The 54041-nt window shown below is 58.2% G+C and overlaps 4 protein-coding genes and 1 long non-coding RNA gene across 8 annotated transcripts; 4 read left to right on the forward strand and 1 right to left on the reverse strand.

The window, feature by feature from the left end:
* Positions 1-1182: 1182 nt before the first annotated feature.
* On the forward strand, positions 1183-29644 carry NECTIN2 (nectin cell adhesion molecule 2). 3 transcript variants are annotated; one of them, XM_027037753.2, is made up of 9 exons: positions 1183-1585; positions 12119-12514; positions 16084-16380; positions 17494-17611; positions 18597-18745; positions 26074-26227; positions 28427-28490; positions 28633-28719; positions 29272-29644. In XM_027037753.2, the coding sequence occupies exons 1-9, from the start codon at positions 1483-1485 to the stop codon at positions 29533-29535; spliced, it is 1632 nt and encodes a 543-aa protein (XP_026893554.1). In that variant the 5' UTR covers positions 1183-1482; the 3' UTR covers positions 29536-29644. The 3 variants fall into 3 exon arrangements, with proteins under 3 accessions (XP_026893554.1, XP_026893555.2, XP_053067271.1); XM_027037754.2 differs by lacking the exons at positions 26074-26227; positions 28427-28490; positions 28633-28719; positions 29272-29644 and adding an exon at positions 23197-23931 and having other exon boundaries at positions 1185-1585; XM_053211296.1 differs by lacking the exons at positions 26074-26227; positions 28427-28490; positions 28633-28719; positions 29272-29644 and adding an exon at positions 20986-23190 and having other exon boundaries at positions 1185-1585.
* Positions 29645-31698: 2054 nt separating this feature from the next.
* On the forward strand, positions 31699-42118 carry TOMM40 (translocase of outer mitochondrial membrane 40). The gene is made up of 10 exons (XM_027037755.2): positions 31699-31859; positions 31955-32234; positions 32991-33058; positions 33534-33626; positions 34698-34799; positions 34880-34985; positions 39918-40040; positions 40175-40251; positions 40374-40476; positions 41453-42118. The coding sequence occupies exons 2-10, from the start codon at positions 31961-31963 to the stop codon at positions 41590-41592; spliced, it is 1086 nt and encodes a 361-aa protein (XP_026893556.1). The 5' UTR covers positions 31699-31859; positions 31955-31960; the 3' UTR covers positions 41593-42118.
* On the reverse strand, positions 37033-43775 carry LOC113593414 (uncharacterized). Of its 2 annotated transcripts, none has more exons than XR_008293890.1 (4): positions 42966-43775; positions 39658-42528; positions 39217-39329; positions 37033-38320 (listed from the first exon to the last, which is right to left on the reverse strand). It is a non-coding gene; the product is annotated as an uncharacterized LOC113593414 (long non-coding RNA). The 2 variants fall into 2 exon arrangements; XR_008293889.1 differs by having other exon boundaries at positions 39658-42537.
* Positions 43776-43878: 103 nt separating this feature from the next.
* Positions 43879-46617, forward strand: APOE (apolipoprotein E). Its single transcript, XM_027037756.2, has 4 exons — positions 43879-43985; positions 44749-44799; positions 45284-45470; positions 45803-46617. The coding sequence occupies exons 2-4, from the start codon at positions 44757-44759 to the stop codon at positions 46485-46487; spliced, it is 915 nt and encodes a 304-aa protein (XP_026893557.1). The 5' UTR covers positions 43879-43985; positions 44749-44756; the 3' UTR covers positions 46488-46617.
* Positions 46618-50346: 3729 nt separating this feature from the next.
* APOC1 (apolipoprotein C1) lies at positions 50347-52847 on the forward strand. Its single transcript, XM_015070758.3, has 3 exons — positions 50347-50495; positions 51022-51142; positions 52653-52847. Exons 1-3 carry the CDS (start codon positions 50438-50440, stop codon positions 52708-52710), a joined length of 237 nt encoding a protein of 78 aa, XP_014926244.1. The 5' UTR covers positions 50347-50437; the 3' UTR covers positions 52711-52847.
* The last annotated feature ends 1194 nt before the right edge of the window (positions 52848-54041 follow it).

The following is a 54041-nucleotide window of genomic DNA, read 5'->3' on the forward strand; positions in this document are numbered from 1 at the left end:
GAATGTGAAGAGGTAGGTGGGGGTGGGGAGGAGCGGGAGCCTCCGGGGAGAGACAAAGGGGCCGAGTCAGAGCGAGAGACACAAAGACGCGAGGAGGCTGGGAAGATAGAAGTGGGACAAGGACAAGGGGAGGGACCGGCGGAATCTGGAGGCCCGACCCTAGCCCAGCCCCGCAGGGCTAGCAGAGCGCGGGGGGCCGGTCTGTGCTGCCCCCTGGCGGGAGGCCGCGGCCACGGGGAGGTAGGGACCGAATACAGGAGAGGACAGGGGGTTTGGCGGGGAGCGAGAGCCACAGAGAACAGAGGCTGGAACAGAGACGTCGAGAGAGACAGAAACAAGAAGGCACATCGAGACACAGGGACACAGTCAAAGGGATGGAAAGAGACGCGGGGACCAAGTGACACAGGAACGGTGTTAGAAAGACAAAGAGCAGAAACACCAGAAACACAAAGCGACTCCGACACGTGCGGACTCCAGAGGCAGAGAAATAAAGGGACGAAGGAGATCCAAAGATTGTGAGAGACATAAAGCCAGAGCACAGAGAGGCAAAGAGAAATCTGGAAAGGAATGGCGCAGCGACGCCCAGAGTCCGGGGCAGAGCTTAGAAAGACACAGGATAAACCGAGACGCACCCAGTAGCGAGACAGGCACTGGGCGAGGGGCAAGAACTAGGAAAGTCTCCTGGCGGGCATGGTGGGTGGGTGGGGGGCGGTTTCAGCTTGGGGGCGGGGCTCCAGGAGGGGGCGGGCCTATGAGAACCCACGTGCCTCACGCAGGTGTGACGACGCTTCAGCTACAGCTGAAGAGGCGGGGACAGAACTTCGCGCGGGGCTGAGACCAGGCGGGACCGAGTTCCCGGGAAGAGGCTGGACCCACGGCCAGTAGAGCGGGTGGGCGGGGCCGCCGCGGAGGCGTGGCTTCAGGGGGGCGGAGACCGCTGTAAACTCCGGAGAGGGCGGGACCGAATCTCAACCAGCCGCCCGGAGACGGGGGCGGGGCGCGAGCGGTCTCCTGGAGGGCAAAAGGGGTGGGGTTTGAGCTCCGGGGGAGGCGGAGATTGAATTCTGGGGGAGGGGCAACATCGAATTCTGGGGAGAGGCAGGTGTAAAACCCTGGGAGGGGGCGGGCGCAGCATGCTGGGCGGGGCGGGAATAAAATCCCGGGGAGGACCAGCGTGGAATCTCAGAGAGGGCGGGACAGCGTGAGCGAGTGCGGCCGGAGCCCAAGGTCGGCTCCGCGGGGGGGGAGGGAAGGGGTGGGTCCTGTGACGTCAGCGAGTCCGAGCTGCCAGAGAGAAGCCTGGGGCCGGGGGCGCCGAGCGGGGAGAGCCCGGCCCCGAGAGCAGAGCCGCGGGAGCAGAGCGGGCGGGAACCGGCCGGGAGCCGGAGCCCCTCAGGCACCTGCTCGACCGCCCAGCCGATCGGCGCTCACGGAGTGGCCCGCAGGCCCCCGCCCGGGCCCAGTCCCACCCCGGGCCCCCCCATGGCCCGGGCCGCAGCCCTCTCGCCGTCGAGATCGTCGCCGACGCTGCCACTCCTGCCGCTGCTGCTGCTGCTGCTGCTGCTGCTGCTGCTCCGGGAAACCGGTGAGAAACCGCAGACGCCCACCCCCCGCGCGGACCCAACCCCTTCCCCACCTTCCGAGTGGGGAAAGACCGAGCACCCTCCCCGCTCTACCCCCAGTTCACCGAGCCCCCTCCCTCGAGCCCTCTTCCCGGCCGGCCGCACCGACTCCGACCCTTATCTCTCGGCAGCCCTCTCCCCCCGCCCACCACCACCCTTCTTAATCCCAACTCTCCATCCATCTTACACCGGACTTCTCGGTTATCCCCTCCCCCTTCCTCAGACTCTAACACCAAAAGGGTTAAATCTGAGCCTTCGCGCCCCCCACCCCACCCCGCACTGAGCTGTCAACCCGGATCTGAGGTTCCATCTCCGCTTCCCCGCTCAGGCATGTGGGGAATTTCTCCCCCCGCTCCCCAGCAGGAGGGTCGCGACGAGGAGACAAGACCATCCCCCATTTTCCTTCTCCCAGGGTTGGGCGTTTGAGGCCTTGGGAGAACTGAGGGCAGGGGGCCAGATGTCCAGGCTCTCCAGGGGGGCTGGAGGGCTGGGACTTCGTGTTCCTTGGAGGGCCAAGGATGAGAGTTCCGGCGACCTGGGGAAGGGCCTGAGGACTCCAACCTGGGGCCTCAGGGAGCTGTAGGTTCTTGGGACCCAGAAAACAAGGGGCTGGGGCCTGGCTCCTGGGACCCAGACAAATTAGGGGCTCGGGGTCTGAGTCCCAAGTAGAATGAAGGCTAGGGGCTATGTGTCCTGGGGTCCTGGTCGAATTGGGGGCAGGAAGGGCTCAAACCTGGGTTCCAGATTGTGAGCAGGGGGCTCCTGGGTCCCAGGTAAAACGGGGGGTGAGGGGGGAGGCGGAAGAGGCCCTATCTCCTGGGTTTCAGATTTAATTGTAGGCATTGGAATGTCTCCTGAGATCCAGATGTAAATGCGGGCGGGGCATTCGGTTCTTGGCTTCTAGATGTAATCAAGGGCAGGAGGCTCTCTCTGGAAGCTGGCGCTCGGTCGGCTGTGTCCCCTGAAGAAAGAAGACGCTTCCCTTTCCTTGTGAGCCGTCGGCTGGGACGTCCCTGGGGAAGTTTTACCGGTTTCACTTTAGCTGAACCCCGGCAGGGAGGGGCGGGAGCTCTCCCCGGCTCCCGGTTCCGGACTCCCAAGTTTCGGGACCTTATCTTTCCTCCGGTCGCGCCCTTGGAGCCGCCGCGGGGGGGTGGGGGGTGGGACGCGAGGAGCCGCCGCCCTAATCCCCCGCCCCTCCCTCTGCTCTGCCCACCGACTCCCTGCCAGTCCCCTCAACCCCTCTGAGGGAGGGCGCAGCTCTCAGAGGAGGGAGAGGCTGGGACGAACAGGTGAAGAAGGTTCTGGCCCCGCCCCCTTGCAGGTGACTGGGCTCTTTATTCCCAGCTAGAAACTCTGGACACTGGAGTTTCCCAAGGGTTTGCCCAGGAAGTGTAGGCAGGAGCAGGGGGTGGGGGGGTATCTTGCCAGAACCCTGAACCCTGGCTATCCCTCTGACCTCATTTGCCCCAGCTTGTCGCTGATTTGTATCCCAAGCCCTGACTCCGAGTTGGATACTGGCTCTCCCTTGGTGTCAGAGACAGGGACATGAGGTCAGGACCTGCCGCTTGTGAGAAACGCTCAGAACCCACCTGACCTTGAGCCAGGCTTTGACTTGACTCGTGATCTCATGGAGAATTCTAGATCGCCCTAGGAGACAGGTCCTCTGTTCCTATTTCCATTTCGCAGATGGGGACACGGAGGCTTCGAAAGGGCAAGCCACATTCCCGGGGTCCACAGCCAGTCCCCAGAAAGCCAGGCGTCAGACTTCAGAGCCTTCCTGGGCTCTGCTCCATCAGGTGCCCCTAAAGCTCCATTTCCTCCTTTGTAAAACAGAGACAGTAACCCTTTCCCTCTAGGGCCAGTGGGAGGGTTCAGAGGCCTCACTGAGCCCGTGTGAAAGCTCTTAGCACCTGGGGAGGGGGCCTTCCGCCCTCCTGACCCCTCATCTCTGTGCCTTTGCTTCCCACCTTTTCTCCCTCCCCTCTTTTCTCTCTTCCTGTCTCTCCCTCCTTCCCTCACTTTCTCTCCACCTCCTCCCCTCTTCATTTCTCGCCTCTCTCTGCTTCTCTGGCTCTCTCCTCTCACAGAGCTCCTTCTTTCTGTCTTTCCTTGCCATCCATCTCTCTCTTTACCTGTCTCTGGCTCCTCTGCCTCCCCCCTCCTGGGCCCCTGGGGGACCGAGGGCTCTCCACCTGGGCCCCCTGCTGGGTCGCCTCCTCTCCAGTCCTCCCTAGCTTTCTTGGCTCTTCCCTGTCAGTCAGCCCGTAGTGGAGGGGGATGGGAGGAGAGGGCCTGCTGTCTCTTCTCATTAGGGAAGGGGGACTGGGCAGCGAGGTGGGGAGGGGAGCAGGGAAGGGATTCACAGACAGGGAGGGAGATACAGGGCTGGGGACGGAAGGCGGAAGGCGACGGAGAATGCGTCAGAAACAAATTTAGGGATGGGGTCAGGGACAAACCCTAGATTGGAACCGAGAGAGATGGCGGGGGGGGGGGGTGGGGGGTGGGGGGAGGATGAAATGTGGCCCACAAGGGTGGGACAGAAAGATGCTGAGATGGGGCCAGAAAGGTGGCGGAGGGGGGGAGGGAGCTGGACGGACGCACCAGGATAAAGGCAGGAACAGCCTAAGGAGAGAGATTTAGAGCCTTGGTGAGGGACTGGGAGCCCAGAAGCCCCCAGCCATCAGTGACGAGATGCCAGGACCCAGGGAGGTCAGGGCACAGGCCAGTCTCAAGGCCAGCAGTATGTGGGGGGCGCAGGGAGTGGTGAACACAGAAAGGACAGGGAGTTAAGGCACACCGGCCAGCTCCCCCGCCCCGCCAGGGACACTGTTACATTTTTAATGTCCCAACCATGCTGAGAAATGAAGGAGGAGGGGGAGGAGAAGAGAGACCCAGGGAGATGGCCCAGGCGTAGACAAAGGGTATCAGAGATGGGGAGACCCAGGAGGCAGGGAGGTCCCAGAGTCAGAGACATACAGCCCGTGAGAGATAGACACCAGAGACATAGACCGTGAGAGACAGACACCAGAAACCCCGAGAGTTTAGAGACCCCAGGAGATAAAGCAGGGAGCCGAATTCCAGAGACTAGGAGACCCACACCCAGAAAGAAGGGCCTCTCAGGTGTCAGACATAGAGGAAAGAGACTATGAGAACAGCTAAGGATGTGGGCCGTCTTCTTGGGCCAGTGAAAATGTTCTGGGATGGACTGCCATGAGGGAGGCACAGATCTGGGAATATACTAACGCCGCTGAACTGTGCGCTTTGAATGGGCGGATTGGATGGTATGGGAATTATATCTCAATAAAGCCGTTAGAGGGGCACCTGGGTGGCTCACTCAGTTACGCATCCAACTCTTGATTTCAGCTCAGGTTGTGATCTCACAGTTCGTGGGATCAATCCCCGCATTAGGCTTTGTGCTGACAGCAAGGAGCCTGCTTGGGATTCTCTCTCTCTCTCTTCTCTCTCTGTCTCTCTCTCTCTGGCCCCTCCCCTGCTCGTGCAAGCGCTCTCGCTCACTTCTCTCTCTCTCTCTCTTTCAAAATAAATAAATCAACTTAAAAAAAAAATAAAGCTGTTAGAGAGAGAAATGACAGACACAGAAAGCAGAAAGTCTGAGAGAGACAAAGGCAGAAACCAGAGAGCCGGGAAGTTGAAGACATGTAGGGACAGACTCAGGGCCCAGGAACCAGATGCAGAGAGAGATCAAGGCCTGCGGGGCTGGGGTGGGGGGGTGGGCGGGCAGAGTCTCGGGGATGGAAACATTTTGGGGTAAATGTGGACTGGGCAGAGCGGTGAGAGCTTCTGTCTGAGGGGCTCGGCCAGGGAGGGCAGTCCTAGAGATCCAGCACCAGAAACATCAGACCCCACAGCGGGGGTCCTGGGCCCTTCCGGGGTGTGGGGGGGGTGTGGCCGCTGCAGAAAGGCAGGGAGGTCTCAGCCTGGGGAGGGAGTGATGACCACCCTCTGAGAGATGGTTGGGGGAGACAGGGAGGCAGGTGCAGAAAGCCAGGCACAGAGAGCCCCATCTCCAGGCCACCGCTGCTGTGGCTCGCCTCTCCCCACCCCAGACCGGCTCCCGGATGTCCGCTGCGGGGGTGGGCACTGTGATTAATGCAATTAATTAATTAGCAAGGTGGCTGAGGCAGCAGCCGAGGCCAGCGCTCATAGCACGCCGGCCTTCAAGGGCCTGCTCGAGTCCTGCTGCACCCGACAGGGCAGGTCACAGTGTTTATGGGTCTCAGGAGCCAGCCAGGCAGGATCCCCGGAGTCAGGGCCTCCAGCCCCCTACTCGAAGTCACCATGGCACCCTCCTCTCTGCCTGGATCTTCCAACCCCGGATCTCAGGGTCTCAGGCTACGTGTCTCTGTCTCTCTCCCTTTTCTCCTGGGCTCATGCGATGCCCCGGGCAGCCCCCACTCCGCCACCAGAAAGCCTGCAGGCCCAGGCCATAGGGACAGGAAGCGTGTCTGGGGACCCAGCTGATGCCTCATGAAGCTGTCACCAGTCTGCCTTGCTGAGGGAAGCTGAGGGAGGCCCGTGTTCCCATGGCCAGACTCTCCCCCACCGTGGTGCCAGCCACGTCCCAGCCAAGGTCAGGGCACAGGCACGCTCCCAATAGCGCGCTGGACACCAGGGTCCTAATTTCAGGCCAGCCGTCCTCCTGGCTTCGGTTCCCCAGCCTCCATCTAAGACGCAGAATGTCCGGGCACCAGCCCACCCCTCTGCCCCTGACTCTCAGAGCCTGTGGCCCTCAAGTCCCAGCCATTCCCTGCTGAACTTGCCGCCAAGTCTGGTTGATCCTTCTTCCTCACAGCCCACCCCCCGCGTCCCTGCCCCATCCCATTCCAAGGGTTCTTCCAGAAGGCACAAACCTAACCCTGTTCCTCCCCCTGGGTACAACTCTCCAAGGCTTCCCAGCACCCTCAGGCAAAAGCCCAAACTTTTTTTTTTCTTTTCTTTTTAAATTTAATTAACTTTTTTAAAATTTACATCCAGGTTCATTAGCATAGAGCGGACAGTGATTTCTGGAGTAGATTCCTTAGTGCCCCTTCCCCATTTAGCCCATCCCCCCTCCCACAACCCCTCCAGGAGCCCTCAGTTTGTTCTCCATATTTAAGTCTCGTGTGTTTTGTCCCCTCCCTGTTTTTATACTATTTTTGTTTCCTTTCCCTTATGTTCATCTGTTTTGTCTCTTCAAGTCCTCATAGGAGTGACGTCCTATGATTTGTGTCTTTCTCTGACTAATTTCACTTAGCATAATACCCTCCAGTTCCATCCACATAGTTGCAAATGGCAAGATTTCCTTCTTTTTGATTGCCGAGTAATACTCCCTTGTATATATAGACCACATCTTCTTTATCCGTTCATCCATCGATGGGCATTTGGGCTCTTTCCATACTTTGGCTATCGCCGATAGTGCTGCTATAAACATGGGGGTGCATGTGTCCCTTCAAAACAGCACACCTGTATCCCGTGGATAAACGCCTAGTCGTGCAATTGCTGGGTCCTAGGGTAGTTCTATTTTTACTTTTTTGAGGAACCTCCATACTGCTTTCCAGAGTGGCTGCACCAGTTTGCATTCCCACCAAACATCTTTTTTAATGTTTATTTTTGAGAGAGAGAGACAGAGAGAGAGAGAGAGAGAACAAGCCGGGAAGGGGCAGAGACAGAGACAGGGAATCCCAAGCAGGCTCTGTGTGGAGCCCAATGCGGGGCTCGAACCCACAAACCATGGGATTATGACCAGAGCGGAAACCAAGAGTCAGATATTTAGCCGACCGAGCCACCCAGGGGCCCCCAAAGCGCAAACTCTTAATGGAGCCTCTGCCCGTGTATCTAGTGCACAGCTGATTCCCCAGCTTCACCTCATTCGTTCATCCATCATGTTTCTGGAGCTCCTACAGTGTGCCAGGCACCATTGTAGGCTCTGGAGATAGAGTAGTCAGCAAAGACCCCTCCCCCTGGGCACTGATGTTCTAGTGGGGGAGACACATCAGGTGCTTTGAGGGAAATGAAGCGGGGTCGAGGCAGTTTTTATTACCATTACGGTGCTCAGGGGGTCTTTGCCTAGCTGAGCAAAGACCTGAACGAAACGAGGGAGGGAGCCATGGGGACGTGTGGGGAAGAAGCATTTCAGGATGCGGGAACGAGTGCAAAGGCCCTGAGGTCGTCTGGGGAACAGTGGGGAAGCCGGTGAGGTCAGAGCAGGGTGAGCCAAGGGTAGAGGGTGGGGGATGAGGCTAGAAAGAGGAGGAGTGCAGATCGTGTGGGGCCTTGAGAGTTTCTTTTCTGAGTGCGGAGGGCCGCCGGAGGGCTCTGAGCCGGGAGGAGGGACCTATTGGCTGTGTTTGGGAACAGACCGTGAGGGCAACTGCAGTCCTCCGTGTGGGCAGGTCCTGGTGAATTAGACAAGATGAGGCACTGTGGGGCTCAGACGTGGTCTGTTGGTGGGTATATTTTGTAGATGGAGCCGACAGGGTTTCCTGATGGACCGCGTGTGGGGGTAGAGGACGAGGGGCGACGTTTAGGTGGAAACACCCCTAACCCCACAGGGGCTGAACCATCCTGTTCATTCATTCAGAATTAGAAACAGATTGGGGGAACTTCCAGAGGCCCCTGGGTGGCTCCGTCGGTTAAACGTCCGACTGTTGGTCTCGGCTCAGGTCGTGATCTCGAGGTTCGTGAGTTCGAGCCCTGTGCCGGGCTCTGTGCTGACAGCGCGGAGCCTGCTTGGGATTCTCCATCTCTCCCTCTCTCTCTCTCTCTCTCTCAAAATAAATAAACATTAAAAAAAAACAGAATGGGGAACTTCAGGCCATGGGACTTTAGAACCTCATTCATTCAGAGAATATTGAGTGTCCACCAGGAGCCGATCGCTGTCGCAGATACTGAGGGCATAAGCTTGTGGGCCTAACCGGGCATAAAAGTCACGAAAGTCCAGGCTGGAAGAGGGGGAGCAGTGCTCTGCAGAGGAAATGGGGGGGCAGGGGGAGGCGCGTATGGCCCTCTGGGGCAGAGTGTTGGGGATGAAAACCCTGTCTGGGGAGCCTACCCCACAAGAAGCCAAGAGTGGGGTCTTTTTTTAAACCTCCAAAGCGGACAATGCTGAGACACCCCCCTAGATACAGGAGGGCAGCCCTCCCTCAGAAGATCCAGTTGTCACGCGGCCACAAGGACCTCCCCAGCATGTGAAATCTGGCTCACCGAAGGGTCCCAGGGACCCAGAGGTAGGGGTGGGGCTCCGCGAGCCTGAGCTCTGCTTCCCTTGAAAAGGAATGCCTTCTCCTTCAGGAAGCCCTCCGGGCCTCCCTCAGGCGGGTCAGGCCTCTGGCTCTCGGTTCTTACGCACACACCTCACCCCCTTCAGTCTTCCCGGCCACCTTGACAATGACTCTTGGGGCAACGTGGGTCTCCACGCCCCATTGTCTACCCTCACCTGATACACATGTCCCTGTCTCTTCTGAGGCACCTGCACCCCACACAGAGCCAGATACTCATTTGGTTGTATTTATTGAGCGCTTACTGCATGCCATGCCTTGGTGTCAGCTCCGGGGATACAGCAGGGAACGAGAGACAGACATCCCATCCCCAGGGGCCAACCCTCTAGCACCCAGGACCTGTTTGCTGAGTCACCGTCCCACGAACTTGCCTGGGATGGGAGCAGATTCCAATCCCTCCCTCCCCCACCACGCAATCCCTTTAAATTCTAAGTCCCCCTCCAGGAGCCAGCCTCCAGCCCTGCACCGTCTCCATCGTAACCTCTGGGTCTTCTAGTGACCCCTCTGCAGGACTTCTTGCTGTCTGGTGAGGCATTTCTGCCCGGCTCCACCTGCCCCTCGGGTTCCCTGGGTTCAAGCCTAGTCATTCTCCAGCTGCGGAACCCTCCGTAGCTCCCACTTGCCTCAAAGGGGAACACCTACATTCCTGGCCCGACCCTACTTTGCTCTCTCCAGAGCCCACAAGGGCCGGGTGATTTTTCCTGACAGAGGGCCCGTCCCTCCCCACCCAGCTGGAAAGGGGCAGGCCCTTGGGGGACCCTTGTCCCACATTCCGTGCCTTTGGAGGCCGAGTGGGTGAAGGATCCCGGCACCGGAGGGAAGGGACAGCCTTTCCTCAGCTCCACCCAGTTGGTGACCCCTAGGAACCCCATATCCTGATTTTGGTCTGGATTTTGAGCTTTAATCTCCAGACCCTTCTGTGGGTCAGTAGATGGGTGAGTGCTGGTTCGTGTTGGAAACAATGCTGTGTGGGCCAAGAGTGAATACACGCGAAGCCGGATTTGGCCTGCGGCGGGCTGGCAGCTAACAGCCTCTGGCCTCTGTTTGACTCACCCGTGCGGGGCCCCTCAAAGGCCTCGTGGCAGGAAGTCGTCTCATGGAATCGTCACGAGGGACCCTGCTTGAACATCGCCATTTAAAAAAAATTTTTTTTTCAACGTTTATTTATTTTTTTTTGGGACAGAGAGAGAGACAGAGCATGAACGGGGGAGGGGCAGAGAGAGAGGGAGACACAGAATCGGAAACAGGCTCCAGGCTCTGAGCCATCAGCCCAGAGCCCGACGCGGGGCTCGAACTCACAGACCGCGAGATCGTGACCTGAGCCAAAGGCGATAGATCTGTTACACAGTGGTCTTGGCTGGGGGCTTCTTTCCAAAAGTCTCTGGGACCGGCCCCCGCTGATGCAACTGCCTTCTGCGGGGACCCTCTCATTAGGGTCTCCTATTAATGTGCCCTGGGTTTCTGTATGAGGCCAGTGCTCCCCACCCCCATCTCGGTCAAAGACAGCTGGGCAGCCTTTGCCCCTTGAGCAAGGGCATGTGCCCTCGGCCTTGCCTCAAGGCTGAGTATCAAGGGCCACTTGTAATTATACTTACCTGGCTGTGTTTATTTAACAAGCACTGATCTCCTGTTTCCTGTGGCCCTGTGCTGAGTGCTCCACGAATATTCTTTAATCTTTATAACAGCCTCTATAGGGGGCGGAGCCCTCCGATTACCCTCATTTTACAACCGAGGAAACCAAGGCCCAGAGAAGTTCAACGACTTGCCCAAAGTCACACAGCCAGCACGTGGCAGCACCAGGATGCGAACCCAGGCGGCCTGGGCCCGCGGTCGCCGTGCTGTATTGCCTCGCACCACAGAGCAACATCCTTCTTTATTCCGTGTTTTTATTAAACGCGAGAAAACAAACGAGGAGAAGGGAAAAGAGACGTTCACGCAAAAACCCGTTTGCTCATATTCCGTTCTGTTCACAATCAACACAAAGTGGAGACGACCCGAGTGTCGATCAACTGATGAGCCGATAAATGACACAGATGCACCCACACAATGGCATATTATTCAGCCGCGAAAAGGAACCAAGCGCCCGACAGGCGCTGCGTGGACGAAACTTGAAAACAGGATGCCAGGTGAAGGAAGCCAGTCACAGCGCCACCTAGTGTATGATTCCATTTATACGAAATGTCTCAAAGGGCAGATGTGTGGAGGCCAAGGAAGTGAGTGAGGGGTTTCCAGGGGCTGGGGGCACGGGGAGCGACTGCCAGTGGGTACCGAGTTACTTTGGGGAATTATAAAAATTCCCTAAATTTGATTGCAGTGACAGACACTATATGTAACAAGTCTTGTGAATGAATATACAATATATACTCACCTGCTTTCAATGGGTGGGAATTATATCTCAATAAAGTTGTTTCAAAAGAAAAAAAAAGTGGGGCACCTACGTGTTTCAGTCGGTTGGGCGTCCCACTTTGGCTCAGGTTCATGGGTTGGAGCCCCCCCCCCCCCCCCCCCCGCGTTGGGCTCCGTGCTGCCCATGCGGAGCCTGGTTGGGATTCTGGATCTCTCCTCTCTCTCTGCCCCTCCCCCACTTGTGCTTTCTCTCTCTCTCAAAACAAACAAAAAGGTGGCTAAGAGGGCTGTAGGTTTTCTAGAAAGGTGAAACTATAACTGAAAGAGAGACAGAGTGCAAGCAGGGGAGGGTCAGAGAGAGAGGGAGACTCCGAATCCGAAGCAGGCTCCAGGCTCCGAGCCGTCAGCCCGGAGCCCGACGCGGGGCTCGAACTCACGGACCGCGAGATCATGCCCTGAGCCGAAGTTGACGCTTCACCGACCGAGCCACCCAGGTGCCCTGTCTCACATTTTAAATATTTAAAATTTTATGTTAAATTTTATGTTAAAATTTTATGACCCTCCCTCATTCATGCTGTCTCTCCCTGTCTCAAAAATAAATAAATATTAAAATAAACAAACGGTTTTTAAAAGGATATTAACAGTATTCCACACTAGCACGTAAGCTGGTTGAGATTCCTATGTCCCCAGTGTTTCTGTGAAACGTGCTCTCTGGAAGAATCGGGAATCGGGACCTCACAAAGGCTCCTGCGTCGCATCTGGGGCTTGCATTTCCCAGTGGGGCCCCTCAGCGATGGCCCTGCCTGGCCTGGAGGTATCTGGCTCCTTCCCCCACCCACCTCTCTCTCTCCCTCTCTCTTTTCTCCCCAGGAGCCCAGGATGTGCAAGTTCGAGTGCCGCCCGAGGTGCGGGGCAACCTGGGGGGCACCGTGCAGCTACCGTGTCACCTGCTGCCGTCGGGACCGGACGTCAGAGTCTCGCAGGTGACGTGGCTGCACGTGGACGCAACCGGCACCAGCAGGAGCGTGGCCGCCTTCCACCCTTCGTACGGGCCCAGCTTCCGCAGCCCAAAGCCCGGCGAAGAGCGGCTGTCCTTCGTCACCGCCGGGCAGAGCAGCGGGACCAGGCAGGGCACGGAGACGGAGCTGCGGGATGCCACGCTGGCCCTCCGGGGACTGACGGTGGAGGATGAGGGCAACTATACCTGCGAATTTGCCACGTTCCCCAGTGGCACCAGCCGGGGGACGACCTGGCTCCGGGCCATAGGTGAGCAGGGTCGGGCGGGAGAGCCCTCTCGCAGATCTGTCTCTCCCTCTGCTCCCGCGGTAATATCGGCTTTCTCCGTGGTCTTCGGTCAGTTGGCAAATATCCATTAAGCACCTGCCGTTGCCAGACTCTGTTCTGCGGGCTGAGGTTACAGCAGGCGCAAGGCATTCGCCAAAGACATACTGAGCACCTACTATGTGCTGGGCCCTGTTCGGGGCTCTAGCAACAAAGCAGTAAGACAGCTCCCTGCCCTCCTGGGGCTTCTACTTCAATAAGGGAGGGTCAGACAGTAACTAACGTTAGTAAGAAAAACAGGAGTGAGTCGGGTGGTTCTAGGTGCCATGGAAGCTGGTGGGGGGCAGATTATAATTTTGGCTGTAGAGTCCAGGTGAAATCTGAAGAAAAACTCGAAGGAGGCAAGGGAGCCCCGTAGGTTCTCTAAGGGAACAGCATTTCAGACAAAGAGAATGGCAGGTGCAAAGGTCCTGAGGCAGGGCCCACCTGGAACATTTGCCGTAGAGCAAGGAAGTGAGTGTAACCGGAGGCTTGCGGCTGAAGGGAAAGGAGGAGGGGACAAGGTCAAGAAAATAGTGGAAGCCACGGGACAGCCCCATGAACCACATGAGGACTTTGATTTTTGCCCTGAGAGAACCAGGACTGTGGGAGGTTCTGAGCAGGGGATAGGTGTGATCTGGCTTCAGTTTTCACAGGCTCCTCTAGCTGCAGGTCGGGGGCAAGGGTGGCAGCTCAGGGGCCACAGGGGAGCAGGGGAGCGCGTGAGTCCCGGCAGGAGGTAATGGCAGCAAGGCAGAGGCAGTTGGGGCAGCAAGAAGAGATCAGATTCGGGAAACAGGTAATGCCGGGGAGTGATCCAATTAGCCAACAAAGGGGACACACCAGGATGATGCGATACTCACTCCGAGTAAGCGACCCCGGTGGTCCCTTTTAGACAGAATGGGCAGGGAAAGAAAGCCTCTTAGTCAGGTCCTGAAGCGTTAAGGAGTCACGCGGGGACGTGTGCCCTCGGGCAGGGGAATAGATGCACCCGTAAGAGGGAACCGTGTACCAAAAAGCTGGGAACCGTGTACCAAAAAGCTGGGAACCGTGTACCAAAAAGCTGGGAACCGCGTACCAAAAAGCTGGGAACCGTGTACCAAAAAGCTGGGAACCGCGTACCAAAAAGCTGGGACGCAGGAGTGCACTTGGCATGTACCAGGAACAGAAAGGAGGCTGGTGGCCAGGGCTTCCGTGACCCCTCACCGAAGCAGGAAAACCAGCAGAGCCAGATCGCATGGGCCTCCTGGGCGAAGGATTCCTTGGGGGCAGATGCAGCGGGGGTGGGAGGAGTGGGTGGGATAAAGCCTCCAGCTCCAGACGGGGAGGGCAGGGGAGGGGCGTGACCAGCACAGCCACTTAAGAAAATGGGGGACACTTTGGGAAGGGCTTTTTTTTGAAGGATGCTCTTTCTTGTTCCATCTTGGGCACCCGCCTGGGATCCCACCTTCCCCCGGCAATGTCCCGCAAGCCACCTCGCTTGGGACTCTCATTTTCGCTCTCTCAGCCCCAGAGGGTTTGAGAAGTCCACCCTGTACCGTCCCTGGGCAAAGGCTTTCATTTCAGAGGCGCCCGAAACCCCGGTTGTTTTGCAGAATTCAAAACACAAGACTTTCACCACCCCACCCCTGGCAAAGGTCTCTTCCCATGCCGTCACTTGTTCTGTTCGAGAGATATACGCGGCGAGCACCTGTCTCACCCCAGGTGCCTCCTGGGGCAGGTGCACAGAACAGACCAGCCAGACCTCTGCTTTTCGTGGAGGAGCAGGTGCCGTGAGTCCCCCCCCAAAGGAGAGTCAGATGTCAGGGAAGTTCCCTCGAGGAAGTGAGGCTGGGCTCTGCAGGAGAAGACCCCGCAGCGGGTGGGAGCAGGGTCTGAGGGCGGCGTGGGGCAGGTGCCCAGGACGGTCAGAGGACAGATAGCAGGGTGACCGGGGAGGATGTGAGGAGGCCCCTCGGAGGCTCTGGCAGTCCGGGGAAAGGAGAGGAGAGCCCTACCGCATGGATGAGCTCAGCAGAATCCCAGATGGAGATTTCCACAAGCCAGTTGGAGAGCTGAGGCGCCACCCGGGACAGTCTGGTGATAGCCGCGGGTTGCTTATTCCTCATGGAGGTTTTATTGTTTTCCCTCCCCATATCTTTCCATGTTTTCCAGGAAGGTGGGTGAGAAGGGCAAAAAATCTCCCGCTTTGGGAATCTCCGTAACCTTTATCCCACTTCTGGCCCCGCAGTTTGCTGGTGATTTCAGGAAAGAAGTAGAAATCCTTTTGAGCTGGACCTTTGAACTACATTATTCTGCTTTGGCTTAAAACAAAACAAAACAAAAAAACCACTTAGCCTCTTCCAGACAGAATTCTACCATGGCACACGGTGCAGCGAGTGCTATACGTAGAAATTTAGTTAAGCTGCACAACATTCCTACGGGGTGGGCATTTTTTAAATTAATTTTTGTTTGAAGTTTATTTTGTTTTTGTTGTTGTTTATATTTATTTTTTTCAATTTTTTTTAATGTTTATTTATTTTTGAGACAGAGAGAGACAGAGCATGAACAGGGGAGGGGCAGAGAGAGAGGGAGACACAGAATCTGAAACAGGCTCCAGGCTCTGAGCCATCAGCACAGAGCCTGACGCGGGGCTCGAACTCACGGACCGTGAGATCATGACCTGAGCCGAAGTCGGACGCTTAACTGACCGAGCCACCCAGGCGCCCCTTTGTTGTTGTTGTTAATGTTTATTCTTTGAGAGAGAGAGAACAAGCAGAGGAGGGGCAGAGAGAGGGAGACACAGAATCCGAAGCAGGCGCCAGGCTCCGAGCTGTCAGCACAGAGTCCGACGTGGGGCTCGAACTCACAAACCGCAAGATCATGACCTGAGCCGAAGTCAGACGCTTAACCAACTGAGCCACCCAGGCACCCCCAAGTTTATTTATTTTGAGAGAGAGAGTGAACAGGGGAGGGGCAGAGGGAAAGGGAGAGAGTCCCAAGCAGGCTCTGTGCTGACAGCATGGAGCCTGATGTGGGGCTCGAACTCACGAACCGTGAGATCATGACCTGAGCTGAAATCCAGAGTTGGACGCTTAACTGACCGAGCCATCCAGGCGCCCTGGGCATTTATTTTAAGTTTATTTATTTATTTTTGAGAGAAAGAGAGAGCGGGAGAGGGGCGGGGGGGCGGAGAGAGAGAGAGAGAGCATCCCAAGCAGGCTCTGCACTGTCAGCCCAGAGCCCAGTGTGGGGCTCGATCCCACAAACTGTGAGATCATGATCTGAACCAAAGTCCAGAATTGGACAGTCAACCAACTGAGCCACCCAGGCCCCCCCTGGGGTGGGAACTTTTATTATCCTGAGTTTACAGAAGAGGAAACTGAAATCCGGAGCTGGGAAATGACTGGCCCAAAGCCGTGCAGCTGCTGAACAGAACTGGGATTGGAGCCCAGGCAGTTGGGGCTTAACGGCTGAGGTGTTTGTTGAGTGACTGCGGGTGAGGAGTGACGTCACCCCTCTGTTGCTCTCCCCAGCACAGCCCCAGAACCACGCCGAAACACAGGAGGTCACCCTGAGCTTGGAACCTGTGCCCGTCGCCCGCTGTGTCTCCGAGGGGGGCCGGCCACCCGCCCGAATCTCCTGGTTCTCGCCCCTGGACGGGGAGGCCAGAGAGAGCCAGGTGTCCGGACCTGTGCCCGGCACAGTTACCGTCACCAGCCGCTTCACCTTGGTGCCCCTGAGTCGAGCGGATGGTGTCAAGGTCACCTGCAAAGTGGAGCATGAGAGCTTTGAGGAGCCCATCTTGCTGCCCGTTACCCTCTCCGTGCGCTGTGAGTGTTTCAGGATGTGACCGCGTCCCCCGTGTTGTCTACGCTGGCTTCTCTAGGGCGCTGTCTACACTACCGCCGAGTGCTGGCTGCATTAGCCCCCCGGGGCCACATTCTGCACTGCCTTCCCGCCGGTTGTCTATACTGGCTCTCATGGGCAACGTCTACACCCTGCCTCCTCATTGTCTCTACTGCCTTCTCCAGGCTCTCTCCCTGCCGCCCCCATCGGTGGTAAAGCAAGGTTTGCAGGGGCCGGTTTTATACATTTCTTCCCAGTCCCACATCCAGCGAGGTCACACTGACAGCTTGATGTCGATCGCTGAGGGCTACTTACACCAAGGAAATCGGCAAACACTGCAAATCAGGCCTGTTCTTTTTTTTTTTCTTTTTTTTTTTTTAATGTTTATGTGTTTTTGAGACAGAGAGAGACAGAGCATGAACAGGGGAGGGGCAGAGAGAGGGAGACACAGAATCTGAAACAGGCTCCAGGCTCTGAGCCATCACCCCAGAGCCTGATGCGGGGCTCGAACTCACGGACCGTGAGATCGTGACCTAAGCTGAAGTCAGCCGCTTAACCGACTGAGCCACCCAGACGCCCCCATCCCCTTTTCAAAAAGCCCCGTTTACCAGCCCCCACCGGCCCCCAACGACATCTTTTGTGGCTCCCGCGGGGGCCCCGGTTGACATTTGCTTTACCATGTGCATCGACTACTGTGGGTTTGTAGCAACCAACCCAACGTTGTCTACACCCCCCACCCCCATTCACACCATCTAAACTGACCCTGCTGGGGTCGCCATACCAGCTCCTGCCCCCCCGTATGATTCACGTTGGCCCCTGTGGGCCCCGTCGTGGTAGCAATAACACGATCTCTGTGGCACCCTCAGACGCTGCCGCCATTGAACCATACCTTCCTCGAAATGGTCCAGGTGGCATCCCGCGACAGCAGGTGTGCTGGCCTCAGCAGACGTAGCCCAAACTGACCTGCCCCAGTTTCCACGGGTCCACGTCCTGCCAACCCACCTCATCTCTTTAGGATTCCCGTCTATCTGCTCACCTATCTGCTCTCTGGGGACTCCGCCCGTCTCTGAGCCAGCCCCCCCCCCCATTTCCTCTAGACCCCCCTGAGGTCTCCATTTCCGGCTATGATGACAACTGGTACCTCGGCCGCAGCGAGGCCACCCTGAACTGTGATGTCCGCAGCAAACCAGAGCCCACAGGCTACGACTGGAGCACGTGAGTCCTGGGTGGGGCTGGACCCGTGGGTCTGAGGGAGGAGGGGGCTGGGGGCTGGACTCCAGGGTCTGAGGGGGGGTGGGCTGCGGGGACTGGGTCCCTGGGTCTGAAAGGGGAGGGGCTGGGGACCTGAACCCCTGGGTCTGAAAGGGGAGGGGCTGGGGACCTGAACCCCTGGGTCTGAAAGGGGAGGGGCTGGGGACCTGAACCCCTGGGTGTGAGGGAGGAGGGGCTGGAGGCCTAGACTCCTGGGTGTGAGGGAGGAGGGGTTGGGGGCAGGACTCCTGAGTCTGAGGGAGGAGGGGCTGGGGGCAGGACTCCTGAGTCTGAGGGAGGAGGGGCTGGGGGCCTGGACTCCTGGGTCTGAGGGAGGAGGGGCTGGCGTTCTGGACTCCTGGGTCTGAGGGAGGAGGGGCTGGGGGTCTGGACTCCTGGGTCTGAGGGAGGAGGGGCTGGGGACTGGAACCCTGGGTCTAAGGGAGGAGGAGGTGCAGGGCTGGAGACTGGGTCTGAAGGAGGCGGGGTCTGGGGGTCTGGACTCCTGGGTCTGAGGGAGGAGCGGGTGCAGGGCTGGAGGCTGGGTCTGAGGGAGGAGGGGCTGGGGGCCTAGACTCCTGGGTCTGAGGGAGGAGGGGCTGGGGGCTGGATTCCTGGGTCTGAGGGAGGAGGGGCTGGGGGCCTAGACTCCTGGGTCTGAGGGAGGAGGGGTTGCAGGGCTGGAGTCTGGGTCTGAGGGAGGAGGGGCTGGGGCCTGGACTCCTGGAGTGAGGGAGGAGGGGCTGGGGCTGGACTCCTGGGTCTGAGGGAGCAGCACCAGGGATCTGAATCCATGAGTCCTCCAGGAGAATGCTGGCAGTGTCGGGTCTTAAATATTAAGTTTTATGTCCCTGGAGCTTGGGTGTTAAAGGCTGCGTCATCAGGGACCAGGCCTGTGCCCCGCTATGGGCCCTGATGTTCCCCTCCGGTGGCCCCTCACACCTTCCAGGACCGCAGGCATCTTCCCAGCTTCCGCAGTAGCCCAGGGCCCCCAGCTGATCATCCACTCGGTGGACAAACTCGTCAACACCACGTTCATCTGCACCGTCACCAACGCCGTGGGCACGGGTCGTGCTGAGCAGGTGGTCCTCGTCCGAGGTGAGCGGGTCTTGGAGGTGGCGGGCGAAGATCGGGTCAACCCCCCACGTGCTCCTCCTTCCTGGGTTCCGGGGCCGCGTTGCGGGGAGGCTGTGCCGCCGGCCTGGGGAGGGATCCAGACCCGCCTCGCCGATGGGAAAGGAGGGCAGTGTGGCTTTTCTGTCTCACCCCCCCCACCCCCCCGTTGGATCTGGATCAGACGGTAGGGTAGGCACTGGCAGAAGAATCGGGAGGATGAGGCCTCTGCTAGGGGCTTGCTCGAGACTAGAGGCTTGGGAAGGGTCTTCAGGAAGAGACCCGGGGATATTGTCCTGGGCTCCAGTTGGAGAGACGCATGTCAGACAGCTAGGCAAACAGAAACACACTCAAACACTGATTTCTTACAGGGAGTGCTGGTCAAGTAACATTAGGAAATCAGTTTGTTTTTTTAAAATTTTCATTCATTTATTATTTTTTTTTAATGTTTATTTTTGAGGAAGAGAGAGACAGAGCGTGAGCGGGGGGAGGAGCAGAGAGAGGGAGACCCAGAATCCGAAGCAGGCTCCAGGCTCCGAGCTGTCAGCACAGAGCCTGACGCGGGGCTCGAACTCACGGACTGTGAGATCATGACCTGAGCCAAATTGGACGCCTAACCGTCTGAGCCACCCAGGAGCCCCTTATGAGAGAGAGAGAGAGAGGTAGCACGCTCCAGCGAGCGAGTGGGGGAGGGACAGAGAGAGAGGGAGACAGAGGATCTGAAGCAGGCTCTATGCTGACCGCAAGGAGCCCGATGCGGGGCTCGAACTCACAAATCGGGAGATCATGACCCGAGCTGAAACCAAGAGTCGGACGCTCCACCTCCTGAACCACCCAGGCGCCCCAGGAACTCAGCTTTTGTGTGTGTTGGAACATTTGTGTTTCTAGGGGGCGTATTTTGGGAATGGCAGCTGATGTGTCTGTGGGTCAAAAGTTCTCTGAGTCCCCCCTCTCCCCGATACTGAATTCAAACTCCGGACGGGCCCCAAGACGGGAGGAAAAGAACGAAGCCAGGCCGGGCCTGTGGCCCAGGCTGACAGAGGCGGGGTCGAGGTCACGGCTGTGGAGCCACCCACCTAGCGGGAGGCAGGAACTGTTACAAGGCGGTGTGCCCCGAGACCCAGACATGTGAACCCCAGGGCTGAGAACGGAGCCAGCAGCCCGCAGGGCCCACGTCTACAGAGACGGGCTCTGTGCTCTGAGATGGCATCGTAACCCAAACAGAAAGTCACCCACCGCAACCCACACTCTCAGACTCACCGTCACCCAGACGCACCCCCCAAGAGAACAGGGCCGCACAACGAACAGAGCCACCGAGATGCCATGTGTACCTGGAGGAAAAAACAAAAAAACATTCTAGGAAACACCCTCCCAGCTCGACACTCTACACAACACGCCTGTGCAAACACGCAACACCGGGCATAGTGGGGAGGAGGAGAGGCCCCCCCCTCAGAAACAGGACTGCAGACAAAGGCACAGAGGCGTGAGGACAGGCACACCCACACCTAGAGACAGGCAGACAGGCGCCACGGCCAGAAACAAAAACAGATCCCCTTACTAAGACGTAATCTTTTTTTTTTTTAATTTTTTTTAACATTTATTTATTTTTGAGACGGAGAGAGACAGAGCATGAACGAGGGAGGGTCAGAGAGAGGGAGACAAAGAATCTGAAACAGGCTCCAGGCTCTGAGCGGTCAGCACAGAGCCCGACGTGGGGCTCGAACTCACAGACCACGAGATCATGACCTGAGCCGAAGTCGGACGCTTAACCGACTGAGCCACCCAGGCGCCCCATCTTTTTTTTGTTTTTGTTTTTTAACACTTATTTACTTTTGAGACAGAGAGAGACAGAGCATGAACGGGGGAGGGTCAGAGAGAGAGGGAGACACAGTCTGAAACAGGCTCCAGGCTCTCAGCTGTCAGCACAGAGCCCGACACGGGGCTCGAACCCACAAACCGTGAGATCATGACCTGAGCCGAAGTTGGCCACTTTAACCGACTGAGCCACCCAGGCGCCCCGAGACATAATCTTACAACACACACACACACACACACACACACCTAGAGAAACAAACGGAAACAGACCCCTCTCATATCCCTCGCCCTGGAGATACGACACGCGTGGTCAGGGTCACAGTCACGGTCACGGCCAACACACCCATAGAGACAGGCGGCCTGCCCTCAGCAAGGCTGACACTCACACACACAAACGCACACCCCCGCAGGGAGACCCGATCGCACAGACGTGCCGGCAGCGGGGAGAGCCCTGCGGACGGCGACAGTTTCCACACGCGGAAACCATCCCTCACACAGATGCTAAGGGAGAAACTCAAAGACGTTCTCAGAGGTGCACGCCCTCAGACAGTCCCCCGAAACCCCGTTGCTTTCAACACATCGTCATCTGACAAATATTTGTCGAGGGCTCCTCTTTGCCAAGCCGTCTCCTTGATGTCGGGAACACGGTGGCGAACAGAGAGGCTAGTCCCTGCCGTCGAAGGCACACCCCGGGGAGGGAGGGTCAGCCCCACCTGCCATCCAGCAAGATGCCCAACTGGAAATACATCCCCTGAACCCGTGCCCCAGGTACACACCCTCTTGGGTGTCCGCCCTCAGTCGGTAGGCACCCCCAAGGGGTAGAGCCCCGCAAAGCACAGGTGCAGTCTTGCCTGAGGGTCATCCAAGGGATCCACAACCACGAAAACACGGACACCCCCTAAGACTCCTGAAACACACAGAAACGGTCACAGACACATGGTGTGGGGTTCCCGTTAGCGCAGCCGTGGGCCCACAGGCCGTGCCACAGGCTAGACCTCGCCTCAGGGCGACTGGAGAACTTTTGACCCACCGACTTCACGAACACGCCCGCCGTCTCCAAAATACCACCTCCAGGAGCACAGATAAACATTCCAGCATGGGCTAAAGCAGGTTCCCAGACATTAACTGATAAGCGTCCGCAGCAAGAAAACTGTTCCACGCCTCTCACCCGTGCACAGGTACAGACACACATTTCCAGAAAAACCGGTTCACAAAATACCGCTTGACCTTCACACTGCGGACACACTTTTTCTGGTCTGCTTTTTATTATTATAAATAATAATAATATTTCTTGCGAGTCACTAAAGTGAGGTGACAGCCCTCTGGGTCGTGGCTCTATTTGAAAATGCCACTCTGAAAAGAAACACCTGGAGAAGCAGGTGCCCTCAGGAGCGTGGGTCCCAGCCTCTCCTGTGTGCAGGGTGTGGGGAGGAGGGGCTCAGGTTTAAGTGGATCCCCCTCCCCCTGGTTTCTCCCCATCAGGCCTGGCATGCAGGGGTGGGGCAAGGGGTGTGTAGAAAATGGTTCCTGGTTCCAGCTGCATCAATGTCTCTCCCTGATGTGGGGCCCAGGGTCCCCTCCCTCATCTCTCCCGCCCCCACCCTTAGCACTCCCTGGCTTCCTTCTCCACCTCCCTCAGACCCCTCTCCTCCCAGCTGCTGGGCCACTGATGGGGACAGGGGGCTTCATGGCTCCATTTTCCACACATGGCCAGACAGGAGGCAGGCCATGTTGCCTGGACCAGGTGCCCCACAGCCACTTCCAAGGGGAGGGAACTATCAGGAGAAACCTCACCCTTCTCGTCCCCTTCTGTCCAGCCCAGAGAGCTCTGGAATCTGTGACAGTCTCGAACCCAAATCCAGCTCTGCCTCTTGATGGCTGGATCCACCCAAGATTCTGTGACTCGAACATCAGAGCCTTTGTGAGGACCCCACGGCCTGTCCCAAGCGGGTCACAAACTCGGACACCTACGGGGTCCTCGCAAGTGACCGGCTGGCCAAATGCGGAACCCTGTTCCGATATGAGCAGCCAGCCTTCACTCAGCCACTGCCCATCACCAGGGGCAGATGAGAGATTGGTGTCACCATCAGTTTGATTTTCTTTTTCCCTAAAAGAAATCGGGATTTCTGGTGAGATAGCCTGGTTTTGAAATGTTAGCGAGTTTAATTTTTTTTTTCAGTTTATTTATTTATTTATTTTGAGAGGGTGTGGGTTGCTGAAGGGGCAGAGAGGCAGAGACAGAACCCCAAGCCCCGACGTGGGGCTCGAACCCACGAACTGTGAGATCACGACCTGGGCGAAATCAAGAGTCGGAAACTCAACCGGCTGAGCCACCCAGGCGCCCCCAGCAAGTGTTAAGTTTTGAAAAACCCTGTGCAGGTATAAGGAACCACATCTGGCCAACGCCCACTCTGTCCAAGGTGCCCCCACTTGTCCAAGGTGCCCGCCGCTTAGCGCGGTCTCCCTTCCCTCCGCCTCCCCCACCTTCTGCCCACACCCCGAATCACATCCTGGATTTTCCCATCACTGTCCCTGTCGTGTCCTGTGCCCCGCCCCCCAGATGTGTCCTCTTGACCTCTTGTCTCCCTTTCTGTCTCTCGCCCCTCCTTCTCTCTCCTCAGACACACCCCGGGCCTCGCCCCGAGACGTGGGTCCAGTGGTGTGGGGGGCCGTGGGGGGGACACTGCTGGTGCTGCTGCTTCTGGCTGGGGGGTCCTTGGCCTTCATCTTGCTGAGGGTGAGGAGGAGGAGGAAGAGCCCTGGAGGAGGAGGAGGAGGAGGAGGAGGAGGAGGCGACAATGGAGGAGGATCCTACGATCCAAAAACTCAGGTGTTTGGGAACGGGGGCCCTGTCTTCTGGACACCAGCCGCCCCTGGTCCCCTGAAGCCAGATGGCAAGGATGAGGAGGACGAGGAGGAAGAGGAGGAGAAGGCAGAGGAAGGTCTCATGTTGCCTCCACCCAAGTCTCTCGAGGACGACATGGAGTCCCAGCTGGACGGCTCCCTCATTTCCCGGCGGGCAATTTACGTGTGACCCTGAGACAGACAGAGACAGACAGAGACAGCCGCCCCAGCCAAGGGTTCCAGACTGGTTGGACTCGTTTTTCTGGACGACACTGGAGCTCAAGTGCTCCCTCCCACTTCCCTGGGATTGGGAGGGAGCAGGAATCACACACTGGACTTCTGTCGCCAGGGCTGCGTGGGGAAGGAGAGGCCCCTGCGGAGCTCAGTAGTGGGGACCAGAGAGGAACCCCCCCCACACACACCCCCCACCCCCAGAGACTTGTTTTTGGCTCTGGCCTGCCCCACCCTGCCCCGCGACACTCAGGAGTTAATAAACGCCTTGGAGGAAAACAGCGGGGGTGTCTTGTAATACATCAGACCCCCTCCCTGGGGGGTGGGACAGGGACTGCTAGGTCCCGGGGGCGGGATGGGGGAGGGGCTGTGTTCTGACTCTTTGGATCCATCAATGACGCACCGGATGCCTGAGACCCCTGAGGCCAGTATAACCGGGGGAGCCGGTTGCTGGGTTCTGGGCTTAGAGGCTGGGAAGGTTGGACTTGTGGGGGGGGGGGGGGGGCGGTCCCAGGACTTGCAGGTGCCTTTCGGGTGGATTAGCCAGACTGGTGAGAACCCTGTGCTCCCCAGAACAGGACTGGGAACCTGGACTCCTTGACTGGGGGGGGGGGGGGCGGAAGGGGCGCGAAGCTCAAACCTGACCTTCTTGAGGTTGTTGAGGATCTTGGGAGGGAGCACTGCCCGCTGTGTTCTCTGGGCCCTGAGGATCCTGGGCAGGTGCTGGGGGACTAAGGAACCAGGAAAACCCCACCTTGACACCGATGACACCCGGGCCTTTTTCAGCCTCCTTCCTCTTTCCTTGCCCTGGGCCCAAGGGGCTTTTCGGTGATTCAGGGGAGGGTCTGCAGGTCTGTATCCCTCTTTCCCCTCCCCCCACCCCCAGCTAGAAAAGCCCCCAAACCCAGGCTGGGGAATGAGGGGGGGAGGGGGGGGACAGGGTCCTGTCCCAGTCACCTCTGCTCTCCCAGTGGCCCCTGGCCATCCCTCTGAGACACAGGTAGAGCTGTGTGGGCCCCCGCAGCTGTCGTGGGGCAGGGTGTAATAAGCCTGTGCCAGGAACAACCGGCACTGAGCAGCTAAGTGGGGCTCGGGGAGTTCATTTCCCACCAGTATTGACTTCCACTTATTCTGCCGGGGACACAGAGGTGACTCAGACAGCCCCCTCCCCCTGGGCGTGCAGTCAAAAAAAAAAAAAACAAAAAAAAAACAACCCAGGAATCCCAGCACTCTTAGGATGGCTATATTTGGCTTGAGCGAGCGGCGATTACTGTTGTCCCCCCGACCCCCCGGCCCTGAAGCCCTCCGGAGGATGCCAGGCTGGGGTGCAGGGAGTGGTGGAAACCGGGGACCCAGCCATTATTCCTCCGGGCAACTTGATCTCCGCATCTGTGCAATGGGGTTCACAGAGGGTGGGGCTCTTGCGTGTGCGTGGTTTCCTCTGGTTGTTTACGGTCCTGTCACCCACTCTGGTCCCCGCCCCCTCCTCCCCAACATGGGAGGCTAGCGCCCGCAGGCAGGGGCGGGAGTTTTGCCAACCCGGCACACGGGCCCCTCCTCCTACATCTGGCAAACGCCAGCTGTGTGCCAGAGCCTGCCCCTTGGAGCTCACAGTGCAGTGTGGAGATTGGCAAGTAAACAGGTGACATCAGGGGGTGAGAAGTGCTAAGATCGAGAAGCCCAGGGGGCCACAGCTCCTCTCAATTCCTTTTCCTGTCTACATCCTCGCCCCCACCCCACCCCCCCCCCCCCCCCCCCCCGCCGATGACTCGATGACTCCATGACTCCGTTCCCTGTAATGAGTGAAGGGTTCCCATCCCGATTCCAGAATCCCCTAGGTTCCGCGCCTCTTAGCTCTGCCCCATCACCTCCCTTCCCTCATCTCCCCTGTCTCCCCCTCTTTTCTGGCCGCACAGTCTCCTTGCTGTGCCTTAAAAGGAACACGAGGCTTCCTCCTCAGGGCTTTTGCACTGGCTGTTTCCTCTGCCTGCAATGCTCTCATTTCCTCACGGTTCACCCCCTGAGGCTCCTTCAGGTCTTTGCTCAAATGTCACCTCCTATTAAGTCTCTCTCTGGCGACCCCTGCCCCCCCCCCCCCGTCACTTCCTTGTCACCTTCCCCTATGTTTCACCCCTTATCACTCACTGCCGCTTGGCAGATTAGCTATCGTATTTGTTTCTGCGCTGTTGGTCTCTCTGCCCAGCTAGAACGTGTGTCCCACGGGAGCAGGGACTTCTGTATGTTTTGTTCACCACTGCGACCCAACAAATGCTCAGTGAGGACTAGGCAAAGGAACGAACGCCCTCTGCCTTTGGGAGAAGGGGTGGGCAGGTGGGCGATGGCTTAGGGAAGAGGGTGCCTGGGAGTAAGGAGCTGTGGCTTCCTCTCCTGGGGATCCCCTTACACTGTCCCTCTTCTTGCAGAGACCCCCAACACAGCAGGCGCAGGGGCCACGGGTGGCATCATTGGGGGCATCATCGCTGCCATCATTGCCACCGCTGTGGCCGCCACAGGTATCCTCATCTGCCGGCAGCAGCGGAAAGAGCAGAGGCTGCAGGGGGCAGAGGAGGATGATGAGTGAGTGACGGGCCCCGAGAAGTGGGTGGAGGAGGGGTCCCATAATTGGGGAGCCCAAGGGGGTGGGAGGGGAAACACCTGTGATGGCCGTGGGAAACAGAGCGACCCAAAATAACTGTGACTTCAATGGGAGGGAGGCCTTACTTCTGTCTCCCACAAAGCACGGGTATGACAGCTATGCTCCGTGAAGCCGTCAGAGCCCAGGCTCCTGCTACCTTATTACTCAGCCTTCCCTTCCCTCCCATTCCATGATAGCTCCCCGCTCTATCACCGTCTACATACTGGACAACCAGATACGGCCATCCTGGCCTCAAAACAGGCATTCCTGCCAGGGGGAAAGATAAACAGAAGGCAGTGAGCTGCCCTATAAGGGAACCCGTCACTCCCCCTCACTTCCCATTGGCCAGAATCTAGTCACGTGGTGCACCGGCCGCAAGGGACGCTGGGGAATGTAGTCTTTATTCTGGGTGATCATATGTCCAGCTAAAATCTCTCTTTCTCTCTTTTTTATGTTTATTTCTTTATTTTGAGAGAGAGAGAGAGAGAGCAGGGGAGGGGCAGAGAGAGAGGGAGACAGAGAATCCCAAGCAGGCTCTGCACCATCAGTGCAGAGCCCAATGTAGGGCCTGAACTCACAACCCGTGAGATCATGATCTGAGCTGAAATTAAGAGTCCGATGCTGTTCAATATTCTTTGTCCAAATTTTAGATTCTCGGAATAAATGCCTTTTACAGATGCAAAAAGCAAATAAACAAACAAAAGAGTCCGATGCTTAACCAACTGAGCCACCCAGGCACCCCCAACTAAAATCTCTTAATATGAGAAAGAAGGAGCCTGGATGGGGGGCCAGGAGGGAACCAGCTACACGTCTCTGTGTAGGACATTTGTTATGTGCCAGGCTTGGCGAGATGCATTTTTACATGTGTGACCTTGATGAAGCCTCACATCCATTCGTTGACTCAACAGGCGTTCAGAAAGTATCCACTAGGGCCAGGCCCTGGAGGTTAGTTACGCACTGATGAGACAAACATTTTTAAAGTGTTCACACACATAAATGCATCATGGAAACATAAATTGTCACAGGGAGCCAATGGTACCCATTTTATCAGAAAGGAAACAGGTTCAGAGGGGGCTGAGATCACTTGCTGAAATTCGCCCAGCAAGTAAGCATTTGGGGGGCAAAATGGTTCTGAAGTAACACTACCCAGTGTGTGTGGCGGGGGGGGGGGGGGGGGGGGGGGTCGGGTGCGCACGCACAGCAGGGGTGGAACACTTGTCAACAATGTAGATTCCCGAGCTTATACTAAACCTACTACATCAGAACTTTTACAGGAAGGGCTCGGAATCTGTATTTATTTATAACAAGCTCCCCGAGTTATTCTGATGCACAAGAAAGTTTCTGAACCACTGCCTTAATCATCTAGTCAGTTCAAACCAACAACTTGCCATCGATCTCCTCTGTCCAATCCAGTGCTGAGACCCAGTGGTGCTTGAGATGGCCCTGCCCTCCTGGGGCTCACAGTCTGGAGGAAACAGTCCCATCCCTAGCGAGTGGCAGTGCAGCATGGCCGGCGATGGGCTAGAGAAGCTGAGAGAGCTGTGAGAGGCCAGAGGGGGCCCCTGACCCAGCGTGGAGGGTCAGGGAGGGCTCCCTGGGGGAGGCAACATCCGAGGTGGGGATCGAAGGCACAGTAGGCACTCATTATGCATGCAGGATGCTCTGGTCTGTGGGTATGTGGGTATGTATGATGAGGGAAATGTATCGTAGGTTGGAGGCCAGGAAAGCATTTCGTTTATTCATTCATTCTATTAACAAATACTTCCTGACTTCCTCATGGCGAGTTCTGAGAACACTGTTGTAGACACAGATTTCATTTTTTCCTTCACATTGCTTCACAGTGGGATACGGTTATTGGACGATATCAGAAATAATATTTCAAACACAAACTCAGTAAATGCTCTGAGAGGGAAGAAAAGCTAGATGTAACCATATGTCCAGAATTCCTGACCCTCCTGGAGAATCAGGGAGGCTTTCTGGAAGAAGAGAAATTGATGGGGATGATTAGGCATTAGCTGGGCAAGGGGGCACGCGGGCGGTGGAAAGGGAGATCAGGCAGAGGGGAGCGCAGATGCGGTGACCTGGGATAGGAGTGCTCTTCCCGTCTGAGCCTCCACCTTGACCTACCTCCTACCCCACAGTCTGGAGGGGCCTCCCTCGTACAAGCCACCAACCCCCAAGGCGAAGCTCGAGGAGCCAGAGATGGTGAGCACTTCCCCCGGTACCCGGCTGCGCCCACACCCACACCCACCTTTCCCCACTGAGGCGGGGGCTAGGAGGGGGGGCTGGTGGGGAGAGGCCAGCCGTGGGGGGGTTGTCCTGACCCACCCCTCTTCCTTCCCAGCAGCCCTCCCAACTCTTCACTCTTGGGGCCTCGGAGCACAGCCCGCTCAAGACTCCCTACTTTGATGCTGGCGTCTCATGTGCTGAGCAGGTAGGAGCTCAGGGCAGGTCAGGGGTGGGTTTAGGGCCGGGGTCAGCTCCTGACATTAAAGGTCACAATTCAAGGTCAGGGCCGTGTCTCTGGTCAGAGCTTAGAGAATCGAGATGTGTTTAGGATTCAGTGGGGGAGATCTTGGTTGAAAAAGCGCAAGAACATGAGGTTAGAGCTCAAGGTCACTCAGTCAGTGAAAGCGGTCTGCTGGATGTCAGGGGTCCTATCAAAGTTGAGACAAACCGAGGTTCAAGGAGCTGTTTCGGCCTTAAGGTTAAGTAGTTGAGGATAAGATTGAAGTCAAAGGTTCGTGGAGAAAGACTTGTGGTCAGGGATCAAAAGACAAAGGAGAGGCCCAGGAGCGATGGGGTCTGGGCTTTGAGTTCTGGATAAGCCGTATGATTGCCCCAGAGCAATTTCAGCCCAGGCCGCAAGAGGTTAGGTCGCGTCTGGTTGGCATAAGGAGATGGTCGAGATTTGGGGGTCAAGGGGCGGATTGGGATTCTGTGTGCTCAGGAGATGACCTTGGGCTTTTTCCCTCCCTGCCCCCAGGATATGCCTCGATATCATGAGCTGCCCACCTTGGAAGAGAGGTCAGGGCCCCTGCTCCTGGGGGCTACAGGCCTGGGGTCCCCCATCCTGGTGCCTCCAGGGCCACCCGCTGTGGAGAGGGTTTCCCTGGACTTAGAGGAGGAGGAGGAGGAGGAAGACTATTTGGACAAGATCAACCCCATCTATGATGCCCTGTCCTACTCTAGCCCCACTGATTCCTACCGGAGCAAAGGCTTTGTCATGTCCCGAGCCATGTATGTGTGAGCTACCGTGGCCCTGGCCTCTTGCCTCTCACTTTTTGATCCCTCAACTTTCTGCCAGGCCAGGCCACTGTCAGTTAACACACAAAAATGCATCTCATCTGTGACTTCTACTTCGGTGGCTCCACGATGACCTCTAATCCATGATCTCTGACCCAGAGAAACCAGTCATGACAACAGAAACCTGGCAACCTTATCTCAGGTGGGGGTGGGGAAGCACGTTCCTGCACAGCCTCTGACCCGAGGACTCCTAAGACTGTGACTTTAGATCATACCTCTCACGTCCCGTCATCTCCAGACTCCCTCAAAACCCCAAAGAAGAACCCCAGACCTCTGATGTGTCCTCAGGAAGTAAACTCCCAATAGCTCTGCTGGGGTAGTTGGTGGGGGCACCCTGCTGCTCAGACCTGAGCCCTCCAGGCAGCAGAGCCCCACTCTCCCCCTCCCCACCCTGTCTGTTCCCCAAAGGCAAGAGGGAGGGGATTCCCCAGCCCAAAGCGGAACTTCCTCATCTCCCTCCTGCAGGCAGGAGTCTCAGGGGTCCAGACCCTTCCCTGAGCCCCCACTACCCCAATTCCTGTCTAGAGGGAATTAAGCCCCGGCCCGGGGTTAGGATGAGGTAAGCCTCATGCAGTGTGCCTTGCCAGTCCCAGCCTTAGGAGAAGAATTTGCTGTTACGCTGAAGACTACTGAGTCCTTTTACTCCTCCTGCCCAGTGGGATGGAACCCAAACGTCTCCTGGCAGGGGGTGGGGGTTGGAGGGGGTGGGTGGGGATATAATACAGTTTTGTAATACAGCATTTCCTACAAAATCTGAGTTTATACTTTGACCGGGTGTCAACTTGTGTTTTCTGCGGGATGTGAAGGGGATGGGAGTGGGACATGATGGGAAATGAAGAGGGCGCCTAGAGCTCGAAGGAATCCGTAGGATAGACGTCAAGATGGGTTACAGGCAAAAAATAGAAGGGCCAAAGATATCTAAAAAAAAAAAAAAAAATTAAGTGCGCGGATAATGAGTAAAAACGCGTAAGCCAAAAACATAATGGGGGATAATGGAAGGAAAGGGGGAGGAGTCCAGGGAACGGTGGTTAATGACAGGGAACGACAATCTATGGGTAATGGACAGGAATAAACGGAACAAAGATAGAAATGGCAGTAATTCAGTTTGAGGGACTCAGGTTTAAAGGATAAATGGCAAGTAAGAATAGGCCAAAGGCAAAATTACGAATAATGCATAGGAGCTCAGGGCATTATGGTTAATAGAACTGAATGAAGGAGCCAGAGGCAGAGGAATAATAGAGAAAACAGGGCCGGCAGGCATGATGGGTAATGGACCCAAAACATCATGGCTAATTAAAGACGCGCTAGGATGATGGAAGTGAACAGGCAGAAACGAGCTATAGGTACTTGAAGAAATGAGGCTGAAATGAATGGGACAGAGGCATGCTGGGTAATAGGACGGGAATGAATGGGCCAAAGATAGAAGCCGCAGTGGGGGCGGGGAACAGAAGGGATGATGGGTAACGAAAGGGGTGGGTCTACGGCAACGTCTCGCGTTAAACAGGTAAGGGGCATTGTGGGTAAGAAGAAGCAGGACAGGGTTCACATAAACCGGTTAGAGTTCTCCCGAGGCACTGTGGGAAGGGTCAGCACTTCCGGTTTTCGGTCGCCGACTCTGGACCAAGGGGCTGCCCGTCCGCCGCGGTGCCTGGTGGGACGAGAGGCCTGACCTTGCTGCCTAGCAGCTTCTGCCGCGCAACCCACCTTTACCCGCGTCCCTCGACCCTGGCACGTTAGCCAATGACCGTACCAGGCCGGATACGTCACCAGGGTCGGCCTCCTGTACCCGCGGAGCCAATCAGAATGCTTCAAGGGCCAAAGCAGACCAATTACAATGGCAACTTCGCCGCGGGGCGGAGTCGAAAGAGGGACGCCCTCTGGAGAGGGGCGGAGGCGACGAGTCAGTGGGCGTTTCAAAGTGCGCAGCGCAGACCAATGACGGACGAACACCGGAACCCGCGGCGTTGCGAGCCAATAGATGTGAGCGCTGCGAGCCAATGGCAAGGGCGGGGAGGTGTACTTTGACCTGCCTGTGAGTGGGAACCAATAGAAAAGGACGTCTCAAAGAGGTGGGTGGGACTCCCAGCCATGACTCCAATTGCAGGGCCAGGCCTTGGGGCTAGTAGGCGGACCCCAGGGCATGCTGAACCAATGGGCTAGGCGGGGCGGGGCGACGGTGGCGGCGGCGGCGGCGGCGGCAGCGGGTTCGGTTGCGCGTGGCGCACGGGGTGGGAGCGGAGCCCAGGCCGGGTGCAGGCGCTGCCGCCAGTGAGAACCGGGGCCCGGGGCACAGCGGGTTTGGCTGAGACTGGGCCTGGAGTGCGCGGGCCCTGACCTTCGCCCTCTGACCTTTCCCCTTGCAGGCGACCATGGGGAACGTCTTGGCCGCTAGCTCGCCTCCCGCAGGGCCGCCGCCGCCGCCCGCGCCCGCCCTCGTGGGACTGCCGCCGCCTCCGCCCTCTCCTCCGGGCTTCACGCTGCCGCCACTCGGGGGCGGTCTGGGCGCTGGGGCTGGTGCGGGTCGAGGTTCGGAAAGGACCCCCGGTGCTGCGGCCGGCAGCGCCGCAGGGACTGCGGACGATGGGGCCTGCGGCTGCCTGCCCAACCCGGGCACGTTCGAGGAGTGCCACCGGAAGTGCAAGGGTGAGGGGCGAGAGACCCGGCAGGGGTGTGAGGGCCCGGATCTCGGGGGAGTGGGGGAGGGAGAGCACTCTGAGGACCTTGGGAATTGGCACGGACCATTGGAAACTAACAGCGTTAGGAGTTGACGTTAGGATCGAGAGGTGGAACGTTGGACTTGGAGCACAGAACGAGGGGATCAAATGGTGGAACCTCAGGATGGAATGCCAGAGCAGTGGAGTAAAGCCTTAGGGATCTTAGGAGCCCCAGGGATCAGCCAAGCCAGCCTTCTTGTGTGATCGGGAAGGAAACTGAGGCCCAAGGTCACTGTGTCAGCAAGGGTCCGGTGGGGGGTGGAATTCAAGGCTTCTGGATCTTGGCTTGGAACAAGTATGATAGCAAAGGCGGTGATGGCTTATTGAGCATTGTTTTGGCATTCGGGGTATGTCAACCCACGAACTGTTTGCGGTGTCTCCACGTGGTGAGCTTACAGATGACCTAGGTGACAAGTTTGACATAGAGAGTTAAAGCGACTTGTCTTGAGTCAAATGGGCAGTAGGTGGTTGCTTTGGGATTTGGATGCAGGCAGAGGCTCTGGTCCTGGCCCCATCTACTAGCTTAGACGGTCTCTTTCCTGGTCGGGGTACTTTGTGCAGTGCTCTGCTTCTGGGTCCCTGGAGAAGGAAGTGCGGGGATGGTAGGGCAGGAAGGGATGAGACGTGTTTGCGTGGGGGTGTGCGTGTGTGGAGAGTGGAGAGTGACAGTGTTTGTCCTCTTCAGAGCTATTTCCCATTCAGATGGAAGGTGTCAAGCTCACAGTCAACAAAGGGTTGAGTAACCATTTCCAGGTGAGCCTTCCTGGTGCCCTTTCCCTTCAGCGGTCACCCCAACCATCTCCCTGCGCCGACACATACAACCCCCTTACTCCCCCTGAAGGGCTAGGCTCCTTGGTACCTGAAAAGACTCTCAGAGACACAGTGCCAGGCTGACTGCTCATTGGGTCCAGTGGAAGTGTTTAGGGACCCAGAATCCAGAGGTACCCCTCCCCCCCCTTAACATCCAGGCAGGAGCAAAGTACCGGGTATGTAGCCGCATCTCCAACTTATTGTTTCTTTGAGTACGTGATCTGGTGGGGCCGAACCTCCCCGTCTTCATCCCCCGCCCAGCCCTTAGCCACGTGTCTTTTCCTCCCTGGTGGGGAAGCCCGACTGGCAAGCGTCCCCATCCTAGCCTGGAAGGGAGCTTTGCTGGGGGCAGGTTGAAGCTGGGTTTATCGGCGATTGGCCCACAGACTCGGCTCCACAGCCCTCCCTCTTCTCCCAGGTGAACCACACGGTAGCCCTCAGCACAATCGGGGAGTCCAACTACCACTTCGGGGTCACGTACGTGGGGACAAAGCAGCTGAGTCCCACAGAGGTGAGGTTCCTCTTATCTGTAATGTATTGTGTCTTTCTTCTAACCAAGGCTCAGTGTCGCAGGAGGCGGGAGCTGTTGAGGGAGCGGAGGATGTTGGGAGGTGGGGATTGGCTTTCCGAGGTGCTTTGGAACATGGCCGGTCATTCCTTCATCCTGAAGCCCTGTCATCTGCCCAGCCCTGTGCTGGGTCAGGGCCGGGGTCACCAAGCAGTGATGACCCAGAGTAGGGCAGGGCTGCACTGTAGAGCGTGCAGGGCTTTGAATGCCAAACAAGGCATGTGGGCTTTCTCTAGGGGGCAGTGGAGAGCCACGGAAAGATCTGAACGACGAAGGTGGTCAAATTTGTGCTTTTAGAAGTACCCTTCAGGGGCGCCTGGGTGGCTCAGTCGGTTAAGCGTCCGACTTCGGCTCAGGTCATGATCTCACCGTCTGTGAGTTCAAGCCCCGCGCCGGGCTCTGTGCTGACTGCTCAGAGCCTGGAGCCTGTTTCAGAGTCTGTGTCTCCCTCTCTCTCTGACCCTCCCCCGTTCATGCTCTGTCTCTCTCTGTCTCAAAAATAAATAAACGTTAAAAAAAACATTTTTTTTTTTTAGAAGTACCCTTCAGGCTGCCATGCAGAGGCTAAGCTAAGGGAATGGGGGCAAAACGGGGGGCCTAGAAGGAGGCTGGGCAGGACACAGCTGGAGCTAGGGGATTGAATCGGGTCTCTGCTAATATCGACTATTTCCATTCAATAAATTCACGTGTTTGACAGACCTTCCTCGTACCCCATTTTGTTCTCAGCCCTGTGCTGGGCAGTTTTGGAGACAGAGCGGTGACTGACACAGCCATGGGGTTCTCAGCATAGTCGAGAAAGGGAACAGACCTTTCGGACTGTCCCCAGACAGTCCAGGGTAGCCAGGACTGAAATGGGGGAGGGGAGCCTGACTCAGCCTAGGCGGTCAGGGAGGGCTTCCTGGGGGAGGGGACTTCAGTGTGGGTTTTTGTGATGCTAGGCTTCTCACCTAGGCTCATCATTCGTGTATTTCTGTGTTAGACCTCTGACCTCTAACCTTGACCTCTGTGCCACAGGCATTCCCCGTGCTGGTGGGTGACATGGACAATAGCGGCAGTCTCAATGCTCAGGTCATTCACCAGCTGGGCCCTGGCCTCAGGTCCAAGATGGCCATTCAGGTAAGTGAGAGACCGGTCAGCTGCTCCCCCGGCCACCCCGAGCACCAGGCTGCCCTCTACACCGTCCCTTCCGCCTACAGACCCAGCAGTCCAAGTTCGTGAACTGGCAGGTGGATGGGGAGTACCGGGGTTCTGACTTCACGGCCGCCGTCACTCTGGGGAACCCAGACGTCCTGGTGGGTTCAGGTAAGAGACACAGGGCTTGGAGGGTAGATGTCAGTCCCAGCTTTCCCAACACGTCCGGTCCCTTGTCTGGACATCCTTTCCCACCGTCTGGAAATGGCCAGGGGCAGACGTGAGCTCGAAGCCTCCCGCAATCGAGCATTTGGGCGCAAGCGAGCAGGTTCAAACCCCAGTTCTGCCACTGACTTCGCTGCGGTTGTAGGCGAGTTCCATCACCTCTGTGGGCCTCCGTTTCCTCATCTGCCCCACAGGCTGGTTAAGTTCGTTTAAGTTCATCCGTGTGAAAAACACTTCAAGTGGCGTGGGACACGTAATGGGTCCCAGGGAAACGTGAGCTGCTCTGACTGCTTACGGGCTTGGATTGTTGGGCTGCATAGATAACGGGGAGGGTGAGTCCCCGTGCGGTTGTGGGGGCGGGGGGCCGGCCGTCTTGAGACAGAAGCGGCCGAGGAAAGTTCCCATTTGGGTTGGTGTGGGCAGGGACCGACCGACCTGTGTCTGTACGTCTGGTCTCTCCTTGGTTCCCCTTTTTTCTGGCTCTGCGTGTCTGATTTCTCAACGTTCATAATGCATGTTGGCTGGGCGTGTACCGTGCACATTCCAGGCCCTGAGGAGAAGGGAGCAAAGGAGAGTTAAGTCTGCCCTCTGGGAGCTTCCATTCCGGAGGACGCAGATGCTGGCAAAGCATCGCGTAAAAGACAAGGTGTCCGTGTCAGGCGATAGGGGCTGGGAAAGACTAGGGCCTTCGAAAATGGGGTCCTCGGAGAAAGCCCCCTTCTGTAAGTGATACTTGAACAAAGACTAAGGGCGGGAGGGGAGGTACCCGGCAGAGAGGGGTGGGGGGAAGGAGGTCTTGAGCCTGAGGGGGCAACAGGCACAAAGGCCCTGGGGCCGGAGGCTTTATAACGGGTGGGGTAGGAGGGAGAGCTAGAAGCCAGAGGGCTGAGGAGCCAAATCGCAGGAGGCTCTGTAGGACTTGAGCCTTCACTCTGCGTCAGGGGCCATTGTCAGCATGAGAGGGACAGGAGCTGGTGTAGCTTCTAACGGGCCCCGCCGGGGAGAGCAGACTACAGGGGGCTCCGCTGCGGGAGCCGTTGGAGGGGTGAGCGGATGTCAGGCCCGGACGGGCTGTGAGAGCAGAGCCCCTGGGGTTGGCCGGGGGGTTGGGGGTGGGAGCTGGGTGAGGGCGTGACTCTGTAGGTCCGGGTTTGAACACCTGGCAGGATGGGGGGGCGGGTTCCTGCACGTGTGTCTGTCCCGCCGCCATTCGCTGAGTCCCCGAGAGCCAGGTGGGCGCTGCCAGCTTGCTCATCGTCCCAAGCCCCAGAGAGGGCAAGCGCTTTCCCCAGGACGCACAGCGGGTCAGACTCGTGAATCCGTGCTGTCTCTGGCACCGAGTACCCCCCCCCCCCCACTCCCACCCTCGCACACGCTCACTGGATGGTCCCCCGGTGCCTCCCAACACTGGCCTCCGTCCGGGTCCCTCTGCCCCGGAGCCCAAGGCCAGCAGTGACCCGTCTGCCCCCGAGTTCTCCCAGGGGTCTTTCCGTTCCCTGAGACACGAACACTGCTGGCCCAGATGAGCGCTGAGCACGCGAGTAACTTTCCACGGACAGCTCGGCCTCAGGCCCCCGGTGGCTCCAACCGCATGGAGCCTCCCCTGTCACAAGGGCACAAAAACAGCGACCGCGTCTCTGTGAAGGATTTGGGGCGGGGGAGCCCGTCTTCAGCCCTGAGCGCGGGGCCAGCTGTGCAGCGAGGCTTCTCCCCGTGTGGGGTCTCCACGTTGTCCCACCATCGGCAGGGGCTGTCCCTGTTTTCATGGCCCGCATGTCACAGGTGGGGGAAGTGAGGCCCAGGGATCCCACAGAGAAGCTGGAATGTGAATCGTGGCCTGCCTCAAGGGCCCGTGTTCTTTCTTGGTTCCCTCTGCGTGGCCTCAACTCGTTCTCTGGAGCCTTTGCCTTCTCCTGACAACCCGTCATGTGCCTGGCCCCTTCCTGCCCTCACAGGGCTCCCAGCCCAGCGCAGGAGACATCTGCTTTTCATTTTTTTTTTATGTTTATTTTTGAGAGAGCGCAAGCAGGGGAGGGGCGGGGACGCAGAATCCGAGGCAGGCTCCAGGCTCTGAGCTGTCAGCGCAGAACCCGACGCGGGGCTCGAACTCACAAACTAAGGTCATGACCTGAGCCGAAGTCAGATGCTGAACCGACTGAGCCACCCGGGCCCCCCGACATTTGCTTTTAAAACAAATAACCACACAGTGACTTCATTACTGTTGGGAAAAACTCAACCCGGAAAAAGTTCAGGTTGCCACGAAAGCTTGTAACTACCACTCCCCCCTACACACATACACACTCCGTTTCACCTAAAGTGACCGGAACAGCTTCTCTAAAATGGTGTTTAGTCAAAGGAGGGTGAGGAGGGCACTGCTTCTGAGGCCTACGGAGCACAGAGCGTGGGGAGCAGACTGGCTGGGGCCGAGAACTGCGTTCCTTCCGGGTGCTGCCCTTACCTGCCCATCTGCTCTGGGGTGTCTGCCCTTCCTGCCCCATGGGGGACTTGGCCAAGGACTCCTGGTGTGTGTGGGTCCCAGGCAAGCAGGGGAAAGGCGGGGGCGGGGGGAGTCAGCCCAAGCCTTCCTCCTGCCCCATCTGTCCCTGGCTCCCTGCCCAGCAGGTTGGGGAGGCAAAACTGGACACCTGACTCTTGCCCAGGTTGGCCTGGCTCTGCCCGTTGGCCAAGGCCACCTCTTTGCTCACAGGTCTAACTCAGTTTCTTTCCTTCTCATGGGGTTTTGGACTCCCGAGACCCTTCCCGGCCACTCCAGACACTGCAGAATGGCCCCTGGTTGAGAACCACTCATTCTGGCGAAGGCCCTGCCTCGGGGCACCCGGTGCCTTAGGGGAACTGGGTCTGGATGCAAGCGGGAGGCACAGGCTGAGTTTGGGAGACAGAGATGGGGGAAGGGGTGAAGCTGGTGAAGATCTGCAAGCCGGGCAGCCCCGGGATGAAGCGGCCCAGGGAATGTGCTTGGGGAGCAGAGAGAATGGAGCGAAGTATGGAAACTAGGCAGGATCTGTTGGAGCGAGACGAGCAGTGGAGACCGTGTTCTGACCATAGTTCTCAGCGTATACCTGCCAACTGCAGGCATGGGCCAAGGTGAAAGCAGGGAGGCTAGGACAGGGCGACTGCCATGGTCCTCTGGTGACCGTGACTCTGATCAGGGAGTGTGCTGGAGAGAAGTAACCTGCTCCAGGAAACACTTAGGTGCGAGTATGTAGTTGGCCAGACTCATCAGGGGCAGTACGGGCAGGAAGGACAGCGTGTGCGTGGTCCTGAGGAAGGAGTGAGCTCTACGTATTCATTTGCTAGAGGGGCGTAGCTGACTGTGTCACGGGAAGAGGAAGGGGCCCGATTTTGAAGCTGGGGCTCAGCCATGCAGGGCCCTGCAGCCTGCTCTCCTGGGCACTGGGGAGCCATGGCAAGTTCTGAGCAAGGGGGAGAACAGGTTTAGGTGTGTGCGTGAACAAGGTCCCTCTGTGCTGCCCATGAAGTTGCTTGGAGAGGGTGAGACTGGGACCAGCAGAGCAGGGGGCGGGTGGGCAGGGAGATCGAGGGGATGTTGGGGGTCCCCCAGCCCCGAGTCTCAGTAGGTGCCAGAGCTGAGAGGCCAGAGACCCTTGAGTTTAAGTGCCAATCTCTCTGTGACCACAGACTGTTACTTTTCCCCTCTGGGCCATAGTTTGCCCCTCCTTGAATGGGGGGACAAGCCTGGCTGGAGGGGTGCCCCAAGTCTCCTACTCTGGGGGGGGAAGGAATGCGCACTGAGGCTCACAAAAGCCCATAGGGGCCAGCTCGGCCCACCCTGGACCCCAGAAGACACAGCCCCAGAGCCGTGGCCATGAACCGTCAGCCTCCCTAGACCCAGTGGTTTTCTTGGTCTGGGAAGCCTCTCCGTGCCTCCTGCCCCTCACTGTGCTCTCCGCTCTCCCCGTGTCCCTCTGCATCCGGCCTTCCCCTTTTCTCCGTCCTCTTCCTCACTGGGCCATCCTCTCAGCCTGTCTGTGTCTGCCCATTCTCCCCCCCCAGGGAATCTTCCATTCCCTCTCCCTCCCTCCCTTTCTGACCCCGTTTCCGTGTCTCCGACTCTGTGTATGTCCGTGTAGTCCGTGTACGTGCCCTGTTTTCTGTGTCACCGGCCCCCCCCCCCCCCCCCCCCCCCGCTTCTTACCTGGTTTGCAGTGTCTACTCCCCCAGGCGCCAGTCCTCTGGCTCCGAGAATTTCCGCCCACCAGGGGGCGGTCGCCTGCTGGCCAGCGCTCAATAGGGGTCTCAGGGCTGTCCCTGCAGCCAGGGAGCAGAGGAAACCAGTGGTAAAGCTCACCGTGGCCAGTCCCAGCAATCACCAAGCGCGGGTCACGCTACCCTGCGCCTCATTCGCTCCTCTAGGCCACAGCATAACCTCGAGAGACAGTCCCATTCACAGAGAGGTGACGCCAGTGGCCCGCCATTAACTCTGCCAGCGGGTGGTGGGGCTGGGATTTGAACCCAGGCTGTCTGGCCCCCAGAGGTGTGTTCTTACCAGCCCTACCCTCCTGCCTCTCCCAGCAGCATAGTGGTTCAGGACGCAGGCCTGGGAGGTAGAGGAGCCCAGATTCTGCCCCTCACATACCTTGTGACCACGGATCAGTGACTTACTTCCTTAGCCTCCGTGGACTCCTCTGTAAATAGACTGGCAGGTGAACGCCAGCCTCGTCAGGCGGTACAGACCTGATGAGGTCCCACGGGGCGCGGGAGGCCTGAGGGCAGGCCCTGCGCCTCCAGCAGGGGCGAACCTGGAAAGCTCCCTGGAGTGGGAGTCTGGCCTGGCACCTTGGCTGGGCGGAAGCTGACCACCAAGCCCAGGTGACCCCTCCCCCATCTCACCCGCAGGTATCCTCGTGGCCCACTACCTGCAGAGCATCACGCCGTGTCTGGCCCTGGGTGGAGAGCTGGTCTACCACCGGCGGCCCGGGGAGGAAGGCACGGTCATGTCTCTAGCTGGGAAATACACACGTGAGCCTGGGGCCTGACGGCAGGGGTCAGGGCCGGGGGCCAGGGGCCCGGGTCTGAGGGAGGAGAGAGAAGACGGGCCTGCCTTCCAAGCCCCCTTGGTGGTCCGCCCCACCCTCCACCCTGCTGTCTTACAGTGAACAACTGGTTGGCGACAGTGACGTTGGGCCAGGCGGGCATGCACGCGACGTACTACCACAAAGCCAGCGACCAGGTGAGCTGGTCCAGGGACCGACTGCGAGGGCGCACTTTGCAGGCGCGGGCTGCCAGGGGCCCGTGTGCCCGGGAGTCCGGCCCGGGAGGCTGAGTGTCTGCGTGTTGCCCTGGCCCCTCCAGCTACAGGTGGGCGTGGAGTTCGAGGCCAGCACAAGGATGCAGGACACCAGTGTCTCCTTCGGGTACCAGCTGGACCTGCCCAAGGCCAACCTCCTCTTCAAAGGTACAGGCCTCAGTTTCCATACTTGGAAAACAGGTGACAGGTGACTGGGCCCGGGGCGGGTGTGTAGGCCAAAAGAGTCGGTGGAGGGCAGCGTGCTGGCACTTTGGGGAGGGGGCGGGGGAGGGTGCCTCCAAATTCCCTGGAGACTCTTGTTAAGCTGGTGGAGACCTGAGCTTGGCACTCCTGGTCCTCTTCTTTGTTTTCTCACAAGCGGGAGGCGACTCGGAGTGCATCGGGGCCACCCCGCTCCTCTGACGTGAGTGGGGACAGGTTCCCTCAGGTGCACGGTCACAGCCCCGTCCAGAGCCTCCTCCCGGGCTGACTGGTCCTGACGCTAAGTCTTAAGTCTTTCCCCTCGGACCTCAGTGGTTCTCAGGTTGGCGGTATGTGAAGACCACCCCGCAAAGCCGCTTCCTTCAGCCCCGGGCAGGGCTTTTCCGAGGCCCAGGGGTTTATTTGCCTCTGAAGCCTACCTCCTGTGCCTGCCCCTTGACCCCTCTCTCTGCAGTCAGCCTGCTCTCCGAGGCCGGGCTTGCGTTCCCACTGCGCTGCCCTCCGCTCCTGTGAGATGAGCAACTGGCCCTTCGCACGGTGTAGGGATAGCCTCACACGCTTGCACACGCGTAGGGCTCAGTCTCTCGTTCAGCAGATTTGAGCAGCTGCTCTGAGGCCAGCCTTTGTGCCAGGGTGCTGGGGACAGAGCGGTGGCCGGGCACCGTCCTCCCAAGGCTCACGGTTGGGGGTGGGGCAGAGGGCTGCCTGGAGTGGGGGGGGGAGCGTGGGAGAGGACAACTAAGCCAATTGTTCCTGGGCTTGGAGAACTTGGGGTTCGAGAAGAGGTCTCCGGGTGGTGGGAACAGTGTGGGCAGAGATCTAGAAGCCGACAGTCCGGCTGGTGGTATCTGAGGTGGCCTGGAGCGCGACTCTTTGGGGACAGGATGGGAAGTTGGCTCTCAACCCAGCCGTCTACCTGCAGGCTCCATGGACAGCAACTGGATTGTGGGCGCCACACTGGAGAAGAAGCTCCCGCCCCTACCCCTGACGTTGGCCCTCGGGGCCTTCCTGAATCACCGAAAGAACAAGTTCCAGTGCGGCTTTGGCCTCACCATCGGCTGAGCCCCTGCTGGCCCCCCCGCCTTCCACCCTTCCTCCTTCAGATCCCACCTCCCCCTCCCCCTGCCACGGAGGGGAGACCTGAGCCCTCCTCCCCCTCCCTTCCCTCCCTCCTCGGGGGCCAGGGGGGCAGCGGAAAGGAGGGGACCCATCACCCCAGCAGCTGAGAGGGGATCCTAGAACCACGGGCGCTTCAGGATTCGGAGCACCAGAGGCAGGGTGCCCACGGGCCTGGAGTCCCGGGAGGGATTCCAGAATCGAGGGGCACGCCAGATTCTGAGCACCAGGGGCAGAGGTCGCCAGACAACCTCAGGGAGGTGTTGGGGCGTCCCAGTCCCCCGAAGGGCCCTGGGCCCGGCCCTGAGGGGGCAGCGAGAAGAGGAGCTTCCCCATCCCCTGTCAGTCTGCCCCCGCCCACTTCCCCACCCATCCCTCAGTATAAATCATGTTTATAAGTTATGGAAGAACCGGGACATTTTACAGAAAAAAAAAAAAAGCCAACAAAAAATATACATGAAAAAAAGTGGAATAGGAGGCCTCTGTTTTCCTCCGTGTAGCCCCTCTTGCCCGGTCCGCCCAGACGGACCTTACAGTGGCCAGCAGGGGGCGCCGCGGGGCGGAGGCTGGAAGCCAGCCGACGGCGAGGGAGCCCCCGCCTGGCCTGAGATCACACATCCTCCCCGTGACTTGTGTGACTCCTGCCGGCACATCACAGGCCTTCCCCCGCCGGGAGGGCTCGCTCTTGTGGTCACTCACCCCGGCTTGGCCTGGCCGGAGTGGCCACAGAAGACTGTGCCTGCCAGCCGAAGCCACAGGGACAATGTGTCCGTGCAGGGATTGGGGCACAAGCTGGGACTCCGCGGGCCCTTCGGCTTCCAAAAGGGGCAGAGGATGGTCGGAAGGTCAGCGCTTTCAGAAGCCACGCCAGGATTCCAGCACCTCGAGAGACTTGAGAAGCAATCAGCTGTGCCTGAGGGGATGAAGGGCTTCTGGGCCTCGGGAGAGAGGCCGGAGTCTGGCTCTGGCCTGGGCAGAGTCGTCTCCAGCATAGGTGGGGAGGAGGTGAGGTGTCCGTTTAATTACCCAGGTCTCCAGTAAACTCCCACCCCACACCTCTCCAGACGGGAACTGAAACCCGCCACACCACACACGGGCTTTGGGGAGGGAGACGGTTGAGCAGAGATGACCCCTCGTTACCCAGAGAAGCCACCCACTAGTTCGCTGCCGGCGCCTTCTGAGGCCAAAGCAAACAGGCCTGAGCCCGGCTGGCACTGGGGTCACCTTCCTGGGACCAGGCTTTTGGCCTCCCCTGACCTCCTAGAACCCTGTGTTCCACACACCCTCCCGGGACCGGGAAGGAAATCCAGCCCCTTTACCGTGTGGCTTCATCCACGTCCACTCAGCTTGGGGTTCTCTGTGAAACAGGATTCAAGAACAGGCTGCTGGGAAGGTGACCGAGCTCGCTGTGGGTCACCGCGACGAGCCCTGCTGTGTACCAGGAACTCCCCGTATTTCATGCATGCCGTGGCTTGTTGCATCAACAAATGACGGCGTGGGTGCAACTATTTCCCCTGGTTTTGTGGACCAAGAAGTAGGATGTTCAGAGAGGCTAGATCATTGGGCCAAGGTCAGACAGCTGGCAGCTGAGCGCGGGTTGAAGCCCAGGCCTTTTAGTTCCAGAGTCTGCGGTCCTAACCGGCAACACAAATTCTTCCAGGAGCGAGTAGAGCGGGTGTAGGCGCTCCTGGGATCTACGAAGTTCGAGTCAGGGAGAAGGGCTGGATATTCATTCTGCACACGGAGAAGGGGGCTCAGAGAAGTGCCCATCTGTGCCCCAGATCACAAAGAAGGAGCTAAGATTAAAACCCGGGTTTCCCCTCTAAGAGCCTAGGCCTTTAGCAGATGCATTACCCTGCCCCACCCCTCTCATCCCATCTCTGTCCAGCCCCCTCCCCTCAGAGCCCAGGAATCCAAGCCGCCCCCAGTCTTTTCCCTGACCCAGGATTTCCGCCCCGAGCCCCCTCCCCAAATGTTATTCATCCATCCACAGAAAGAGACAAGGGCAGGGGGTGGGTGCTCCGGGAAGATGCTGCTCTTTCCCCTTTCGTGCCTAGCCCCCCAGAATGGAGGAAGGTGCCTGAGTTACTGGGTAAGATGTCACCTCGCTTCTCGGGGGCTGGGCGTCACAGAGCCTCCAACCCCCACCTCCTTCCCCCTGCCGGCTGTGTGAAGGGGGGGGGGGGGGAACAGCCCACCTCGTGACTGGGGGCTGGCCCAGCCGCCCTGGCCCTGGAGGAGTGGGCGGGGCAGGGGGAGCCTTATAATTGGACGAGTCTGGGATCCCTGAGTCCTAGTCAGCCCCAGCGGAGGCAAAGGAGGAGGTTCCCCAGGAGCCGGTGAGAAACAGTTGAGGGACCAGCTCAAGGCTTCTGTGAGGGATGGGCGGGGGCTAGGTGACTGTCCTACGCCAGGGTCAGGACCGAAGCAGGGGACGGATCGAGGGGAGGAGCGGGCCCCAGGGGCATTCCGTCTTGGCTGGAAGGTGGGGGGTGGGGGGGGGAGCTGGACCTGTAGGAAGACCCAGATGAGACATATCAGGAGCCCACGAATTGTCACTGTCATCTGTTGAGCACCTACTCGGTGCCGCCTCAGATCTCCATTAGTTGGAGGAGCAGGGGTGGGGGTGAGGGCGGGGCGGGAGGCAGGGGTGGCGGTCAGGTAGCTAGAGCGCTCATCGGAGGACTTTCAAGTGAGCATTAAATTAGCTAATAGGTGGGAAATGACGTTTAGATGTGAAGTTGGGGCTTAGAATGTGAAGGCAGGACGAGGAATGCGAAGTTGGAACTTACAAACCAGAGTTGGGGCTCACGTGGAACTCGGGGCAGGGTGACTGGAATTTGAACCCCGGGAGAGAGGGATGGAATTTGGGCGGCAGAGGCCGACCTGGGGACGGGGAGATAGGAAGAGACAATGAGGGAGCCAAATAGACAATGGAGGGGCCGCTTGGTAAATGTTTGTGGTCGGATTAGGCTGATGCAGATACGGGGCGGGGCGACGGCGAGACTTGGAAGGCCCGGAACGGGTGGGGCGGGGCTCTGGGTGGGAGGGGTCCCCACTGGCTGCTGATTGACATTTCTCACCCATACTGACCAATCGCAGGCTGGAAGATGAAGGTTCTGTGGGCGGCGCTGCTGGTCGCGCTCCTGGCAGGTATGGGGGCGGGGCCTGCTCAGGGTTCCCCGCCTCCTTCCCCTCCCATCCTCACGTGCACCCCCCCCCACCTTGCCCTCCTCCATCCCTGGGTCCCTCCTTCTGCGGGTCTGTCTCCCCCTTGAGGGGAGGCCTCTCACATCCGCTGGCTCTGTGGACCTGTTTTACTCTCTCTGGGCCTCGGTTTCCCCGTCCTTAAAATGGGAGTTCTAACAGTTCCTAACGCGTTGTCGTCAGGTAGCAAGCACCAGATTAGTGTCAGCCGTGACTAGTTTTATTCCCGATCGCCACCACACGGCCCCGCGTGGAGCAGGCGTAGACACACATACGCTTGCCAGCCGGTCAAACGCACTGGGCATCCTTCCACGGGCTCCCAGTGCCTCGTAAAGCAGCCCCGCGTTCGTGGAGCACCTACTGGGTACCAGGTGCCGTGTGCCTGGAGGGGGCAGAGCAGCCTGACTGCCCGTGAACTTGCTTTGCGCAGGATGTTGGGCCGATGTGGAGCCGGAGCCGCAGCTGGAGCGGGAGCTGGAGCCGGAGGCCCCGTGGCAGGCCAGCCAGCCCTGGGAGCAGGCGCTGGGCCGCTTCCGGGATTACCTGCGCTGGGTGCAGACGCTGTCTGACCAGGTGCAGGAGGAGGTGCTCAACACCCAGGTCACCCAGGAACTGACGTGAGTGCCCCTGACGCTCCTGGTGGGCCGTTCCTTCTGGACCCCCAAGCCTTCCCCCCCGGTCCGGGACTCTTTTGTGTCCTTGTCGCCAACTCTTCGGCGTCCCTGCTCACATCTTGCTTCCTCTTTCCGCTCGGGGCTCCTGGCGGTCTCTGGCTCTCTGTCCTTCTCAGCTCCTCCCGCCTCTGGCCGCCCCTCCGTCAGGCTAGCTCAGTCTCTCGCACCGCCTCCCTCTCCATCTCCGCTCCTGTGTGTCTCTGTCCCCATCTTGCCCCCCCCACCTCGGTTTTCCTCCCCCCCCACGCACACGCTCCCGCCCTCTCGGCCCCCAGGGTGCTGATGGAGGAGACCATGAAGGAGGTGAAGGCCTACAGGGAGGAGCTGGAGGAGCAGCTGGGCCCCATGGCCTCGGAGACACAGGCCCGCGTGGCCAAGGAGCTGCAGGCGGCGCAGGCCCGGCTGGGCTCGGACATGGAGGACGTGCGCAACCGCCTGGCGCAGTACCGCAGCGAGGTGCAGGCCATGCTGGGCCAGAGCGCCGAGGAGCTGCGGGCGCGCCTCGCCTCGCACCTGCGCAAGCTGCGCAAGCGGCTGCTCCGCGACGCCGAGGACCTGCACAAGCGCCTGGCCGTGTACCGCGCCGGGGTGCGCGAGGGCGCCGAGCGCAGCGTCAGCTCCATCCGCGAGCGCTTCTGGCCGCTGGTGGAGCAGGCGCGCGCGCGCAACGCCAACGTGGCCGCCGTGGCCGCGCAGCCGCTGCGGGAGCGGGCCGAGGCCTTGGGCCAGCAGCTGCGCGGGCGGCTGGACGAGGTACGCGAGCAGGTGGAGGAGATGCGGGTCAAGATGGAGGAGCAGGCCGACCAGATGCGCCAGCAGGCCGAGGCCTTCCAGGCCCGCCTCAAGAGCTGGTTCGAGCCCTTGGTGCAAGACATGCAGCGCCAGTGGGCCGGGCTGGTGGAGAAGTTGCAGGCGGCCGTGGGCACCAGCCCCACCACGGCGCCAGTGGAGAAACAGTGAGGGCCCCACTCCTGCCCCCGCGCCCCTGCCCCACCCCCCACCCCCCCCCCCCCCCGACTACAGGAGGCCCTGTCCCTGCCGCCCTCCTGGAAGGCCCCAGCTTAATAAAGATTCACCAAGCTCCACAGCAGCCGCTGGACCTCCGTGTGTCATTTCTCCCGGCTCCCGCCTCCGTTTCTCGCCCCGGCCACCACGCCGCTCTGCCCTGTGCCCTCTGCTCGGCCACCACGCCGCTCTGCCCTGTGCCCTCTGCTCGTGCATCTGCTTCTTTGTCTCTTCTGATTTCCGTGTTTGCTTCCTTCTGCCCGTTTCAGAGGCTCCCTTTTTCGCTCTGTCTCTGCTCAGCCCCACTCGCTGTCTCTTCCGTACTTCTCTTTCCCTTCTGTCTCTGAGACATGGTTCTGGAACAGATCCCCTTTCCCCGGGTTAAACCTTGCAGTCCCCTCTGACAAAGGGGGGATGGGGGGGAGGGGCAAGAAAAAAAGCCACCTTCCCGAGCCTGGCTTGCTCGGAAGCTTCATAGTACCTGCTTCCTGGAGTTGTGACCTCAAAGGCCCCGGGACCACTGCCATTATGATTGAGCCTTTACTATTATCACTCTCCTTTTTCTTTCTTTTTTTTTTTTAATATTTATTTTTGAGAGAGAGAGAGCACGCGCACAAGCAGGGGAGGGGCAGAAAGAGAGAGAGGGAGACACAGAATCCGAAGCAGGCTCCAGGCTCTGAGCTGTCAGCCCAGAGCCCCACGCAGGGCTCGAACCCATGAACTGCGATGCGAGATCATGACCTGAGCCGAAGTCAGACGCTCAACCAACTGAGCCACCCAGGTGCCCCTAAGACTTTTTTTTTTTTTAACATTTATTTATTTTTGAGACAGAGACAGAGCACGAACGGGAGAGGGTCAGAGAGAGAGGGAGACACAGAATCTGAAACAGGCTCCAGGCTCTGAGCTGTCAGCACAGAGCCTGACGCGGAGCTCGAACTCACGGACCGCGAGATCATGACCTGAGCCGAAGTCAGCCGCTCAACCGACTGAGCCACCCAGGTGCCCCTAAGATTTTATTTTTAAATAATCCCTAGACCCAGCGCAGGGCTCGAACTCACAAACCATGAAATGACCTGAGCCAAGATCAAGAATCAGACTCTTAATCCACTGTGCCACGCAGGCACCCCTTAACTTTTTTTGTTTTAAGTTTATTTATTTATTTTGAGAGAGAGAGAGAGGGAAAGAGACAATCCCGAGCCGGCTCCGTGCTGACAGTGCAGACCCCGACGGGGGGCTCAATCTCACGATGGTGAGATCATGACCTGAGCCAAAATCAAAGAGTCAGACCTGAGCCGAAATCAAAGAGTCAGACGCTCAACCTACTGAGCCACCCAGGCACCCCTGTTGCTCCCCTGTTTCACCTAATTCTGCCTCCTGCCCTCTCCTGGCCTCCTGGCCTGTCCAGGCTGAGAAGCCTCATTCTTCTGGCTTCCTGTTTTCCTCCACCTCTATCTTTTATCTCTTCCTCCTCCAGTTTCTTCCCCCCACCTCCTCCTCCCTGCCTGTTTCTTGTTTCCCTTCTCCCTCCATCTGGGGTGTGTCCTGTCCACCATTCTGTTGTACTTGGGCCCCTCGTTCCCTCTGGGTCAGCAGGTCTCTTCATCTGAGCTGTGTGCCTGCCCGCATCCGCCTCCCTTCTGTCCCCCAGCTGCACTGCTGACTTCTCATCTATCTCAACAAGCTTACTGGGTGCCAGTCCCAGCTCAAGAGAAGGAAGCTGCCCATCCCGCCCACCCTCAGGAGGGTCTGCCCCGCCGGGTAGAGTCCTGGAGTCCGCGGTGGGGAGCAGGTGGGAGTGGACACTCAGGGCAGTGAGGACTGGAGCCTGGAGCCCCTGCTGCTGGCGTTCTCTCCCCACCCCCTCAATTCCCAGACGAGGGGAGCAGGGTTTCCAGCCCAGGGGACAGGCCAGGACTTGAGCTTGGTAACTCCCGGGCCAAGCCTGTGCTCCTCCGTGTGGCTGGTGCACACTCTTCGCTCCTGGCTTTTGCCAGCTGCCCCCAGCGCCCTTGGGGAGGCAGGCTCTCCTCCCCACCCCCCCAGATGACTCACCCCAGGCTTGGTGAGGAGGAGAGGGGTCAGTGGGCTCAGAGGCAGGGGATCTAGTCCCAGCCAAGCGTGCTGCTGATTCACGGTATGCCCTGGAGCTGGGGCCGAGCCCTCTGAACCACAGATGTCAATGCGGGGGCTGGCATCAGCCATGTTCTTCCCCTCGAAGAGCTGAATCTTGAATTCTCATGGACGAAGTGAGCAGTCAGGTCTAGAGGTAGCACAGGGACTAAAGAAGTTTGGGGGAACAGGCTGGCAGGGGGTGCTGTGGGGGCGGAGGCTGATCCCCACAGAGATCCAGGGCGACTCCCAGGAGTCCAGAAAGGGGAGGGACAAGGAAACACCCCGCCGCCCCTTAGCCCCTTGCTGAGCCATTGAATGTGCTTGGCTGTGCCTCGGTTTCCCCATCTGTAAACGGAAGGCCCTGAGCTGGGTTGAGGATGGGACTTGGAAAAGCAAAGCTGGTGTTCTATTCCGGTGGGGTGGGGAAGGAAGGGAAGCAGACCCTTGGGTGGATGTCTGGAGAATGCTAGGCTCACAGGGAAAGCAGATGTCTGGGGAGACAGCTGGGGGGCTGACAGGGACTCGAGGCACTGAGCTGGCCAGGGGGTTGTCGCAATCCTGCCAGGGTCATGTCTGTGCATCCCTTTCACAACCGTCCCCCCGCCACCCCCAAGCTGACACGTGGTTGTGGGGGCACAAGGCCAGCCAACCTCGAGTCTGAGGCCAGGGCCGCCCTCCCCACAGCTGCCAGGGATCACTGGCGGTCAAAGGCAGCCAGGGGAAGGGGGTGGGGGAAACACTGGACTCCAGCCCTGAGGGACGGATGTGGTGGAGGGGAGGCGAGGGGGGGAGTGCTTCGTGCCAGGAGGGGCCCGAGGGGGTGAGTCAGGGCAGATGGAGTGTTTACCAGGGGGCCTGGAGGCCTGGGGAGTGGGGAGGGGGGGGTCGACAGAGGGAAAGGAGGGGTCTCGGGGAATGGATGGAAGCACACACACTGGGATCCTTGAAGCTGTAGCTTTGCAGTTTAGACTGGCTGAAAAGACCCCCTCCCAGAAGAGATTGGGGGCTGTGGGACTAAGACCCCAGGACGCATCCACGGAAGTCCGGGATGCTCCCGGATGCAGGGAGATGAAGGGGAGGGGGGGGTTGAGGGCTAGTCTGAAACAAAGACTGCAGGTGGCATGGGAGCATGGGAGTAGGAATGTGGGGGCAGACTGGGTGACCCCAGTTGCTGGCGCTGAAGGGACTTGCTGAGAAGGGAGGGGCGGTGGAAGAGGAGGAGGCCTGGGGAGTTACAGCGAATGGAGTTACAGAGTGACTGAGTGACCGAGACAACCCCTGAGGCCTGAAGAAAGGTGTTATGCAGGAGAAAGCCCAGAGGGAAGATGGCTTGGGGGGCGGGGGGTGGAGAATATAGGCAGTCCCCTGTTGTGGGGCTGAGATCCACCGACCATCAGGGAGATTTGGAGGTGCAGGTGCTTAACACCAAGAGGCACTGTCCCTAAGGGGTGTGCCTAGGCCGCACCTGACCCGCCCGCCACCAGCAGCCAGGGGCAGAAGAGGAAAAGGTAGGTGGGCACAGGACGGGATAGGAGGCTGAAGGGGAGGGATTAACCTTCCCCGCCCCCTCCGCCTCCCCCTCCCCAGCCCGATAAAGGCCTGTGCTCGGCCGGGACCTCCCATCCCCTCGTCGCTGTGGCTCCACGGATCCAGGTTGGTGCTCAATGCCCGGGAGGGATGCCCTTCCAAGAGCACTACAAAAGGGGGTGGAAGGAACCTCGGGGAGGGAGGAGGGGTGTCACCGATCACTCCCACCCCTGCTTCTGCTTCCAGAGCGCCCCTTCGGTCCAGCCATGAGGCTCATCCTGTGTCTCCCGGTTTTGGTGGTGGTTCTGTTGATGGTTTTGGAAGGTAAAAGTGGGATAGGAGAATCTGGGAGTTTGAGATTTGGAAGCTTGAAGTTGGACACGGGCCTGGGGCCCAAACTTGGAGGTCCCTTGGGAGCGCAGCGGCCCGTTCTGTGCCCTGGTTTTCCTATGTCTCACCGACACCCCCACACCCGACCCCTGCAGAGATGGGTGAGGGCTCTCTGAGGGGCGGTCCAGCGACGGGCAAGTCTGTCCGGGAAGCCCTAGCAACCGATGATGTATGCACTCGCCCCTCCACGATTGGTTGTCATGCGTTTACAGTCTGGAAAGGGGCGGGGAAGGAGGCCGTGCTGAGAGTAAGCGAATACCCACCCAGCAGCTTGAGCTCCATCTGGTCGCGTTAGTACCCGCCCCCCGCACCCCCCGCACCCCACTCCGTTCCTTCCGATTCTAGCACCACGACCTCCAAGAATCACTTTCAAGTACAGTAGCTCCTCTCTCATCTCTGGTATCTCATCCTAAGGGCTCCCAATACTGAAATTTTTGTACCCCTGCCTATCTCTGGACAGGTCCAGCCCCGGCCCAGGGGGCCCCAGCTATCGCCAGCACCTTCAGGAACATCCCCAATTCGCTGAAGGAGTTTGGTAACAACCTGAAGGACGCCTTCGAGAGCATTCCTGAGGCGACTCAGTTAGGAATCTTCCCAGGGCTTGGGAGGGCTGGGTCTGTCGATTAGCAGAGTGGGGAAACTGAGGCTTGGAGCGGCTGACAGCTTCCCCCGTGGTCACAGCTGGCTCACAGAGTGCTCAGATGTGGGGGACAGGTTGCCGACTCCCATCTAGACCACACTGTAGAAATGGTGCTGCGTGGTGTTAAGACCAAGCTTGGGAATCAGTCGGACCTGGGTCCACAGGCCAGCCAAGACTCACTACTCTCAGTGTGATCTCGGGAGTACATCTTGAGCCTTTTTCCAAGAATTTAAAATGGAGGGGATTTGCGTAGTGCCTGGCACATTGTAAATGCTCAATACACCGTTTAACCAACACTGACTCCATCCGGTGACTTAGAGAATCATTCATTCAGGAACAAATAGTTATTGGGCTAAGTGTCCAGGACTGTTCCAATGTGGGGAATAATCGTGGTGAATAAGATAAAGTCCCAGCCCACAGGGAACAGACTGTAAAACTAGTGAATTTCCAGGAGATTAGCCCAAACAGAGCTAAGCACCCAGATGACATTAAACAGGGTAGGCTTACAGACAACCAAAGACTGGGGAGGGGCTTTTGTAGATTTGGTTATTGGGTCCCCTTTGAAGTGGAGACACTTTCTTTTTTTAAGTAAGCGCTATGCCCAACATGGGGCTTGAACTGATGACCCCGAGATCAGGAGATCGAGAGTCGAATGCTCCACTGACTGGAGCCAGCCAGGTGCTCCTTTTTCAGATCTCAATTTAAAGCGTTAGTGCTAGGGCGCCTGGATGGCTCAGTCGGTTGAGGGTCCCACATCAGCTCAGGCCATGACCTCACGGTTGGTGAGTTCGAGCCCCGCGGCGGACCCTGTGCTCACAGCTCAGATCCTGGGTCTTGCTTCAGGCTCTGTCTCTTTGCCTCTCCCCTACTCAACTTTTGTTTCTCTCTCTCAAATATAAATAAACATTAAAAAAAAAAAGTAAAGCGTTACCGCTTCATGGGGCACTTGGCTGTCTTACTTAAAAAAAAAAAAAAAGAGAGAGATCTGAATGATTAGGAAAATCCAGCCAGGCCTAGAAACATGGGAAGAATGTTCCCTGTGACTACAAAGGCCCTGAGCCAGGAAGACACGTACAAAATCAAGGAGAGACTGGCATTCCAGGCAAGGGGAACATCCTGGGCAAAGATAAGGAGGCTCTGAAGAGTGCCCTTGAATAAGTAAGGAGAAGAAAGCTAGGAAAGAGTGTGCTCCGTAGCAAGAGACAGCAAGCCTTGACAGCTAGGCCAGGGTGAAGCGTTCTGACTTCAAAGGGCTCTGATCCATCTGGAAAACTGAAACCCCGACCTTGGGCCACCCACCCCAAGGCTCTACCCAGTCTCACAGATGTGGGAGCTATGCTGTTTCTTTGGGGGAAGGAGGAGATAGGGAGTCAGGTAAGGGGCAGGATTGGGGCGTCCTGAGGGGAGACAAAACACAATGACCTCTCTTGCTCTCCCTCTCTCCCCTACAGGAAATTGATGACCTCCTTTGCTGAGGGACTCAAAAATTTCAGAATTCCCATGGTCTGAATACCAAGAGAGCTGCCTCTGTCCTCTGGGCTGTGCCCCAGGAGGGGGCTCCAAAATTTCCCATACCCCGGCTCTCGGCAGGAGGACTTTGTGATGTCCATATCGACCCCACCCTCCAATAAAAATACCATAGAGAATTCTGAGTGCTTCCTTGCTGGGAGGCAGAAGGCTATGGGACAGGGTAGGGGTTGCGCCTTTGGGGGAGAGGGGCTAGGATTCAAATGTATGGAGCAACTCTCTACTTGTCCTGTGCTGAGGACTTTGAACTTCATGATCCCAAAAGAATCCTCATGAGTACCTTGGGATCTGGGCCCTGTTAATTCCATGAGGGCATTGAAACCCAGAGGGGTGGGCGCCTGGGTGGCTCAGTCGGTTAAGCGTCCGACTACGGCTCTGGTCATGATCGCATGGTTTGTGAGTTCGAGCCCCCAATCCTGCTATCTGCTGTCAGCACAGAACCTGCTTCAGATTTTCTGTCCCCGCTCTCTCTCTGCCCCTCCTCCGCTTGTGCTCGCACTCTCTCTCTCTTTCTCTCTCTCAAAAATAAATAAACATTAGGAAAAAAAAAAAGTTATGAAGCCCAGAGAGGTGAAGTCACTTGTCAGGAAGGGGAGAGCTGGGTTGGACCCCAACCTGAGGCTACTGCTCTGCCATGGTCTTCCCTGACTGGGCTGCCCAAAACGAGGGACCCCAGGTTGGTTCATCACCATGCACACAGTAGGTGTTTATTACACTGAAAATGGGAAATAGAGAGGGATGTGGAAGGGAGCAAGGGGAAGACATAGGCTAGAGCCCTGAAAAAGATCAACACAATCCACACCCTCCAAGGAAACTTTGATGCCCCCTCCTCCAGGAAGCCCTCCTTAACCCCCACACTGGATCAAGCATCTCCATCCCAGCCCTGCCCACTCTGGGTCATCACTGTCTGGTGATGGGTCTGTCTCCCCTGCTGGACTTATGCCCCATCACTGCTGTCCCCAGGCATAGTTCAGCACAGGACTGGGCCTGGTACATGGGTTCCATAATACTTGGTGGCATAATTATTCTCAATCTGAAAAAACAAACAAACAAAAAAACAACCTAAACAAGAAGAAACTGAGGCACAGAAGTCTAAAGTCAATTATGTGATGTTACACAGCCACAAATGGGTAGAGCTGGGATTTGAATGTCGCCTGGGGGTGGGGGGCAGTCCCAGGACCACATTCTTACTTCACTTTCCCTGTTCCTGAGTCACCCTGCCAGACTCACCGGCTACAACCACACCCACACCCACTCACTCACACACACACTCACACACACACACACACACATATACACACACACCTGGCTGT

Source organism: Acinonyx jubatus, chromosome E2, assembly GCF_027475565.1.
Source record: "Acinonyx jubatus isolate Ajub_Pintada_27869175 chromosome E2, VMU_Ajub_asm_v1.0, whole genome shotgun sequence".
In the NCBI taxonomy this organism is placed as follows: domain Eukaryota; kingdom Metazoa; phylum Chordata; class Mammalia; order Carnivora; family Felidae; genus Acinonyx; species Acinonyx jubatus.

Excerpts from the sequence above, each read along its gene's own strand:
- NECTIN2 (XM_027037753.2), top strand. The coding sequence starts at position 1,483 with ATGGCCCGGGCCGCAGCCCTCTCGCCGTCGAGATCGTCGCCGACGCTG. Across the intron at positions 26,228-28,426 it reads GGGGCAGAGGAGGATGATGA|TCTGGAGGGGCCTCCCTCGT; the intron begins GTGAGTGACGGG and ends CCTACCCCACAG. Across the intron at positions 28,491-28,632 it reads AGCTCGAGGAGCCAGAGATG|CCCTCCCAACTCTTCACTCT; the intron begins GTGAGCACTTCC and ends CCTTCCCAGCAG.
- TOMM40 (XM_027037755.2), top strand. The coding sequence starts at position 31,961 with ATGGGGAACGTCTTGGCCGCTAGCTCGCCTCCCGCAGGGCCGCCGCCG. Across the intron at positions 33,059-33,533 it reads GGTTGAGTAACCATTTCCAG|GTGAACCACACGGTAGCCCT; the intron begins GTGAGCCTTCCT and ends CTCTTCTCCCAG. Across the intron at positions 40,477-41,452 it reads GGCCAACCTCCTCTTCAAAG|GCTCCATGGACAGCAACTGG; the intron begins GTACAGGCCTCA and ends GTCTACCTGCAG.
- APOE (XM_027037756.2), top strand. The coding sequence starts at position 44,757 with ATGAAGGTTCTGTGGGCGGCGCTGCTGGTCGCGCTCCTGGCAG. Across the intron at positions 44,800-45,283 it reads GCTGGTCGCGCTCCTGGCAG|GATGTTGGGCCGATGTGGAG; the intron begins GTATGGGGGCGG and ends TGCTTTGCGCAG. Across the intron at positions 45,471-45,802 it reads CAGGTCACCCAGGAACTGAC|GGTGCTGATGGAGGAGACCA; the intron begins GTGAGTGCCCCT and ends CTCGGCCCCCAG.
- APOC1 (XM_015070758.3), top strand. The coding sequence starts at position 50,438 with ATGAGGCTCATCCTGTGTCTCCCGGTTTTGGTGGTGGTTCTGTTGATG. Across the intron at positions 50,496-51,021 it reads TCTGTTGATGGTTTTGGAAG|GTCCAGCCCCGGCCCAGGGG; the intron begins GTAAAAGTGGGA and ends ATCTCTGGACAG. Across the intron at positions 51,143-52,652 it reads AGCATTCCTGAGGCGACTCA|GAAATTGATGACCTCCTTTG; the intron begins GTTAGGAATCTT and ends TCTCCCCTACAG.